At 43.6% G+C, this 69,889-nt stretch overlaps 6 protein-coding genes, 2 long non-coding RNA genes and 1 pseudogene across 11 annotated transcripts; 4 read left to right on the top strand and 5 right to left on the bottom strand.

Moving 5' to 3' along the window:
- The first annotated feature begins 18,370 nt into the window (after window positions 1–18,370).
- LOC112272306 lies at window positions 18,371–19,166 on the top strand. The gene is made up of 2 exons (XR_002965934.1): window positions 18,371–18,858; window positions 18,946–19,166. It is a non-coding gene; the product is annotated as an uncharacterized LOC112272306 (long non-coding RNA).
- Window positions 19,136–22,301, bottom strand: LOC106866757. 2 transcript variants are annotated; one of them, XM_014902542.2, is made up of 8 exons: window positions 22,174–22,301; window positions 21,956–22,076; window positions 21,317–21,418; window positions 20,513–20,629; window positions 20,280–20,393; window positions 19,946–20,117; window positions 19,585–19,829; window positions 19,136–19,457 (listed from the first exon to the last, which is right to left on the bottom strand). In XM_014902542.2, exons 3-7 carry the CDS (start codon window positions 21,351–21,353, stop codon window positions 19,625–19,627), a joined length of 645 nt encoding a protein of 214 aa, XP_014758028.1. In that variant the 5' UTR covers window positions 21,354–21,418; window positions 21,956–22,076; window positions 22,174–22,301; the 3' UTR covers window positions 19,136–19,457; window positions 19,585–19,624. The 2 variants fall into 2 exon arrangements, with proteins under 2 accessions (XP_014758028.1, XP_014758027.1); XM_014902541.2 differs by having other exon boundaries at window positions 19,360–19,829.
- Window positions 22,302–22,438: 137 nt separating this feature from the next.
- Window positions 22,439–25,393, bottom strand: LOC100841361. 2 transcript variants are annotated; one of them, XM_014902540.2, is made up of 8 exons: window positions 25,252–25,393; window positions 24,302–24,812; window positions 24,053–24,133; window positions 23,817–23,954; window positions 23,543–23,728; window positions 22,927–23,202; window positions 22,666–22,743; window positions 22,439–22,516 (listed from the first exon to the last, which is right to left on the bottom strand). In XM_014902540.2, the coding sequence occupies exons 2-6, from the start codon at window positions 24,803–24,805 to the stop codon at window positions 23,023–23,025; spliced, it is 1,089 nt and encodes a 362-aa protein (XP_014758026.1). In that variant the 5' UTR covers window positions 24,806–24,812; window positions 25,252–25,393; the 3' UTR covers window positions 22,439–22,516; window positions 22,666–22,743; window positions 22,927–23,022. The 2 variants fall into 2 exon arrangements, with proteins under 2 accessions (XP_014758026.1, XP_014758025.1); XM_014902539.2 differs by having other exon boundaries at window positions 24,053–24,812.
- A 4,997-nt stretch (window positions 25,394–30,390) lies between these two features.
- LOC100841061 lies at window positions 30,391–33,744 on the bottom strand (annotated as a pseudogene).
- Window positions 33,745–37,814: 4,070 nt separating this feature from the next.
- LOC112268813 lies at window positions 37,815–39,730 on the bottom strand. Its single transcript, XR_002960296.1, has 2 exons — window positions 39,389–39,730; window positions 37,815–38,279 (listed from the first exon to the last, which is right to left on the bottom strand). It is a non-coding gene; the product is annotated as an uncharacterized LOC112268813 (long non-coding RNA).
- Window positions 39,731–45,470: 5,740 nt separating this feature from the next.
- LOC100844210 (probable calcium-binding protein CML45) lies at window positions 45,471–46,350 on the bottom strand. The gene has a single exon (XM_003577340.4). It carries the CDS (start codon window positions 46,165–46,167, stop codon window positions 45,586–45,588), a length of 582 nt encoding a protein of 193 aa, XP_003577388.1. The 5' UTR covers window positions 46,168–46,350; the 3' UTR covers window positions 45,471–45,585.
- A 1,759-nt stretch (window positions 46,351–48,109) lies between these two features.
- On the top strand, window positions 48,110–49,366 carry LOC100843909. Its single transcript, XM_003577339.4, has 4 exons — window positions 48,110–48,405; window positions 48,480–48,628; window positions 48,726–48,790; window positions 48,957–49,366. Exons 1-4 carry the CDS (start codon window positions 48,281–48,283, stop codon window positions 49,086–49,088), a joined length of 471 nt encoding a protein of 156 aa, XP_003577387.2. The 5' UTR covers window positions 48,110–48,280; the 3' UTR covers window positions 49,089–49,366.
- Window positions 49,367–51,518: 2,152 nt separating this feature from the next.
- LOC100843600 lies at window positions 51,519–56,786 on the top strand. Of its 2 annotated transcripts, XR_732217.3 has the most exons (9): window positions 51,519–51,754; window positions 52,362–52,655; window positions 54,230–54,301; window positions 55,220–55,284; window positions 55,402–55,558; window positions 55,820–55,900; window positions 55,988–56,077; window positions 56,219–56,416; window positions 56,497–56,786. XR_732217.3 is itself a non-coding variant. In XM_003577338.4 (8 exons), the coding sequence occupies exons 2-8, from the start codon at window positions 52,413–52,415 to the stop codon at window positions 56,360–56,362; spliced, it is 852 nt and encodes a 283-aa protein (XP_003577386.1). In that variant the 5' UTR covers window positions 51,519–51,754; window positions 52,362–52,412; the 3' UTR covers window positions 56,363–56,786. The 2 variants fall into 2 exon arrangements, 1 of the variants encoding a protein (XP_003577386.1); XM_003577338.4 differs by having other exon boundaries at window positions 56,219–56,786.
- A 3,279-nt stretch (window positions 56,787–60,065) lies between these two features.
- On the top strand, window positions 60,066–64,707 carry LOC100843298 (mannose-6-phosphate isomerase 1). The gene is made up of 4 exons (XM_003577337.4): window positions 60,066–60,774; window positions 61,994–62,206; window positions 63,432–63,698; window positions 64,054–64,707. Exons 1-4 carry the CDS (start codon window positions 60,193–60,195, stop codon window positions 64,372–64,374), a joined length of 1,383 nt encoding a protein of 460 aa, XP_003577385.1. The 5' UTR covers window positions 60,066–60,192; the 3' UTR covers window positions 64,375–64,707.
- The last annotated feature ends 5,182 nt before the right edge of the window (window positions 64,708–69,889 follow it).

Here is a 69,889-nt window from a genome sequence, read left to right as displayed (position 1 = left end):
GCGTGCATCCTCTCACCTTGCTTCTTCCATCGCTATGTTTTTTAAATAATATGAATTATTTAATCATTATTGAAAATAAAACATATTTTAGAAATTTTAAAAATAATGCACCCTCGGCCTGGGCCAGGCCGATTAGAGGCCGACTGGAGCTAATCGTCCTGGCCCACGCTGATTAGGCCCACTCGGCCTCGCCCAGGCCGACTGGAGGCCGGCTTGCTAGCCCACAGGCCGATGGGCCCTTGTCGGCGTCGCCCAGGCTGATTAGGCCCCAGTCAGTTTCGGCCAGGCCAACTGGGTGCTCGTCTTCCTCGCACGTTCTGGAACAGAACGGAACAGAACGCCACTGCTTGCCGATTGATCTCCCTTCGATTCCCCTGGTCTCCACTCATTCTCTTCGCATTAACACATGCGAATTAATTCCCACTACTCCACGAACCGGTTCAGGCGCAATAGGTCTCCCGTCGCGGCCAGGGCTCTGGGCACGGCTTCGGCATGACGTCGGGGACGGCACGGCCAACGGCGACGGTTGTTCGTGAAACCTTGTCAAAAAAGGTGAAAGGAATCGAGGAACAGAGCTTCGGAGCAAGCTCCCCTTCAACAATGGAGGCGACGGACGTCAGAGGAAAACAGTCGTGGCACGAGATGTAGAGAGCTTGAGGGGACAACCTCTCAATGGAATAATGAGAGAGGAAGGCCAGAGGCACACGGTGACGCGCTGGGAATCACCTTTTATAGGCAGAGAAGGGAGATTGGGAGACGGATGTCGACGGGCGGCATTCGGTGCGTGTCAATGGAAGTGGCCATTAAAGAAGGAAAACGGGAGACCTAGCGCCTGAACTGGTTCATGGAATAGTGAAGATTAATTCTCATGTGTTAATGCGAAAAGAATGAGTAGAGACCAGGGGAATCAAAGGGAGATCAACAGGCGAGCAGTGGCTTCGTGTACGTGCGAGGAAGACGAGCACCTAGTCGACCTGGCCGAAGCCGACTGGGGCCTAATCGACCCTCCAGTCGGCCTAGGCAAGGCCGACTAGGCCTAATTGGCTTTGGCTTATTATTTTTGAAATTTTCTAAAACGTGTGTTATTTTCAATAATGATTAAATAATTCGTATTATTTTTAAAAAATTAGCTCTTCCATCCATGGCTACTTTCCTTCTTAGATCTGTGAGAAAAGTCTACGCGGCGTCTTATCCTGACGGCAGAGGAGAGGAGCGGCAAGGCCAAAAAGGTCGACGGGACTACGGGAGGGCGTCGTTGTACCCAGCCTGTGGGTGCCCAAAGTCCAGATCGGTCTGAAAAGTAGGCCCAGTCTCTCAGAAATTATGAGATTTGGGGGAAAAAATATAAGAGTGGGTAATCAGTGGCACAAAGTTTGCTTAAATTGGGTAGATTTGTAGAAATTCTCTTAAATTGGGTAGATTGTGTCACAAGAATGAAAAGTGAGGGTAAAAAATGGAGTTCACTCTTTTTTTATAAAAAGTCCAGTAACAGGATCTTTCCTGCCTAGATTAACAGATTTCTCCTCTTTTTGAAGACCAGCACTGTACGGCTGTACGCAGATGCATGCTTCGCTTCAGTATGTGCGACTGAACTCCTCCGGGATGGGAGCACATCCAGTGCAGAGGTGTCCAAGACCAAAAAGAAGCATACAGAGGTGTCCAAGACAAATTGCTCCCGGGTCCTGGTCTTCCGTCCGAGTCGTGTATACGGAGATAATTGATGACAAACCCCCGCTAGAGCGGCGGCACGACCGACACACGTTCCTCGCACTTGGTGTTGCTTGAGAACCACCTCGATCAGGCAATGTGTAGCTTGTGTTACACAATATATGATCGATGAGCATACGTCCAACGATACGCAGGGGTTCAGGGTAAGCCATATTTCCTCGTGCCTCCCAAGCCTACAATAGAGTGGATCTAAGCACCCAATAGTTCTTCAAGTAACGCAACATATAATTTTAGTGATATAGCCTCTCTCTTAGTTGGAACGAAACTTATCATTAGTGCAGGTGATCACATCATCTGTGTGAAAATTTGACCTACCGTGTCAGAACAGAACACATGCAAATACAAAACTATATTTATTTCGGTTTGCAGGCCGATCGGGCACCACTTTCTCCATTATGCAACTATATATAGTAGAGCAGTACCGCGGTACATAGTTAGAAACTGCTGCACCACCATGTTATGAATTTGTAGCTTTAAAAGGGATTAATTAGCCTTAGGCAGTGTAATTAAGGGTGCATTTGGTATCAACCTTATATTATCAAGATAACAATTCAGTCTCTGCTGCACTTGAGCATCCCTCGCATGCTGCAAGAGTATATGTGTTACCAAGACATTTGAAAATGAAAGCCTATATTACCTCCGGCCTCTCTCGTTAATTAACTTAACGAGTTGAACCGAGCCGAGCCAATCCGAGCTGGCTCCTCATCCAACCCTTGCCTTGACGTAGTCTGTTCTTCTTAGTGTTTTCGCGCAGTGTTGCTTTCCATTGGTATGATTTTTTTCAGATATGTTGTACAATAATGTTCACTTCATTTGCCATTGGCACGTATCCTGATCTGGCAATATTTCCCCATGCATCCCAAACGTAGCATACAACACTGGATTCGACTCTGGTCCTTCCTACTTCCTGCGCATCGGCGGGGACCTTTGGCTATTAGATGCAACCGTCTGGAGATGGTATATCGGGATATCTTCAGCCGGACTGGTTGGCGGTGTACTAGTCGTCTTCTAGATGCATAGATTCGTTATGTTAAACTTGTTCCAGTGGCTCATTTTTGTTTCCACGAAATCTAATCAGTGATTTGTAAGACTCTTATAACTTTGTAATAAAATATGACTGTGTGAATCAATTGATGCAGAGGCCGAAAAATTTTTCCCTTTTCGAAAAAAACAACACACCTAGAGCTTCGCAGCAGCTACTTGATTATGTTACGTAGACGAAGAGATGAACCTCTCTGTGTAACGCCAGGTAGCTACTAATATAAATATCACGGATATGTGGGCTCTGTTCTGTAGCTCGTGTTCTTTTAAAGCACTCTACCACTTTGGAGCTCAGAGGTGTACGTACGTCTCCAGTTTGAACCATTGATTGTTGACATCAGCGACTCAACAAAGTAGCCTCTGTGCAAGTGTAGTAATCTCCGTTAGAACTACAAACTAGGATAATTTATGAGGCCTAATTCAATACAACCTCCTCCCAAACTCAGAAGAGTAGAATGGTCTTTTTATGTTTTTTCTTATATTTCCTTTCGCTCTCCTTTTGCCTAATTTTTTTCTTTCTCCTGCCTACTTCCTCTCTCGCAAATTATCTGCAGCCTAAAGTATTATTTCGAGAATCCTATCGGTGAGATTGTGTGAAATTGTGTCTACTATTATGGTGTGAAATTTCGTCTCGATCCGACGGTGAAATATCCGGCCAACTCCAAAACACTAAGTGTTGTTCGGATTCCTCACGGCCGTGCATCATAGCACGAATGTCTGAATTGTTCACATGTTTCCCGTTGATCCAATCATTATTTCGACGATCCCTTAGGTGAGATTGTGCGGACTTTTGTCTACTACAACATTGTAAAATTTCGTCGCGATCCAACAGTGGAATCTCCAGGAAATTTCTCGCGACCCTGCGAGACGGCACAAACGTCCAAATTGTTCGCATGTTCCCCGCTGCCTCAAGAAATATTTCACCGATCCCTTCGGTGAGAATGTGCGAAATTTTGTGTGCCACTACAATGTGAAATTTCGTCGCAATCCAACAGTGCAATCTCCGAAAAATTGCAAAACATCGAGCGTTGTTTGGATTTCTCACAGCTGTGCGGGACAACACAAACGTCCGACTTGTTCGCATGTTTCCCACCGGCTCAAGAAGTATTTCGCTGATCCCTTCGGTGGGATTGTGCGGAATTGTGTCTACTGCAAGCTTGTGAAATTTCGTCACGATCCAACGGTGCAATCTCCGACAAAATAAAAAATTACAGGACCCTGCATTGGGTCTCATTTCCTTAGTACTTTTAAAATCACATGTCATAATAATATTACTGCCGAGATCCAACAGATATCCTGAACATGCTTCATGAATGCTTGGTAACCTGATACAACAACGGAAAATTCAAAGGTAAAAATGGTAAACAGGAATAGAGATTCCAGTGCACCAACCTTCTGGGCCTCAAGTTTGTACTTGTTTCTGTAAATTTATTGAAGTAGACAACAAGAAGGAGCAGCACCTACAGATGAAGGCTTGGACGTACGTGGAGGCGTGGTCGAATGTCCAGAGCCAACCAACAAAGCATTTGTTGCGCAGCCTTTGTCCTCTGCACCTGGCCATCCACTGGAGCAGGCCGAGTCGCAACTACAGGCATCAGAGGTCTGGACAAACGCCTGGAAGTCATTGGCAGCAAATTACCCTACTCAGATCTTGAGAATTGTCAGAATCGTCGCATTAATGGAAAAAAAATGTGTTCTGCAACAGTGCAATTTCCGACTTGATCTTAGAAAAACAATTGTTACGAGAAAAATAGAACCAGCATATGTTCATTCTGCAGTAGCTACATTTAGTGGATCACAAGATTAAAATAATCGGTTTATCCTTCTTGCACTTAATGACAATAATGTGCGTGTTCTATGCAAACTATGAAGATCCTAAGAAAAAGAACATTGCAGCACATCATGATGCATCTATATTGATGCAAATCTCCCATGTAAAATAACACCAAATATCAAAGCTCTGGACCACTTAGTCGACACAAATCTGCAGAGAGAAAATTAAGAAAAAAAGTTTAAGCACTTCATACAGTGGAACAAACCAATGAAAACAAATCATTTTTCCTTTCTAAATGTCCAGAAATAGCAAAGATCCAATGTAAAAATACACACTCCCTGTTGGAATTTGTCATGCTAATTAAGTGCTAACTGTGCAGGTGTAACTGTCAGAAAACGGTAGTAGGCCATGTTGTCAAACATTATTAAAGTATGTAATCAATATTGTGTTAGAACAATGTACTTAATAGAAAATGCCATTCTGATAATGAGCATGAACCAAAGTTCAGAACCGTGGCCTCTGAGTGCTAAGCTGTCAATGAATCTCCAACTCCAAACCTTAATGTTGTGAGCTTAATTCCTACTTTGAGTTCATCTTCTTTTTCAGGAGTCCTGATATTATTGGATAGGATTTATAAATGACAATATATCAGATAATATGCTTACCGTTACCAAAATACATCATGCGCATATACCAATGTCAAGCAGGGATGACTGTAGGGTCTCAGCTCTATTTGATGCGATTGACCTAGGAAGCAAAGATTACAACGGTTCTTTAGACCAGGAGCTGAAATTGATAGCAGCAAAAGTACCATGTCCAGCGTTCAGCGGTAGGGTTTCCTGCATTAGAATCAAGGACGTGATTTAAGATCAGCTGCAGATTAAGAATCCTACGAACACATGATTAAGAAGCATGGTTGTGCGCCAGTCAGGAAGGTGGGGGGAATGACTTAACTGATTCTTCACCTCTCATAAGTATGGAGGCCATGGCACAACGACGGTGTCAAACTCCCACGTGGACACGAAAGCTGTCGGTGGAGACCATGGCAATGTTGCCCTCCTAGCCCTCGCCTCTGGCATGGGATAAGACGGTGTCAAGGCGAGCGAAATACACAAAGGATCTTCTTAGGGTATGATATTTTACCTTTGATGAAGGCGAAATCGAGGGTCTCGTCACCAGCTGCGAGCGAGGGCGACAGTGGCGGCTGGGCTAAATAGTCATGAGGATTGAATCGAACCGGTTCGAGCGGTAGGGGAGAGGAGAAGAGGATCTTCCTAACCTGCCACCGCCGGAGGAGAAGGAGGGAGGGAGACGCCTAGGCTCCTCGTCGGCCGCCGGAGTGAGCCCCTACCTAGACCTAGACCTAGACCTGGGTGTGCGCGTACGGTAGATGTCAGAGAGGAGACGGAAGGGAGGGGAGGTGAAACGAACTAATCCTTGCGCGAGGGACAGAGGCAGTGCTCGATCGGGAGGTTCCGCATGCCTACTGGGTTGTAAACCGGCCCAATTAACAGGGTTGCTGCGATTTTCCTGGCGGAGCAGCAGCCCAGCTAGCGGGCGCGATGCCCAGGCACGTTTGGACGGGGCCGGAGATGGCAAAAAAAACCGATCGGACGGCTGAGAGGGGTGATGGCCTGAGAACGTTCGGAGTCCGTCCCATTTTATTGTCTCTAATGCCAATTGCACTGCAGGTCGTATTATGTGCAGTTTTGCCTTCTGCATTACATCGTCGATTGGTCACAACCATAACTAATTCAGCGGGTTCTTTGTGCTTGTGCAGGGTAGACGTACAGACGTACTGTGGAAGTGTGGTCGCCAGATTCCTGCATTTCTCGATGTAACCACATCAGTCATCACTGAAATGTAACCACATCAGTCATCACTGGACGCAGCCAGCACGGCCATGAGAACCACTCTCTCAACGGCCTTAGCATCCCGATCTAGCCGAGCCTGTGGCTTAAGCTCGTTCTACGACGTCTGTGTCCCAGTCAGGTGTGTGACATTGCTACTGTTGAGGCCCAAGCGGACGATTACGCAACGTCGCCGACACATCTGCCTGCACCCACTGTGTTGTAGACTTTCGTATCGCCAGGCCATATTTCCTGGTACATCCCATGTCCACAATACAATGCACAAAGCAACAAGAATTTTTCAATGAAGGCAACAAGAGTGGAGGGGATGAACATCTTCATAGCACCAGGTACTCGTATATATGGTCGGTAAATGCGAATATTCATATTAGGTCCCGTTAGCTAGGGGTCATCCTATCATTGTCCTATGGGACAGCTGAGATGGGCCAACCCCTAATAGTACATCGATGCGTACTCCACTGAATGGCCTGGTATTTTCGCTGAAAAGGCCTGGCAAGACCCGAAAATGCTATTTGGCTATCGAGATCCAGTGCTCCTGATATTTAGACCATTAATTTCTCAAACCAACAGCCTAAATGGGCCGGTCCATAATACTATAATAGTATATGACCCGGTATTTCAGGAGACCAATGAGTTGTTTATTTATGAAATGGTCCCTTTCCAGCCTAGGTGTTAAATGGGCTGGCTTATCAAGACAATCTGTACCACCGCAAATAAACATGGGCTAGCTCATCAAGGCTACCGGACCTGATCAAATAAATAAATATTTTTTTCTAAAAATTATTTTTTTCGCTAAAAAAAGAAAATATTTTTTTTCTCTTAGCATTCGTAATGGCCCAGGTTGGCTGGTACTTCGTGAATTTACATTTTTCTATATTAACACGTGTCGTCTCACTCGCCCGACCAACACCTCGCACCGCCCGCATCATCCCGTGTTCAGTTGGTCCATGATTCGTCCGCCCGAGTAGCTCATCGATAGGATTTGCGAACCATCTAACCATCGATAGGATGTGCCATCCTCATCACACGCAAAATGCCAAACCATCTTTATTTTTCCCTACACACAACTTGGTAACCAGTTTTAATCTAACGAAAATTGTTGTGCAATCACAAACCAGCAAACAGCAACCACATGATTTTCAATTAAACTATAGATCTTACACCAGTCATAATTAATATTTATTGAGGCCTCGTTTCTCTCGTGCAACAAAAATTTTTGCTCCCAAATCACTTAGTAATCAGCCTCCTAATTTGATGGATCAGCAGTTGTATCTGCAGTTCGCACGGTTGTGGTTCCATGATTCGAGGCTAGCCGCGCGCAAGGCCGGTGCGCAGCTCATCGTCCAGCACTGCACCATGGCAGATCGACCGCAAGAGCTACAGATACTGCAGATACATGCAGGGCGACCGCAAGAGCCGAAAGCAATTAGATCAACAAACCGTGGTCTCAAGATCGAAATCAGGAGGAAAAGAAGAAGAGGACGCGGTCCGCCGTTCCCGCGGTACTACAGCAAGTTTCAGACGGCCTCACGAGGAAGGCAAACTAGCCAGGCAGAGCTGTCTGCGGTGGAGCCGGCCGGCGTCGATTCCCGGAGGTGGTGCCGGTGGTTGCGGATCCGGCTATTCCGGGGCGGAGGCTGGCGGCGGCCAGATCGAAGCCGAAGCACTTGTCGGGCCCCCCTTGGACGAAGGGACGCGACGGTGCAGGCATGTCTCTGGAGTCGCAGCTCTAGCTGCACGACGCCGACGGGCTTGATGGCGCGACGCGGCGGTGCAGGCATGTCTCTGGAGTCGCGGGGTCGCAGCTCTAGCTGCACGACGCCGACGGGCTTGATGGCACGACGCGCGGCGAGTTGATTTCTTTGGCCGATTCCTGGAGCCCACGGGTCCAGCAAACTCGGCCGTCGCAATGGACAGAGCGAATCTTGGCCCTGGCACCACGAGTGGGCTCGCTGCCGGCGACGGGATCTTTCAGTGGGAGAGCAGAAGCAGCAGTATCTTCCATGACCGCATGGCCCGCCGGCCACCGCCCTGCCCATCTCCGCCGCACCGCGCACCAGATCCTCCGGAAGAGCACCAGATCAGCCGCCTCCGTGCACCGGACCGGTGCCCATCTCTGCCATGTCCATCTTCGCCGTGCCCGACGACCCCACTGAGGTGCATCGAACCCGCGATCGGCGCGCCCGACGACCCGGTGAGATGTCCGACGACCCGCTTAGGACTAGACGGAGTAGCGGGCTGACGCGGACATCTCGGCGACGGCGGAGGAGCGACGATAGAAGCTTGATGACGGGATGGTGCGAGGTAGGGGCAGATGGAGGAATGGATCGAGCGTGGGTTGAGGGAGAGATATTTACAGTGGTGAGTTGTGTCCACTGGTCCAGGAACATGTGCCTGTCCAGGTAGGGGCAACATGTGCCGGTCCAAAAAAAGGTAGCCCGTCCCCACGCAAGAAATTCAAACGTTCTCATGAAAGGATACCTGGGCGGTCCAGTATTCATTGCTATTTTTATACACTATACTGGAACAAAAAGCTGCAGTCCACGGTGAATATATGGCCCAAAAGATGGACACGGATTGATCCATGTTACCAGGAGCACGGATCTCATGAGCCAAAAATCCAAAAATCCATGTTCTGGCAAGCCCGCACTAACTCCCTTGCGTATGCTGCCTTTCTGGTCTAGGTCTGCTACACCTCCCCTGGGCCGGCACACGTTCACGTAGCGGATTTCAAAGACGTCCATCTCCACCACAAGGTTTGTTCCATCACCACTACCATAGAAGTCGCCAGTCTCCAATCCGTTGATTCCAGCGATTGGTTCCCGCATCTCTCTACCGGGCGGGGTGGAATGACTACGAGGTAGAAGTTTAGTCAGAAATCAGCACCAGAAAAAAACTATCACAACCATTTCGCATCCCAGCTATACCTGGCCATGGGTGGTCCGGCCCGAAACCCAACGTCCCGGGCCGGGCTCGGGCCACACTTTCCAGTCCCAAGCCCGGCCCGAAAGCTCGAAAAAAGTCCGAAAGGACTAAAAAAGGTATTTTTGGAAAAAATAGGCATAAAATCATTTATTTATTAAAAAATAATTATTTTAATGCCTAAATGGACTATTTTCAGGGTTTCGGGCCGGGCCGGGCTTGGGCTTCTGGTTCGACCGTCGGATTTTTATGAAGCCCGGCCCGAACCCGCCCGGTCTGGGGTTTGCCCCGGTATAATCCCAGACATATCAGGAAGGGAAAGAACTCACTTGAGACCGAGGGGGATCATCACCTTTTATCGCCGCAAGCCACGGATCCGCTTCCTCATGTGGAAACGGTAGAGGAGGTTCTCGACGGCGCACCTCACCACGCCCGCCCCGTCGACAAGCAATGGAGTTACGGTGGACGGATTTTTTCCCCTCCCAAACGAGTAGCTTCTCGAAGCTGCCGGGGGGATGGAAAGGTCTGTGTTCCGCAGCTGCCGCCTACCTCTTCTTTAGTTTTTTTAAACACCTCTTCTTTAGCCGGAGCAAAAGTTCGTAATGGCACATGATGCAAATCGAATGGGCCCAGATCTTTTTCAAATGTGCCGGCCCAGCTGCCTACCGCGCATATAAGTGCTGGGCAATTTGCAAATTTTCAAACGTTCCCACATATTTTCAGCTGGGCCGCCAGTATTCTCAACTGTTTTCTACACGATGCCGGGCCAAAAAGCTGCGGTAGGCTCTGCCAGAAACGCGACTCACGAGGAGGATCGATGCAAGACGATTCCATGAGCCCTGGAGTTGTTAGTGTTAGTGTTGTTGTGTGTTGTTACCATCTGCAATGCGTCTCGTTGGAGTGGTAGATCCTGGAACACATGCTGCTTGTTCACGTTGCTGTTGAATTGAGATCCGCAATTGAAGTCTTGGGTTTGTTTGTCAACAAGCATGGTAACGGCTAGTGCTCATGGGTCGCACCGTCGGTGGTCGTCCATACTGAGGTCAGTGTTGTCGACCACGGTTCGGTGATGACATGTAATGTGGGTGGCAAGATGGAGCTTTCTTCTTTTTGTGGTGCGTTCCGCAAGTTTGAGTGTCATGGATGTCAATCTGGCCATCTGGGGTAAACTCTGTTTTACATGTTTGTCTTCCTTTATGTAACTCAGCAGAATGTAAAACTTTTTGTGAATGCAATGAACCATTTTGTGTTTTGTAGCTTGGTGGGTGGGCCTAGAGGTCATTGGAGACAAACGGCCTTCCTCCTTTTTTGATAACGGTGTAGTTCCTCCAGTTAATGAACCCTGTATCCTTTCATTTGATTACTTTTGAAAATTTATTATTTCCTAGGTAGTAAGACAGTACATACTTCTTCCCCGCCTCAGTATATATATTATTCTATGTTATTACCTTGAAGAGTTACTATCACCCATGAAAAAAGATATAGTTGTCGTAGATCTATTACAAGTCCTAATCACTTTGTCGAGGAAGGTACGTATATTTAACTAGAGATGTGGTCTTGTAGATGAGAACAATGAATGTGTGCACTGGCGAGTTTTATATATGCTCTAGAGTCTAGATGAGAACAAAGAACCTCCCAGGTAGAAGCGAAGACCTTGGATAGTTGTGCTAACAGTGAGGAAATTTCAACACCTGAACTACATCTACTACTCCCTCCGTCCAACAAAGTATGTCTCAATTTTGACTAAATTTGAATACATCTATACACTAAGTCATGTATAGATACATCCAATTTTGATAAATTTGAGACATCTTTTGTTAGACGGAGGAAGTACATAAATTGGAATGTGCAGGCCTGGGATGCATTTGGAATTCGTACAATTCGAGCAAGATGGTTATGTTTTCTTCTCGGGCAGTATTGTCTTCTCTGGTGCTGCATCTGTCATGGAACCGGCTGGCCGGAGATGTAGCCACTTCGGTCGAATCTCTTCCCTCCGCGCTGCGGCCGTCGTTCTGATTAAGGCTTAGGGCGAAGGGATGTTGGGACTGAGATTGTGCTAACGTGGACCTAAGTACCCCATGGCCTCACACAGTGGCAGAGCCAGGTTTCGAGTAAGATCCGGGCCAAAAACAAGCGCTTCAGTTGTCTTAGAAAAATAGGTTACTTCCTCTGATCCATATTGATTGTCGAAATATTATATGTATCTAGACACTTTTTGGGCATAAATACATCTATATTTGGACAAATTTGAGACAATTAATAAGGATTGAAGAAAGTATTAAGGAATTTGAACCCTCCGTGTAGAGTAATAAAAAAAGATAAAAGTTGATAAAAACAACACGAACTAGTGCAAGTATCGGTTCAGTTCGATTAGGCTTTTTTTTTTCTTAAATAAATAAACGTAGTACAGAATCATTGGTCTCGTTGATCAGAGCCACCTATGACCACATCATCAGAGCCGATCCTATTAATTCTAGCTGTCCTCGTTGTGGTTTAAGTTACTCTTATGTATATACCATCAACTTGTTCCAATATCCTTATGCAATTTCAAATCCCACGGATTCCGATGGTGAACTGCAACCCCCAAGCTGTCCATATGTGTAGGCCAAATCATGCTTTAAGCTACTCGTATAGTCTTATGTATCATCGTGCAGTGAAGTTTTGAAGAACAATAACTTCGAGGTTCTGTGTGGTCAACTTCAAAATATCCTGATACAATTTCGAAAACGGAGATCCCAAGATATCCATTGTAAATTGAGTTCATTTTGAACGTAAACAAGGGGCCAGAATCCTACTGTCATTTGAAATTAACTATATTGTGGTTGAGGAGACTACAGAAAGGAAATGATGTTTTTTTTTCAGAAAGGAGGGAAACATCCATAGATCATCAAATCTACTTTAAGGATGAAGAATTCCACCATCTGTGTTTTTCTTGGAATTCATCTCAATCATGCATAAAAACAAAAGAGATTTTGTGCTTCTAACCTCAACGTGCTACCAGGCAAAAATTCAGAAGAAGCACTTGAAATGGTCAGAATTCAGTAAGCAACTAAGCATTCAGTTTGATATCTTCTTTCAAAAGAAGTTCATAACGTGGGGAGGAAGAACTACCACTTGAACACAATTGGCTGAACCAAATCATAGCTCCAAATGCCCTTTTACCCTGACTTGTGAGTCAGGCTGACCGCTGTCTCAGACTCTATTGTGTGGAAATTCAGTGGGAATGGATTGTACTCTGCTAGCTCCGCTTATGCGATGCAATTTTGTGAGAGAATCAAGCAGCCCCTCTCGATAGTGTATGAAAGATTAAAGCGATGGGAAAATTCATTTATTTATTTGGCTGTTGCTTCAGAAAAGGATTTGGACTGCTGATCGGTTGGCTGCTAGTAGGGGATGGCCTCACGACGCGCTTAGCTGCTTTTGTGACCAAGTTCTGGAAAATATTGATCATCTCTTTCTGACCTGCACCTTCTCTCGGGAGGTTTGGCTGCGTTTGAATGTTCAGAATCCGGCAATCTTCAGAGCGATCTCGAATGCTAACTCGGTTGCCGAGGTTTGGTGGCTGGTGCTCCTTCCATCGGCACACAGGCAAGTCAATCAATGCCTTGCTGCTATTGTGATCTGGGGTATCTGGAAGGAAAGAAATCGAGGGATTTTACAGTACCCCTATACTGCTAAGGGGTGGGAGCAGTAGATAAATCTGCACCGTTGATTTGATAGCCATTTAAAAGTATTAAGGGTAAAAGATTTTTCCTTTCTGTACGTGAATAGCAATTTGTAATGGGCTGAAGCCCATTTGCTCTCATCACCTAGCTCTGTACACGTACGTTCGGCCGCCCACCGCTCGACTCGCTCGGCAGCCGGACTTGGCCGTCCCAGCCGTCGTAGACCTCGTCCCAGTCACCGGACTCCGCCGTCCCCGCCGTCGTCGACCTCGCCCCGGCCGCCAGATTCCGCCGTGGCGCCGTCCTTGCCGTCGTCTACCTCACCCCGGCCGTTTACAAATTCTAGCACAAACAACAATCAGAATTCGGTAGACTAGCTATTTGTCTTGGTGGACGACGTGCTCAGTCCTCCGTCGTCCAGAATGTGGGCGATTAGCCGATGACGCTACGTCATGAAATTTTTGTCAGGTGCTTGGTCATCAGGTTGTACGCGTATTATTGAGGAGTGCGGCCTGCGAGGAAGACGATCGCCGCCGTAAGATACGAGGAAGGCAGAGGTCGGGCATGGCGGCGGCGTGCCTCTGATCGGAGAAAATGGGCCTCGGCCCAACACTCCTGGATAAATTACTTTTACGTAAACATATATTGATAATTAAATGCAAATAGCGGTAATGTCCTGGAAAATGGACGGTCAGATTAAGTATATACCGCTCACCTTTCCCGGGCAGTATAAAGGTACCGTAAAAGAGTTCAATAAATCAGAGAATTTTTTAAAACATCAAATCCTCCCCGACTGTAGTGCTTGATCAAAGTGTAGCCCACTTCAACCTCATTAGGAAGGTTTTTTTTGGAGTAACTGTGACACCTCCTGGGCCTTGCCCTTATTCCTGTTTTTCTTTTCCTTTCTTTTTGTAAATCGTTTTGGTTTCGCGGATGGTAAAGTCGTTGCCGCAGAAATCGAAGACATGTCCCCATCTTTCTCGCATTATAAGAAAGCAGCACTTGAAATATCAGAGAAAGGGGCTCACAGCCTGAAAACAGCTGAGTTGTTCTTGTCCAAACCACTCACGGCGGAATCGACTCAGTTTGAGAAAGAATGTTTCAAAATTGCTTTTGTCATATACATCGTTGGTCATATGGTAGTACCAACTTCCAAACATGACTATGTAACACTTGACTTCGTCGGAGCAGTAAATCACCCCTCCGAGATCATTCGGTACAACTGGGCACAATATTTACTGAAGCACTTGGTCCTTGCTTGCAAGAAGTACAAATCCGATGTCGCGCATGGTTATTCCACAATTCACCTTGATGGATGCCACTTATTCCTGCAGGTAAATGATTTTTTCTTTTCACTCACCTTGGTTATACCAGTGTCAACGATTCTATGTATGCTAGTTTGCCCTCGCACTTTCCTAATCCTTTCCATCTTCTAACACCGTATGACCCATTGTACCAAATTGTTCTGTTCCAGATTTTCTACCTCGACAATCTTGACCTTGGACCACTCAACAAGCCCAAGGATGTGGTCCCCAGAGTACTTGTGTTTGATTATGATACTATCAGGAAGATGACTGATTTCATTACTGCTGTTCACAACGGGGAGCCCTCGTACTTCCATCCAAGAACTCTTATCATCGTACGTCTCAACTGCGAAGACTACATATTGTTTTACCGTTAACGGTCTAATTTCTTTTATTACCTCCGTTGTGGAACTGAATTTATCGCGGATTGTTGTCTCCAAATCTATAATTGTTTTATCGTAGGTACATGTATTTTCGTATTTCATTCCGCTCATATGGCACCTTGCTCAATTTACCACACAGCAGGTCAGGGGGCAATGTATGTCATCTTCCAAGTCCGGTGCTTCTGTTCCTCCTAAAGGAATTACTGCAGTCAGACTATTCAGCGATCAAACCCCAAACCCGCCCAAAGCTACCCACATCGGCAATACATGTAAGCCTGGGCCTGCGGAATTTGCAGAACATCTCCAGGTCAACTACCCTCACCTTGTAAGCACTTAAACCCACCTCGCGGAGAACTTGTTTAACCTTGTAACAGCTTTTTTTTTATTATACAACTCCCAAATGAACTCTCACAGGCCGACACGAAGATACCGATTTTGCTAAAAGAGCACAACGCATGGCTGTTGTCCTTCGCAACTGAATTCAGAGAAAAATGTCAGAACGAGATGTTCCGTTTCGCTGGCAAGCTTTTAAATTCCCGAACCGACCCATGTCCGTGTTGCCGAACCATGGGTTATCCTAAGTGTATCGTCTCAAACTGGCACACGGGACCAGGTTTGCACAAATATTTGTTCTATTATACTAAAATACCTGCACACGTCACTCCTTATCGTAGTTTATTTTTTTGACTATCATGTACGCAAACCAATCGTTCACACATATTTACAAATATAGCACTTTTTAATTCTTTTCTGTTTGTTACAACATTACTACGCTTCTCGTCACGTTAACAGATGCCAAAGCGTTTACAACGCCCCCTCATACAAAATCGGCACACTCTTCTGGCAACTTGAAGGAAGGAGAAGGTATGTAATGAAATCCACCTTCAACATTTATAGGCGTTATGAAGCACCACATGTAATGAAATGAATCCATAGCTTTATTCGGGAATACATGATGGCACATAATCATGCGGGTGACCGTATTGTTGTTATCGCTGACGAAATATATGTCGTGACGCAGGTTATATGTTTTCATACTAAGTCCGGATGTCCTGTAACTCCTTACTTCAGTATTTTTGCAGAAAGCTCAACGGCTCAAAGTCCCTTCAAAGGAAAAAGGCAAATCATCTGCAACGAGGATAATGGGAACAAAGCAATTGCAGACGCGGACTAACGTGGTTAGACTTGTAAGACCCTTTTTTTCCGCAAGTTCATGCACTTGTTCTTCAATTCAAATTACCTATTTTCAGGTTTGAAGAAAACGAAGTTCCAACAACCCTCCTTTACGAACCCAAGCTCCCCGCAGATTCCATTGGGGAGACAAAACTCACATATCCAACCATTGCACCTCAACAATGGCGATACACAACTCCCACTCGAAGTGAAGTCTCGCTTGTCAAAGTTCGCTCATGACATCGCTTCTGTTCTCATAATGTCTGTCGTAGATGCTCCAAACCCGGAAGGGCATGTCGTTTTCATGCAGCCTCACAACCTTGGGCAAATACACAGGGCTGTTCTCCCCCCTTCTAATTTTGCTCGCGATCCCTGGTCCCTTGGATCTGCACCCGTTGGACCGTCACCTACTGCATCTATGGCAATAGAACACTGGCTCGCACGTGCAAGCTCTTCGGTTTTGGCCAGGTGTTTTTTCTTTCCTGCACTCACCATTGTCACCAATTGCATTTTTGTTACACGCAACAGACAATTTTGGATGCATTTGTTTCATCCGAACATTTTTGTTGTTTTTTTCAGGACAAGGGTACTCCACCCCAAACCACGATTGCCACGAATCGACGGAATGTTCATTAAACAGCAGCTAGTTACCGGTTCAAACCTATGCCATGACACATGTACTCTTATCATGCGTCGGATGGATCAGATTGATTCCATCACATCTAGAGATGCTAAAGGTCTAAGGTGGCGCAAGTTCGTGGAGCCAGATTTTTCTGTAAGCTCATCTTCATTTTGCCATGTTTTTGTCTATATAAGTTTTATACAGGGTCTGCATTATGGCAATCTCTTCTCTGTGGAACCATCATCATTTTGTTTTCAATGCATTCAGATTTGCGCTCTTTCCGGTGTTGACCCATCTTCATTGCAATCCACGATCGATTGGTTAACTGAGGATGTCAAGAACTTCAACCTTATGTCTTGTAGGATGGTTAGTACTGACATTCTTTTTTGAGTACTTGTGATATCCTTATTTCAGATAGCATTCAGATTTGTTATATTGTTCCCACATCTGCCCTCCATCTCAACAGTTCGGCATTCCTGTTCAGATGGACGATGGCTGGTGTGCATACGCGCTCGATATGCTGCACAAATGTATCACTGTGCTCGACCCAGTTGCTGGCCCTCTCGGGTTCTCAAATGAAAGAATTGTGATACATGAACACATATCTGACCTTATGCTAACTGAGTTCTTCAGATGTGTCTGGAAGATGTTCAAAAATTGGTCATGCGACACCACTGAGTGGACCCGAAGGTTCCCATTCTCATGACTGAACATTTCCCAAGGTATTTTTACGCTTGTACTCAGTGAATTTTCGTCAATTGCATCATATGTTTAAAACTATTTATCTTCAACGGAATATCACGGAGTCCAATTTTTTTTTGTCACAGCCAGCATTCCGGTCTCTGCATGATTTATATGTTGCGGAACTTCGATGGGGAGAAGCTCATGACCCCTCTCACCCAGGCCAGTTCCGAACTCATACCTTAATTCAGTGTGATCATTTTGCCTTAATAATAAAATTTGCCTCACATTTCATTCTATTTTCAGGAATCATACAACATGCATCGTCAGAACACCCTCTATGAAGTTATGCGGCTGGAGGGTAACATCAGCAAAACCCCGGCAGACGCTCTCGAAGCTATCAAGACAGCTTTCCATGTCCTCTGAAGTCTTATCATTTAGACAGATTAAGGCGCAACAATAAGTTCGTCACGACTTGATATATTTTCGCAACAACACATGCTCACGACAGCTCATTGTACGACCAGATGCTAAACTCCTCATTGCACGACCTGTTTCTAATTTCCCTAACATTCATTATTTTTTTCACGAACCAAGTCACACGCACACACATCTAAACGTAATGTTCATCGTCGGATGATATCCATATCACTTTGCCGGCACCTGCTCCGGAAGCGTTGACCGACCTTTCTTCTCAAGGGTCTTCAGATGCTGATTCATCCAGTATTGTTATCCACACCTCGTCCTCTTCTTCCCGATCAAATCGCCCTGCACGCCTTGCCGCATCCCTTCTTGCCACTTCGTCTTCAGCGCTCTGCAAAGAAGCACGCCTGCCCAGGTCTATCGAACGCGGATGTTCTTGTTGCCGACGCTCCTTCTTGCCACTTCGTCTTCATCTCTGACGGCCAGCCAGTCGCTAATAGCGGAGCTGGTCGCAACCTTCCGCCAGCATCCCCTCGCGTGGATGTCCCTCTGCTTCCACGGGACGGTCGGCAAGAAGGTGAGACCCTCTCATCACCCAAGCACCACCATCTCAAGCTTTTCCTCTTGATCGACATCTCCACGGTTATTCTATGTATGGCCGGGCTTTTTATTCACACGGACTTTTGGTGTTTTCAGAGTCTGAGCTACTAAACTTTCTTGCCTTTTCTCTCTGCGCACGACTCATCGTTTCTCCAGCTCTAGCTTATGTAGCCCGAGTCTGGTCGTTCTCGTATACGGTAGAAGCTTGTAGAACCTGCCAGCTATCCCTTCTCGATAGAGCAATCGCGCACGTTCGCAACTTATAAATACCTTGTCATCACATATGTCCTTCTCCTTTTGTTTTCAGTACGCACCGGCCCACACTCCATCCTCACCACGAGCAAGTATTAAATCAGCCCACCAGTAGTTGTCCCGCCTTTTCTCAAAAAATATTAAACCAGCCCACCAGTACTCGTCCGGCCTTTATTAGATGCCCCCAAGCCGACGCTAGTACTTTCCTTGTTCTCCAAGGATTGTAACATGCATGATCCTTCATTGAGGTTAGTCAAAACTCTATAGTAATGAGTGCGTTGTTGTTTCAATGGTTATGCACGAGATTAGCTTAACGTTATTTGGCTGATTTGTTTTGCGACAATACGGAGTCTGGTACGTACTTGCATCATTATGCCCATTACTTCGACGGGGCTGGATTAACAACACAGGTTAAAAAGGTTAGATCATAAACTTACTGGAAAAAAATGTCGTACCGTGTAACACCCGGACATCCTTGCATACTGTAATATCATGTTGCGACACAGGGCGATGTGGCGCGTCGGAGAAAAGAATTGCTGCACGGCATCGTGGGTTTGGAGAAGAACAATGGTGTGAAACCATCGTTCTGGAGTGGACACAAGGTGTGAAGATCTGGATTCAGAGGAAGGTTGTAATGCCTAAATTAAGGAATGGAGATTGTGGAGAGTCTCCTTAGTACCAATATGACCTGACGTGTTAGAGACAAATAATCTTTTGTATTTTGAAATCGAGTTCCCGTGACGACTATATTTCTAAAATGTTTTAGTTAATTAGTGAGTTCATGGACTAGCGACCATTGTAATCTTCCATTCATCAGACTTCAAACCCATCCTCCTTGTGCTATCTTTCCAAATCTGGACATGCCTTCAATAAGCAACTCCAGTATTGCGCCATGCTTTGTCTTATATCTAGCTGCTGAGTAACATGTCAACACAGGATCCAGTACTGTCACTTGTTTCCTTTGTTTACCGAACACATACAGACTCCAGGAGTACTCAACGTCGTGGGGTATCATGATCTGCAATATAAACACGTCACCACTAAATCCCCCCTGATGCTGCATACCATTCCTTCTCGTCGACACATCTGACATGATCAGAACTACCTTTATGTATGCTTATAACGAGCAGGACATAACCACGTACCATCCGAATTCTCTCGAAGTCCACATCTTTTTCAGCCTTTTCAGCTTACCACGAAACCAGTGTTCCCAAGGAGCTTCCCAGAATTGTTCGTTGCATCGTCCGTTCCAACCAATACACGGTCGTAAAATAACCGTACCACAGCATCCACCCCCTTCCTAGTCATATGCGCGCCGATTGTGAATTCCTCCCTGAGCTCGTATCCTGACATCGTTAGCAATTCTGGTTCCATATGCCGAAACCATGCCCTGCGTCACAATTTGGATACAACCAAATGTCCAACAATTTTAAAATTTCAATCAGTCACTACAAAACAAAATGCATGAAACATTAACTACGGTTTTGTCATTTATGCATCACGCACTCTTCAAGTTCATGTCCGGTGCGTCCGGTGCAACACTGGACATTGTCGTAGAAGTCGTCGACAACATCAGCACCATCCACTTCGGTGTATCTATATACTCCACCCGCACCACCATCACGTGAACTTCCACTTCTTGCGAACCATAGCAAGTCTTCCGCGGCAGCACTGGTGTCTATAAATTACGGAGATGAAAATGTCCCATTACAGAAATTTATTGTTATGATCACACCCATATGAAAAGAAAATGCACATGCACATTAGACCCTACTTTTTTGCCAACAGAAGGACATCATGGTTTATTACTTCTACTAAAACTTCTTCCAACAATATGTACCTGCAAAGCGTCCAACCTCCCCCTCAACATAACATGTTGCTGCCATTGGCGAGTTTTGTTCCATGGAATGGCTCCTCATATTCAGGTCATTTTTTGTTCTAAATTTACTATCATCTGCACCATTAAAACAATCATGAAACTGATGGGTTAGTCTGATGCCCACTTACAGCATTTACCAAATATTGGAGCAGCACAGATCACTCAATCATGGCCAATCATTCTCGTCATATTACCTGGCAACGTATCCTCTGATCCAGAATTACTCGGCTCCGAGCTTGTCGATATTGCTGCTGGTACATTTTGGCCAAGACTTTCATCCCGGAAACCAGCGTCGTCCACCAAATCACATGCTGTGTTTCATATCCGATATACAAGCGGTTAGAACACATTACAAAACCATCTCATCCCATGCACAGTGTGATAAGTCTTAAAATAATTACAATAGGACAAGTCTTAACATTATCGTCCGCATAAAAAATTAACCGTTGAGACGGGAAATAATATCCCAAATCACATCTGTTGTTAACACTTATTTTTGGTCAGGTACTGTCTCCCAAAATTTGCATATGAAGAAGTTCTATTTCTTGCATGGAAGTTAAGTCATATCCCATTTTAATTTTATTGCACAAACTTTTTTTTTCACACCATCTGCTATGCTCAATTTTTCATTCCCTCAGACATCCTTAATAATATGCTCCATTTACACAATCTGTTATAACTGAACTTCACAGTTCATAAATCAAGTCTCTCGATTAACCGGCACGGTATCACAATGTTTCAGCTACAATTTGCGATGAGCATTAAAATAAAACAAATAGGAGACCTCACCTGCTTTCCATTTCATATACTTTCGTCACATATCTACTGCATCGTGCATACCTTTTTACCATACAATTTCATTGTCAGTTTTTATTCACTGTTTCTAGTAACTTCGCCTGTTCAATTTTCACAGAAAATATGTCGGTCCGCATTGTACTTGCCAATACTCCAGACACCCAACGAAAACACGGCACTAATCAAGATAGTAAATCATTCACCGTTAATGTTTCCACTGCCGAACAACCCGAGATGCATTGTCCCATATCAACCTGTTGTTGGCGTCACGTCAAATTTCGTCGTTGTCCTAGCACTTGAACCATCTGCAAAACAACATGGTAAAGTTCATTATAACATAGGTGGTCGTGGATGCACTGAATCATATTAATAGTCGCCATAAGTATTATTTCGACCCATATGTCCTATGGGCAGTACAGTATACCACAGGTACACATAAACTTGCGTGCACTGTAAATAATTTATTTTTATTTTCTCCCAAACTGCTTTCGTCCAAATATCACGCTTTGATCGTCGACATAAACATCAAATATTTAGTACAGTTCACCTACATAAATTTCAGCCCTAACAACAGCATCGTCAACATTCTCTGTTCTCGTTTATTTACCACTCGCCTTTGTTTCTAAGGTTGTTCTATTGACTCGCGATCGAAATCAAGATCCATGTACCATTTTTTCGATTTAACAGATGACATATGTTCTCTAGTTACTTTGTCACGAGACCCTACCCCCGACATACAGGCGACTGAGTTTGCCATTTGTTCCACCTAATATTTAACATCTATTCATAATCTGGCAGTGTCGCATCCACCCCAATGGTGAACAAAAAAAGATGATACTCACCTTGTGCGGTGCAGCTTCCCAGCAATACTTGTCTTCTTGTGCGACACACACTCATCGCAGGTGTCTTATCGTACACCGGGCAGCTTGCAGCAACAGATTGTCTATAATTTACCATATACATCTGTTTCACATTCAAAATGAAATTCTTGTTAGATACGTTGTTGAATTCACAGCCCCAAATGTACTCAAATTACTCAACCATTTTCACTGTCACCAACCATTGCAAATTCCTTCCCGTCCGCAGACCAAAGTTCCTGACACGTGTAAGCAAGCTCCTAATGTAGTCACACCTTCTGCCGTGGAACCAGATCCTTCCCCTCTTTCTCCCGATGAGCGTTCGACTCCTGCATTGGTTACAAATATTTTTCAACGTTACGATAACCCCATATTAATAAGAGTTAACCAATATATCTTTTTTGTGCTACATGCCTAAACGTCTTTGCCACTGCTTCTGCTTGGGCTCACAAGCCTCCCTTTTTTTTCCCTTTATTTTTCTCCAGTCGGAAGACCGACCCGCTGCATATGGTGTCTCCGATCGGATGACAACACCTGTTTCCTCACCTGTACCATAAAAATTCAACCAATCAAAAATTTTGTACCCATCGAAAATCAGGCATGTTTTAACATTTCCGTAACGTGACCTCGAAATATTCTATTATCCATTTCACAGTCCTACATGAACAAAATACTTGCCACGGTTAATGTTATACCTCCCGTCTCTACGCCACCCGTACTCAACCTCACACCACCATCCGAGCCCATGAAATGTTCGACACCAGAGATTGTACCTACAAACGAAGTCAACGTCAGATCGTGTTCAACCTGCATTTCTGTCATCCCCACAATCAGATCCACATCGGAAATCGAGTTGTAATTGTTCAACTTTTATTTTTTCTCTCATCGTCCATCCAAAAAAAATTAAGTAAAGTTTAGAATTTCACGTATTTACAAAAGCTGTACGTTTTCTTTACCTATTTCCTTGTTCCTCAGCGACGCAGAATCTGTGCTAAACACTTCTTCCACGCTAAGTCCTGACATTGCTGCTAACTCACTGAGGAACACATCCATCATAAAATGTCCCATTTCTTCTGCTCACTCATGCTTCTGTCAATTATGTCGAATATCCTCTGCACATCCTCGTCGTCCACACCTTTCAGAAATTGCGACAAGCAGTCTCTGTCTTCTCTTGCATTTAGGCCGCACCCTGCACTCTGCATCGCCACCACTTTCCTCGCAACATCCATTATCTGCTAAACAGCAGTGAAACACGCAGATTAGCAAATGAATTCCAAAGTATATCAGTGATTTATAGAAGAGTGTTGCGGATTCTGAATCCACAAGTACACCCCGCATAAAGAACGGTTAACACACAATTTCTTGTACATCACAACGATGCATGATGAATTAAATAAACCACTATCTAACAATCAGAAAACAAATGCCATGTTGACCAAAATGTACTATGAATATTCCATATTTTTCCCTCCGTACACGATTTCTTAATAATACACGATATGCATGATGAACAGAATCACAATCAAAAACGTTTACACAAATGAAAAGCTGTTATGACAGAATGTACATCACCTTTATGAAAAGGCTCTTATCAATTTCTTTTGATACATTGTTGCGCACAGCTCCAGTGCGACGGCACGATTTTCCCCATTTAACGGACTCCCGGCCCTCTATATTAGGACTAGGTGTTCTAACCCCATCGGATCGCCAACCAGTTCTCTCAAAGCCATCTTCGTCATCCGCAACTGCATCTCCCAACTAATGACAAGAAACAATTCAACCATGAAACAACCTTCCAATAGCCACACGTCACAAAACAATACAACAAGCAGTACGAATTAGGTACCTTAATCACTCCTTTGCAGCGTGACGCTCTCAGTTTCACGTAATCCTCCAAAGCCACTAGATCGTAGTGTACTATTCTAGGAAACTCCATTGCCATGACGTCTTGAGGTGTGTTTGCTTTATGATCCATGAAGAATGTCTGCAAATCAAAAGAAAAACATGAATTCCAAATTCACTATTTCCTCCACACATGTCACGTATGATATGCAATTCAGTAAAACATGGCGATATACCAACCTGGAGGGCCAACAGGCAGCCGTCTAGCTCGATTCCCCCACGAGCATTTGGCATCTCGTATTTGGCCCGGTAAACACCGTTCTGCAGAGTCTCCCACGCGTACAGAGCAAGGTTATGATCTTTAATCCTTGCAGGATTATCAACAAGCAACAAAACCTCTGACGCTACAGAAGAACATGACCTTTTTGGTGCGACGAAGGTAGCACAAGCCAGCATAGTAAGAGCTGTCAGCAGCATGGACTTGTTTACCTGATTTAGCTCTATTACGGTGGCTTGTTTTAAGATTCTTGTCAGCGTGTCCATCGATGGTAGCTGCGTGTCCTTTGTCCCAGTTTTCAGTACTGTGTGCACCTTTCTCAGCAAAACTCTGCGACGCTCCGTGGTCGGCGCGACCACCCGAACACCCTTGTTCGGCAAACCGGTCGCATGCGCCATATATTCCCTTGTCAGTTTCACTTTCCTTCCGTTACCGAAGTCCATCTCCATTGTCGCAGGATTCATCTTTAGCATGAGCTGATACGCCAGCTTCCTACTAAATCTTTGAGGACGCTTCATGTTAAACAAACAGCTCAATACATTGCCCCCTATTTCTTGTCTTATTCCATCGCTCCAGTCGATGCATGCTGCTGCCAGCCCATTCATACAGAAACCTGTTGCAATGTCAGCTAATCCTGCTTTCTTCCTCCTCAATTTGTTCATCCTGCGCCTGTCCAAGATCCTCCTTGAGCTCCCAGAGACAGATGGCTTCCTCATCGTGTTTCTGAGGAAATTCGAAACAATCAGATTGCGGCAGATCAAGTTTCCCTTTTTAAGTCACGTACATGCAAACTAAATCAATAACGAAATCGACACATCCACAACAAACCCGCCCCCCCCTACTCCTCACCCTAACCACCCGTTCCCCTACGTTCATTTTAACCCTGCATGTTGATCGATTTATTCATCCCGTTGGACCCTGCTGTTCAGTACCTTGTTTGTGATTTCAAGAATGAAGCAAAGAATGCTCCACACAAGAGACAAAGAGAGCACTAATAATGCAAGGGTATTTCAACCCTGATGTACAAATCCTATCGACCAAGCTTACAACAACATATGCAAAACCATCATATAGATCCGTGCACTTCATTTCATCTTACCAATAAGCATTCTTACCCACATCGATTGGTAAGCAGAACGGTTAAATGCTTTTACGGACTTACCAGATGACACGGCTACGCAAGATTCTCTCCTTTAACCCTCCCCCTTCGATTTAGAGCACCAGGGAGCTTCGAGCACATGAAGTATTGTTACTGGCTCGCCAGTTGTAGAGCTTCCGATGGAAGACGAACAACCGATGCCCTCCTTTATACCTCACTCGACCACTTGCACAAAAAAGGTCCCACATGGCAGCGAGGAATAGCGGACCGAAATATATCCCACCACCTCATCCATTTCGCCCGTTCACACTCGCCCACCCATGCCGAGCGAAACAACAGTACAACCCTTTTCTCCTTCCATAATATCGTACCCACTCGTTCTGCACACACCGGCAGCTATCAGGAGGAAATGCAGACGTGACACATTTTTATATTCAAAATAGAACACGTATTTATGATATTAGAGCTCCAAATGTTTGCATGCGACCTATCCTATTTATGGTTAATATTTCTTCCATCCCTACCATCCAACACCCGTAGACCTCTACTAGACACACAGCTTCCGTGCATCCCAAGCAAGTCTGTCAAGTCACCTTTTTTGTTCTGTCTTGTAGATATTATGCCTTTGCTCCAGATTTGGTATCGATCTTCTGTGCTCTTCAATCAACACACCTTCTCTATACACTCGCTCCTACATAAATCTTCCGCCACCCACCCTTGTGCGACACACAGCAAACATACTTAGCTCTCCCCAAACTACATAATTGACTTTTTTTACCACTCAAACATCCATCCCATCTTTTTATTCATTTACATCCGTCGACAACAATTTGTGATCGTATGTTTCTTATCCCAAGTGCTTAATTACTTTCCCTTATTCTTTTCTCTATATATTAAGAACCAGCTCATTTTTGTTTCTTACTTTTCATTATTCATTTTAACCCTACATTTTATCCCCATGAAATTGGGACGTACCGGATTACTAATTATCAATTTTAATAATCGTATGACAATTACACGTGCTACAGTCCGCATGATGCTAATACCGCAGTAAGCATGTCACCGTAATACAAAAAATTAATATATCTTCACGTTAGTACTTTTCTAACAGTTTGCTTGTTAGACTAACTCTCACACTAACTCCATTTCCCTGATATTTATTGTCCTACCTCAACAATCCACAGGGCTTTCCAAAGTTACCTCATGTAGCTTCATAATTGTCCACACTCAGCACAACAATAAAAGCATGTCAAATCGCTGTCTCATGCACACCACATGCCCCCCTACGATACAAATTAAGCATGAGTCATCTGCCAACACGTTTTCATTTCCAACGCAATGCCATTCATGGCAACACTTCCTGTCGTGTTCTACCAAGACCACTTATTCCCAACAAAATCTCTGCACGCATGATGCTCAATGAATTTTCAGCCTCCACCCCCCTGGCGCATAATACGGATGTCTGTACAGTAGCTTCAAGGAGTACACAATGTTTCCATAAATGCATCTGTGCCTCATTATCAGCACCACTATTTATTTATACCCAAGTTATACCATAGCGTTACATACAGTCCACCTTTTCTTTATGAGTCACAACAAACCCTTTTTACATCGACGCCCAAAACATATTGTATTTGTCTTACTATATTTCCGTACCCTCAACGTCAATCCTGGGCCCCGTCAGCTTCTCGTTGTATTTTACAAAAAGCAGCAGCCGTACGTACCACACCTCGCACGCGACGGACTAGACCGTGCACGCCATGAGACGCTATTTTTGTTTTCCTCTGACAGCATCACCCGTCGATGGAGTCAGACGACCTACGTACACTAGCTCCAACGATGGGACATGACATAAAGATGAGGTGGAGGGGCTACAAGATAAAAGCGTCATTGCTGGAGCCATCGGTCTGTCCTTGCTTAAATATGTACCAAACGCCTGCCATACTTTGATGTTTGCATCAAATTACCGGTCCCAGTCAGACCATGCATCATTCGTCTGATCATGTCCATCATTGCGACGCAAGTTCATCTCCTTCCAGTGTCCCTCCGCAAACAACCCCCATCCTGTATTCCTGCTCGGAAGATCCGAATTGAACCTTTCGCTAAAATACAGCTAGGTTATAGTTCCAAAATAAGGATAGATCACAAATCAGCATCAAAGGTTTATGTTAGCTATCCCACACCGCGAGCGAAGTTTAGATTACGCGACCGCTGACCGTATATATTTGTACTTCCTCTCCCCGAACATCAGCGATTAAATGGAAGACATTTCGTAAGTTTGGTATGCACCTAACACATGCCGCGGTCAGATGGATACTGCCCGTGCACAATTAAGATGGCCACAGCTAATCACTCAGCGCCGAAATCGTCATGCAATCTCCGTACGAATTTCCCGTCTATTTCCGATCCCCTCCGATGCATGTAATTCTCACCAACGAAAATGCATTTCCGTCGTTTTTACCACCCTAACGAAAATAACAAAATCCAAGGAAATTACGGACAGCAAGTTTCTCGTACGCGGTATCACCCTTAGGTTCCGCACCAGGTTACGGCCGCCCGCAATTTGTGATAACATCTATCGATTCATGCCCAAGCATGCCAACCGTGGATAAAGAAATACGCTTGGCATTATACCTGGGCATGGGTGGCCCGGCCCGGCCGGCCTGGCCTGAAGCCTGACGTCCTGGGCCGGGCTCGGGCCTCATTTTTCAGTCCCAAGTTAGACCCGAAAGCCCAAAAATGACTAAAAACAGGTATTTTTAGGAAAAATAGGTATAAAAAATCATTTATTTATTTCAAAAATAATTATTTTAATGCTTGAATGGCCTACTTAGGTGTATCGGGCTGGGCCGGGCCAGGCTCGGGCTTCAGGTTTGACCGTCGGGCTTTTACAAAGTCTGGCCCGAATCCAGCCCGGCCCGAGGTTTGCCCAGGTATACTTGCCATTCTATCAGTGAACTGATCTAGAAGTTGATTTCTCATTCCAGCACCCTATGCTGTTCGATTTTGTTTCCAGGGTAATATCCTCTAGCTATTGAAGCAACAGTTTGGCCTTGGCACGTCTTGACACAGCAGGTTTATCATCAAAACTGACCTTTTTAGCTTCAGTACTTGATTGCAAGTCCAGACGTTCGTCCAGGCAAAAAGTTTAACACATGAGTCCTGTTTTGCAAAAATTAATGCTCCCGCTGGTCAAAACCGTAACAGATGCAATGCACAAGACTCCAACGACACTGGCAAAACCGTAGCAGCCCCATCCCATTTTCTTTAACATAGATGAATGAAAAATGAGGTAACATCATTTACAACCATTTTTCAACAAATCGAACGTGACATTTTTACTTGCGTTTTTTAAAACCACGAGTCAGATTTTAATACTCACTCTCAAAGTTGATGTCTCCTTCCTTTAAAAAATCCACGTGACTTTTTTGTATACTATTTTGTCTATGGCTGGCACTTTCGGATGCGCATTCTTAAAAATAAACGTCCACATCTCTTACAATACATACGAAACGGCCATTATCAACTCATTGCATTTGAAAGAATTCAAGACAAAACAAAAAATAAAGAAAACGACGGAAAGTGAGGAAAAAATAAAAATGAACCAACTTATAAATAAAAATCTAAAACAAAAAAGGACTAAGAAAAAAAAAGGACCCGCTGGCGACCCATACGCAATATCGAAGCGTTTGCTACCCGATAGATGCAGACTAAAAATTGCTAAATCAACTTCTCCTCCGGAATGGCTGGTAATACAACTTAAGGGCGGATAGACCGTCCACCCAGTGCCGCTGCCCACTTCTACTAAATCTGAGCTTAATAAGAGCAAGAGACTTGGTGGCAACAACCAGAATTCATGGATCACCCAATCAGCTACATGATCCATTATAGAAAACAGTTTCGACCTCTGTTACGTATGATATGCCTCCATCGACCGAGAAAAGGAGTTTCTCAGTCCACTGCTCCTTACCAATAGAGAAAGAAGTATATCCTCATTCACAACATGGATTATAGAAAAAGTACAAGTTATCCAGCTGAAAGCTTGCTTCGGTTTGTTTGAACAAATTTATGCTTATTAGTAATACGCAGGATAACATGATTGGTAAGAACGTCCGACCATTTCGACACAGCTCTCTTCACGCTGAGTAATCTAGTTAGATTGTACCACGACCTAATCTCCTTGGGCAGAGGCTTCTCACACCTTTGCGAACAGATACAGAACAAGCGATACCACTACAACCATTGCAGCAACACAGATCCTGTAGATGCCAACCTCTGTTCGTAGCCTCACCTCCTCCGCAGCCTGCACATCCAGGATCTTTTGCATTTCCTCCTCATGAGCATGTATTTCGGCCTCTCGCTCTTCAATCATCTCCCACATCCTCTTGATCGCTCTTTGAAGCTCACCCCCCCAAGCCTGGTCGACCCACATGACGTATGTGCACCGCGACGGTCCCTGAAGCACCGCAGTAAAGTAAACTTCCTTTTTTCACGAACATATTTTCTACCAGCTTATTCTCTGATTAACAAAGAAATGAAAACTGGACTTACCTCGTCGGAGCAACCAAAGAACCTGCGCCCCACGTTCCTTCCTTCGAATGCAACATACCGCTATACTTGCTTCCCGCAGTGGCAATCGACAGCATACACCGTTTCAATATGAAATTATCCACAAACTATTCATATTTACAAGCAGATTGCAATCAAACTTCTCATCTCTCATTTCCATTCCAGCTGAACGATCAAATATCCTTATATGGGTCCCACGACTCGGAACCGCTGTCGGGCTGAGCTAACGGTTTTCTTTGTTTTAGGCCCGCATAGCCAGTTCGGAGGCCCAGTAGCTACATTGTACGTAATTCGATCCTTTTCATTCAACTCTTCCCTCCACCCCTTCAATCCAATCGTAGTTAACTACACCCACCATGAAAATCGTCCGCAGCTACATTGCAATGTTCATAAAAAAAACTGTCGTTCAATATTATGGTGGTTTCAACAACAACAGATCCCCCCTTCATCCCGGTAAGGCCATCCGAATTTTTCAACCTAACTCAATGCATATGTCCTCAAACAAGGACCGTATGCAACAATTTCATACGAAGTCATCTTTTCATCTGTAAATTTGCCATCTGTTATCTTTCAACGGAGCACCAATCACGAAATACAAAACAAAATATCTTATTGTAACCAACTTTTAGTAAATCACCAACACAATATTCATACCTTTATTGTCTGCCCATACGAACATATAACTTGCAATATGAACTCGGCTTCTTGAAGAAAATGAACAAATAAGCATAACACACCGTAGTGTTTTTTTTTTCGAATTTAACATATTTAGTTCGAAGGCACTAAAATCGAATAATCTATGACAACAAGATCTTGGGGTTACTGCAGTTGTTCTTTCTGTGACCAGTCACGCCACAGTTTGAACATTTTGGTTGTCGCCTCGGCACATTGGGGATGTTACTGCGCTTTGGGCAAGTTGTGCTCTTATGACCAGCAGAACGCCAAACAGAACAGAATCGGCTTCTCTTACTTACCTGCTCGTAAGGTGGCTTCTCACGCGCATTGCTTGGCCTGCCAGCAGCCCTTTTTTTTGTAGGCATTTCGACCCGAACAGCTCCATCACCATGTTCATCAACCATTGATCCCTCACCTCTGCAATCTGCCCTTGCCATTTTACTTCCCAAATCTGTGACGGCGGGTTGTGTCCCTGAACTCATCTCTCTGATTTCAGCTGGTTCTTTGCTGTTTGTACATTTCGACTGTTCTCTCTCATTCAGACCTAGTCCATCAACGCTCACACTCAGTGGCTCCAAAGTCTTCTTCAGATTTACCATTCCTTCTATTGCCTTCTCATAAGCAGTTGGGTTCGCATCCCCCATTCTCACAACCTCAAAAGCAGCTAACATGAGATGCGAGTGCCTGTACGTTACTGCACGAGGCCGACCGTTCCCCCTTTCGTAGCACCGCAGATGTGGCGGCAAGATGTCCCTAGCATCCCTTGTCCATCTTTTCAGTACCAAGCTTTTAGGTATTTCCATGTAATCGAGAAACAGGAGGACCTGCCCAAAGCACCAAGTGAGTGCCACGTGTTAGACTCAGTCGTAGCACAGTTATTTTTTTTAAGAATAAAACGAATGATACTTCAAAAATCATTCAACTATGCTTAATTGATTATAGAGAACTTTAATTTCATCCCATATCCGTACATAGTGTGCAGTCCACATTCATGGTGATATAAAATACATTAATCTGGTGGCAGCATGGCATTCCACAATGCTCGAACGAAGCACACTCGCATTTGAAGACACGATTTTCTTCATCTACCTCAACACGATATATTGTCTTGCTCCACTTTTCTCTGAAGACATGCCTAGAATGCCTTACAATGAATTTCTTTCGTTGCTCTAATTCCTCTATCAGGTACTGCCCTGACTCAAATAGAGTCTGCCCAAATTGCTCGAACATAGTCCTCGTGTAAACCTTGCTAGCATGGACCTCAATTGGTAGATTTGCTCTCAGCACCACCCCACTCTGCAGTACGTTGGAAAGAAAAAGAAAACAAAAGTTAGAAGCGATACTTTAGTTCCTAAATTGCCAAGATCCGTGTCTGAAGTTGAGGACATCGCAATATCAAACTAATAGGTTTATTATGTTTCTTGTCGATCCATACGGTCGTACCAGTGTTGTCCTTTTTTCCTGGTAGCTTTCCTCTGATTCCCTGTCGAACTGTAGCTTCTCATACTGCTTTACGAACAGGTGCATCGGACATCCGGGTGGAACATAAGTCTTCAGGACATGGTTCGCGCTCGCGCTCTCGCTCCTTTGTGTACTGCTCATCTTGGCACAGAAAATGTCCCTGAAGTATGGTTTTGCCCATTTACGTCTTACCTCATATATCTGTGTCAAAAACGGTTGCTTCTCGAGACCATATTTCTCAACCATCTCAGACCACGCGCACTCGAATTCCTCTTCTGTGCACATCAAATTCACCAACTTGTGAAATTCAGTTCTGAATTCACTCTTTTTACCGTACAAGGCACCCAACGACTCCTTAGCCTTTTTCAGCACGTGCCACTTGCACTAACGATGTTTCGTGTTCGGGAGTACTTCTGCAATTGCGATCTCCATTGATCTTGCTAAAATTTAGCCACGAAACAATTCGACAGCAAATTCGAAACTTTTTTTAGTCATGCGGTATGTACAACTATTCCAGAGGAAGATCTAGCCCATTTTTATCATAACTTACCGGTTAGAATCATCTTTGGGTGCCGGTCCTTGCCGCCCACCATGCGCATGAACTCGGCGAAGACCCACTTGAAACTCTCTACTTTCTCATCCCTCATGAGGACACCACCAAGAATTATGCTCTGGAAATGGTTGTTAACAGCAACGAATAGTCCAAAAGGCATGTCATAAAGGTTTGTCCTGTATGTCGTGTCAAAGGTTAGCACATCTCCAAAACATATGTACTGGTCCATGCTCTTTCCCGATGTCCACATCAGGTTCTTTATACGGCTCTCATCATCGACCTGTACCGTGTATTTGAAGTCAGGGTCAGCCTCAAGCATCTTGCTGAAGACGTCCAATGTCTTGGCTGCATCATTGTCCGACTGCTCACGGCTTATCTACCCATAGAGAGTTTTCAGCGATCTTTTTGTGAAAGGTATCCGGTCCATGCTTCCGAAGAAACTGCCAACAATGCTGTACACCTTGCCAAGGCTGATGTTATTCTCTCGGAGTTGCTTAACCAACTGTTTTGTGTACCGATCTATATGTCTGTGTGATTGCCAGTGCAACTTCTCTCCACATGTTTTCGACAGAACATGGTTGTGCTTATCCCTGTGCTCACAAATGTACCACCCTTTGTCTTCGGACCTCAGTAGTCGGATCAATGCTTGGCATCCGCAACGTGCAGACCGGCTGTTTGCATGCAATGCTTTTCCCTGTTTCATCACAATAGATATAGAGAAAATCAGTGAGCTTGCTTCTGAACTTACGGACAACTCGATCCTGCACATTTTTTCCCCTGCAATTTAAATACTTATAATGCTTACTGCACAGCCGCAAACAATCTCTTGCATGCATTTTTTTCCAATGGACATTCAGCCTGCATTTTGCATACCTGATCCCGAAACCTACTTCCCAGGAATACAGATTATAGAACTCATATGCGTCTTCCAAACTATCGAATGATGTGCCGACTATCGGGTTCACTACTGTATCGCTCTTCCTCTCCGCGTAGTTCCTTATGGATTTCTCCAGAGCACTAATCCTATTTGGATTGAGTTCTCTTTCATCCTCTGCAGCTCCGATCCTCACCCGCAGGTTTGGGAAAAAATATTTAAGACATAGAGCAATTTTGTATACATGTTTCATAGGTAGTCGGCAACAACAAGTTTCGATGTATGAACATATGTACAGCATTCTGGCATACATGGCAAGAATAGGTATATCCTTTTTTAATAAGGTTACTCACCTGCGTGTCCAGCCTTCAGAATTTATCTTCATGATACCTTCTCCTGGTCCGACCTTACCCATATGCTCCATTTTTTCTACCCTATCGCCTACGTTTCCATCTATTTCATTTTGATCTTCGTCGCCTATAGCCGTTATATGATCTTCCATGCTACGCGAACTCCGTCTAGAGCTGCCAAAAAAAATTGAAACCGACATCAGCACCCTCCCCAAATTGTTGACATTTCGTAAACACAAATGTCAATTACTACTAATATCATCCGTATCCACAACTGCAAGAACTGTTGTATTATTCAAATAATCTGTTTATACAGGTTGAGGTTAGCACTAATACATACTGTTCTTCCATAGCTGCATACGCCACATCCGCATCTTGTATGCCACCCCCCATAGAAACACACGGCAAGACTTCATCTGAAAACGTTTCAGCATTAATCCCCTCTTCTGCACAGGCACTCCCACCCAAAACCATTTCTTCGGCCATCGAAATTTCATCTGCATTTTTAGAACTCGTGGTATTACTCAGGGAACATCTGCATTAAAAAGGGAAACATTAAATCCATCGTGTTGTCATCTAAATAATTCAGTATAGCCATACACTAACTCAGGCCTTCTTCTAGTGATTCCTAAGCCCACAAGCACATGGCAGCTTACTTTGCCTTCGAATGCACCGCTCTTATAAAAATTTACTGTCCGACCTAATAACGAAGCCCAAAAATAAAAATTCGCTAGTACATCATGCTGGCAGTGCGACGCTAGATTGAAAAAAAAAACACCAAAGTGGATCTGAAAGTACCTTGTCGAGGAGGACAAGCCAGTTGTTTCGTTCGTGCTACTTATGGAAAATTGCGTATCTCGAACTCCAGAACAGGAATCGTATCCGCCACAACTCCCATGAAATGGTCGTTCGCTTACTGACCGCTGCCGCACCACAGCAACGTCTACTTGTTTCTCCTCCTCGCCTAGCTGCAAATTAATCTCGCTGGTATCTCTATCAGCCAAGGAGACACCGTTCCTGCAGTATCTTACAGCACATCGTCAGTAATCAACCTATCGCCGATAGTGCACTGCCCTCCGGTAAGGCTAAAAGTCCAGCCACTCGCAGGCATCATAAGAGAATGGTAATAACCAGAAACTGACATTCTCACAGCTGCGCGTCCTTCTGATCTTCACCGTACCTCGCATCATCGTCGCAATCTGCGACGCCGTCAATCGACCCCTCCCAACTCAACCTACCCCCGAATCTAATCTATTAGTTGAAAATCCGTCAGTGCTTGCAAAAGATCCAAAGTCGCTCTATCTAGAGATCTACGATTTACTCACCTAGATTTCGGTAAGTGGGGCTCAGACGATGCTCAATCGCCGCCGGCGAGGAAAGGTGAGAGGCTTCTTTCCAAGATGGGGGTGAACCGCGTTCGGTGCTATAGCTCATGTACACACCGATGTTAGCTTTTTTTATCGCCTTGAATTCTGCTCAGGCCATTAACATTCATGTCCAGTGCTGTCAGATCAGCGTGACGTCCAGATAAAGCCCAGTTGTAACTTGTTCCATAATTAACTAGTAACTTGGGCCGTCCAACACGCTGCCTAGACGTCCAGCACAAACGTCTTGCGAATAAAAAAACCCAGCCCCAATCTGTTCGGACCGGTTTGGTTATGGACCCCAAAGTACATATGGGCCACTGGACCTGCCCAGTATATCGCACTGTTACCAAGTACCAAACCTGGGCCACCGACGCCGTATTCCTATTTTCCTGCGCTCGAATGATTACCTTTTTCAACGAGTAATGGCCCACCGGCCCACATCCCCACTCTGATTTGATGTACCAGATTCAGAGCTCACAGTAGCTCGAGCCCCATTCTTCCTTATCCATTAATTCCGCCCATCTGGGAGTTGCTTGACCAGGGATTTTGCTTTTGTGATGTTCATGACGCCATCTTGCTTTGCCCACGGTTCTTCATCTCCAAGATTGCGTGCATGTCTTGTCTTTTCTCCCACGGTTATACATCTCCCTGATCGTGACATCATGTACATGCTTTTGATGATTGTTTTCTTTTGAATCCCATCACAGATTGGCCGTATTTCCCCGTGCATCCCAAGCCTACCATACAAAAACCGCCTAGGCGGCAACTGATGTGATGTTTGTGACGACAAGGTTAACCTCATGGTAATATTTTTTTGGAAGTATGTGAACTATTGGTATATATGATGGATGTCTCATGCTATATATATATATATATATCAATTGCCTCTGCACGAGCTGATCTCAATAACCGGAGCACTTGAGAATTTAAGACTATGTTCCCTTATTATATAGTGTGTGGCACAAGTACCACTTGCTCCATTCTGCAACCACGGTAGAGTAGCACATCAGTCGTAGATACAGTTGCATCTTCCAATTAACATAGATAGGGTAGACCTTCTATAACTTAAAACTAGTTATTTCTCGACCCTTTGCTTGGTTATGGGTTAAGGGCAGAATTAAAGTCAGATCGGTTCTTATGAAGCAGCAAATTCTTCCTTTCGGATGAATGTCCATTCGGTTGCAAGTTGCAACACAAGTGAATCGGTGCTGCATCTTGCTGTGCTATGCCCTTGGTCGGCTACAATTTTTCAATTGCTAGGTCTGAACGTGTCTAATATTCAGACGATGAGCGATCTGTTCACGTTTGGTTAAGATTGCTTGTTTGCCTGATAAGAAGGATGCCTGGGATTTAATTGGTATCGATCGCGACCCTGTGGAATATCTGGATAGCTAGAAATCGGAAGGTGTTCGACGATCACAATAGTCCTCCAGCCGTGGTCGCAAGACAATGCTGTGAAACGCTGAAGCTCTGGTCTTGCCGTCTGAAGAACAAGGAAAAACAGGCGGTCAGCCGTTGGATTGAAGATTGGCATGATTAAACACCAACTTCTTTTCTTTCTCCTTTGCTTCCTTGTGTTTGCTCTGTCCTGCATTGTAATTATTTTCTCTTTTGCCGGTTCAGGCGCTTTGTAACTTTCGAACCTCTGGCTCCTTCTAATCTAAATTCAGGTAGGGGTCTCCGTCTCCCCTGCCGACTTCGTTCAAAAAAGTCATTTCTCGACCTTATAAGAAATAGTGAAACCGTGCCGTTTTGATATATTGTGCAGCACCACATTTTGCCCCGAAATTTTGGATGGACACAAACATATCACAAAGATGTCAGTATCAATGCCAAACAAATCAGCTTAAAAATTAAAAATATCTCCAAAACTGAAACTGTTTGCACCTTCAGTTTGTATTAGGACAAAGGACTAGTCACCATCCTTTGTACAATAAACCCTTGTACTTAAATATTGAGTAGAATACTTGTCGCAGAAATTACTTCTCTAGCCGGAATTATTTGTCACAGATTTAGTTCGTACGAAATCTGCGACAAGTAATTTCGGCCGGAAGGAGTAGCATTAAGAGTAAAGCATTGAAATTCCTAGTATTTGTTTCTACTTCGTCCCCTGCAATCTCAGTTGCTCTTTTTCACCCTCTCGATCATAGCTAATTCTTGGTTCGGCCCCTGGCTAACATGGTCTTTGTCGGATGCGGTGACGAGCTGGAGCAGAGAACTACTGGGTCCAACTTTACTATTTAAGGTCTAAGCTTCTACCGACAAAAGATGGCTAAGCTAACTTAACGCGCGACAAGTTTGATGAATTTTATTGGGTTCACCTGCACCCATTGCATGTGCACTAACGCCGCTATTGGATGGGAGAGAACGAACTTGAAAATCATAGGGTGGAGAGGGGATCGTTTGTTTATTGGTGAGTATGTTTTTTTTTTACTATTTCTAAGGTGTAGATTACCGATCGACATGCAGAACGTCACCGGAGATTATTGACGGCACTTCAAAGTGCATCAATTTTGTTTTTTAGCACTTTAAAAATTTGGAGTATACTCCTGTTGACAAAAGTAATTTGACACATTTTTTTTCGCTAAAAATGTGGTTAAAGTGCTTAAAATACGGTTAAAAAATCACAATTAACTATATTTACACAAAGTGCAGCTAGCATAGTGCCGGTAAATATCTACCGTGAGATAGTGGGATGTAACGGTTGTGATTTCTGGTCCAATAAACTAAAAGACAATGCTTTTCGTGAGACTCTCTAATATGTCTATTTTTCCAGGTTTATCCAACATATACTTTTATTATATTACAGAAAGATGAATCGATCGAGCAAAAAACAGGCTGGCCTGATCCAAAACCCTTATTCTCTCTCTCTCGGCCGAAAACCCTTATTCTCTACTGGAAAGCTTCCTCGAAAAATAGGTTACAAAAGTTATTTTTAAGTTGGCAGAAAAACTGCTAAGATTTTATTGCAGCGTTGGCAGGAACACACAACTACACAAGCCAAGGGACAGCGAGAAAGGAAATAAAATAAAATAAAAGGTGATGTATACGGCGGGAACAAGTGGTACGTGGCCGTATCCTGGGCCAAAGGGTTTGGATCAGTCTCCTCTAACACATGCTCTGTGTGATGATGCCATAGTTCTCTGACATTGCAATCTCCATGTTTAGGTATTTCTCTTGTTGCAAAACAAATGGAACATGAAGAACAGAATTACCACGTAATCAGGACATTCCACGTGCTGCTGCAGTCAGTAAAAAAGAGAGAAGAAAATGTATAAGGTCGTGAATAATTCAAAGCTACAATAAAAGAATTTGTTTATATGAGAGCCTTGACTGACCATCCAAAATTTCCGATACCTCCCAAACCTAACACCTTGCCCATCTCGGCAATAATTGTTACTTTATAGCCATAAAGGAAGCTAAAGTTGGGAATAAATATAATATTTAAGAAAAAAAATTATGGCGTGCTATTTCTAAAGTTTTTTGCAAGGTGGCTGCTTTTATATAGCCCAAGTATCAACCCAACAAATAAAGGTTGGACCCACCCCATCTCATCTAAAAGAAATAGAGATGGACCTTTTGACTTGCTGACATCATCAGTGATATCACTGCAAGCAAATTAACCCATCTACATCTACGGTATAAATTAATGGCTTGATTGGATTTTGTTAACACTTGTTACCCACCCCATCTCATCTAAAAAAATAAACACTTGTTAATTTTGAGAACCAATTTTTTATTATTCATTTGCCTTTTTATTTCATTTTTTTCGAAAAATATACCAATGGGCCGTTGCCTTTTTACATTATACTTCCTCCGTCCCATATTAAGTCACTTTCTATTACATATATCTAGACATTTTTTAAGCATAGATACATCCATATTTAGGCAAATTCTAGTTGGGACGGAGAGAGCATGTATTATATGGTCCAATCTATTTCTTTTTTACTTTCGGCCTTGTCTGCTGAGTTATTTTTTCAACTACAACACATAGGTCCAATAGTGTTTCAATTCAGCCCAGATCCAGTACTATTTTCTGCCCATATAATTTTATTTTGCTAGACCAGATTATTACCCACTTTTTATCACAAAATAATACAAGCCAGAATATAAAAAATGATATTACATCGCATCAAAACACAAATTAAGTTCATACAAGCAACAGAGAGCACAAGGCCTGTCTTCCATGTAAACATCAATATCCGCTCAAAAGAAGAAGAATTTTTTTTCTAAACATCAATAGCAGGCATCCGTAAGAACATGTGCTTGACTATCTCAATGAAGGCTTCCATAACAAAAGTTAATACGAGTAGAAAATTAGGAGAACTAATGATATAATCACAAAAAGCACCGGCCGCGCCCTGCTCTGTTCAGCCGAAGAAGAGGGCGCAGCGCCGCTGTCGGCCGCCGTTGCCACCGTGCCCTCGGATTCGTAACAGGTCGCCTAGCAGGTCGTCGCCAAGGAGCGGCAGGCAAGGACCTGGTGCTGCTCTGCTGCTTGCCTATAGCCTGTAGACGGCGGAGGGCGGCGTCAGACGGCGCGCCGATCCCTCTTCTCCCTCTGCTTCGTCAAACATAATGAAACATTGCACTGCGCTCGTGGGTAGTTTTAGTAGAGCATCCGCTATGTGTAAAGCTTGAAGCCAACTGGGATAGCTCAGTCAACCCAACATGTAAATGCAATTCATGGATATAGGAAAAGAAATACAAAAAAGAATCGGTTGAGCAAAAACAAGCATTCGTGCCTGATCCAAAACATTATTCTCTTATAGAAAATTTTCTCAGAAAAATAGACTCAAATGTCTTCTTGACCTGCTATAAGGGTTCTTGACCTGCTATAAGGGCGTGTACAATGGGTGACGTCAGCCTTCTCTTAGCGATGCCACGTAGGATAAAATCTGACGTGGAAGAGAGAGAAATGAAAAAAAGGCAAAAGCCTTCTCTTAATTAAGAGATGATCTCTTCACAAGAATGATACGTAAAGATAAGACAAATTTTTCATTGTACTAGATTTTGCCTTTTCTTAACATTTATTTAGTTAATTTTATTCATCTAAGTATTAATTTTAAGATATAACACTAAGAGATAACCCATTGTACAACATGTTTTGCTGTCTTTTCTAATTGACGTGGCACACCTAAGATAAAACAGTCTTATCAACCATTGTACATGTCCTAAACATCGCAACCATGGCACGGACACAAAAGGCCCAACAGCCCAAGGGACAACAAGAAAGGAAAGATCAAGTGGTGGAGCCACTACCTATGAGCATGATGCTTCGGGTCCGTTTCACGCACAAAACTCTAGCATGTGCCATAGTTCTCTGGCATTGTGTTCTCCATCCTCCAATATTCACACTTCTTGCGAAACAAACAGAAAATAGGGACATGTACTACCATGCAGTCAGGATACTCCACGCACGGCTGCATTTGTAGAAAAGAGAGAAGATAATGCATAAGGTCATGAATAATTCAAGACTATAGATAAAAGAATTTTTTTTGTACGAGAAAGCCTTGACTAACCATCCAAAATTTCTGATACCTCCCAAACCTAACACCTAGATGCAACTAGGCAATAATTTAGCTGGATAAATATCACCAACGATAAACAATGATATATATATATATGTGTGTGTGTGATAGCCAGAATTTGAAATTGTAGTTTCATCTCTGTCTGTCTGTCTCTCTCTCTCTGAAATATGATATTACAAAAAAAAGTTTATCGAAACCCCGTTAATTATGATAAAAAATGAAAACTGGGTAAAAATCATTCCATGAGATGGGGCATTTCTAATGGTTGTGGCATGGTGGCTCCTTTTATATAGCCCAAATCAGACCAACGAATAAAGGTTGAACCCACCAAAGAGGATAGGACATAAAGTAAGGTGGGATGGGCGATGGAGAATTTAAAAAAAAATCAATTTATGGGTCTGGCTTGTCTACTTAGCAAAACCACTATAACTAACGTAGTGGCTTTGGCAGTTGGACGCATAAATGTATTGTGTATTGGTATTTATTATTATTATTATTATTATTATTATTATTATTATTATTATTATTATTATTATTATGTGTAATTTTACAATTTATCATGTGAATATTTTGTGCTATTAGGGAGTGAGCTAGCTCACTCGATTGGGGGAGTCGATGTACAATCCCACTACATGGGTTCAAATCCTCACAGATGCAAATTTAGGTTCCTATTTATACTGTAGGAGTCTTCCTTATTGTTTGCTTTCAAAAAACGGTTGGTGCTATCAGATAGACATTTTTGTATTTGTCTTTGTTTACAATTACTCGACCTTGTGTGAACTATCATTTGATTTTATCCGTTGATGTATATTTAGTAAAATACTTCCACGAAGCATATTACTCCCTCCATTTCAAAATATATGGTGTAGTTTGTGTCTTTTGACTGAGCTTTTGACCACAATTAGTCTATTAATATATTTTTTGTTGAAATAAAATCGATATCATTACATTCGTGTTCAAAATACTTGTTTATAGTTTTTATTTGTATCACATAAGTCGCAGGTTAGTGGAGTAATACTTAGTCAAAAACTTGGTCAGAGCAAACGAAATGCGTCTTATATTATTGAACAGACCCTCTGTCTTGAAATATCTATATATTTGGTCTGGTCCTAAGTCAAAACTTGTCAACTCTGACCAAATTTGTAGAACAAACACAAATATATACAGCACAAAATTAGTATGGTTACACTATTATCAAATATATGCTTACATTACATTTGTTTCGTTTAAGATATGTTGTAATTTTTCTACAAATTCGGTCAAAGTTGAGAAGGTTTGACGTACTTAGGACAACCTGAAATGTACATATATTAAGAAATAGAGAAGTAGGTTGATTTAGGGATTGTTTTCTCTAACATTTATTTACCCTTCAACTAATATTCAGTTTAATGTGCCATTATTGGTCTTTGGTAAAAACAAAAAGAAAAAGAACATGGTGGATATTACTACATTTACGCATCTCAACTTTAATTCGCCGCTACATGATTAGACTTGGATACAAGAATTATTAAGCAGTCTATCACATTATTGGTGCGGACTTTGATATCCAATGGTGATCCATGGTCTACAATACAAAACCATATATTTTCGTACTTATTATGGAGTATGTAAAAAGTTTGAAATTTGAAACATCGAATATTTTTAATAAATAAGTTATTTTTTAATCCTTGACTAGTGTGAAAAGGTGGGCTTTATCCTTCCAACTTTTTTGGGGTGCGAATTTCATCCCCCAACTTTCAGTACTATTAAATTTTGATCTCGTGCCGTTTTAGGGTGGTCAAACCTGGTGGTCAAACCCATGCTGGACCTAACATGTTAGACTTATGGTTGGTTTGCTTTCCATGTGGGCGCAGTCTATGGCCAGTTTCATGGACGCCTCCATCCAATTGTCGTGAGCCTCATCAATTTCCTAAATGTTGGAGTTTCACGATTTGAAGTAAATTATGGCTGTGCTTTCGCAAAGAGCCTATTTTGTTTGGAGTTTTTTCATAGGAAATTCAAAGGATTTACATTTTCATTGGAAAGTTCAGTGTTGAAGCTTTCGGCTTGCAGGAAACAAGGAAAGCGGTTGGTTAGGAATCCTATTGATTTATGTGTTTTGGAGGAAATTAAACGTTAGGTCCAACCTAATTTTTTGCATAGGAATGAGGCAGGACGGTTTCGTAAGTTGGCAACTGCTATCCTATCAGAATCCTGTATTCTTCTCATTTCTATTTCCTTTATTTTGTTTCGAACCGAGTGAACCCTAAATGGATAAACAGAGAGATTTCTATTACTAATTGGTTGTCACAAATCGCAAAGCAGACAATAAAAGTGAGTTTCAGTTGAATTCATAATGCAAAGTTTTAGACGAGAAACAAGCCCACCTCGTCAAGCTAATCGAATGAACGCATAGTTTTGCTGTCAAGCCGGCAAGGAAAGATACAGATAAAGCTGCTGTCAAAAAAGAAAGAAAGAAAGAAAGATATAGAGCTTTGGACTTGGTGACGTTATCAGTGATGTCACTGCAAGCAAATCAGCCCGTTTACCACTGGGCGGAACTGGGCCTTGGGCAACCTGGGTCATGGCCCTGGCCCGGGGCATGAAAATTTTCTTACCCAGGTTTAAGATTTGGTCCGGGCTCCAGCCCAGTAGTAGCCTACGAAGCCCTGTTTCGCAGAGGCCCAAATACAACTAGGCAACGAACGAATACTCTGCCCTGCTGCGCTTACCACGCCGCCGCGCCGGTTCCTGCTGCGCCGCCGAGGAATGGAGACGAGATTACTGCTCCCCGACTCGCGCAGGCGCACAGCTGCTTCTCCTGGATCCTCGTTTCTGCTGCTCGCGGCCGAGACGGGGTAAAGGTAATTTCTAATTTACCTTTGCTGCACCGTATCATTCTTTTTCTTTCGAATGTGTTGAATTTAAAGAGAAGACGAAGATATTTTATGCATCAGTGAATACCACACGAGTGTCCGTACCCATGTACCCAACCAATCAACTTCAGTACTCCACAAACCAGAACAACTGCAGAAAGACAACTAGTATGGAGTATATATTATGTACTCCTATCTACTTTGTTGGATACATTTATTTTTATGGTTTGACATGGCGTAACCAAGGTAGTTGTAAGCGTTTAGTTTTTGGCCTGGGGCTTGCTCCGATCTTGGCTCCGCCGCTCGGTATAAATGGCTTGCTGGTTGCTTTGATTCGACATCTTTGGAACTCACCAAGCAGCCCTGTAGGCAGTTCAATTCCAACCATGACAGTGTGCAAGTAACGCCAGAACATATCAATTAACTTTAGATCTCAACCGTCGAAATTTATATTTAACGGGGCAGATATTTTAGTCTAGATATTTTCGCTGGCTTATCGTCCTATTGTTTCAATTATACAATAGATAGGGTCAAATTTACATGTGCTTTTCGAACTTTCTGATTATACTATAACTGAATTTACACCGTTGCAGCAAAAGTTACTGATTTTATATATACTGCAGGGTACTCCGGTTTACATTTCCAATTAAAGTAGAAGGGGGTAATTGGGCTCGTTTCTTTAGTATATCAGTTTGTAGATATGTTCAGTGGGACAAACACAATTTTTTTATATGAAATGCAGTCAGCACTGCTTTCATTAATTAAGATAGGAAAAATGTACAAAGATTGTACCACAAATAAAAATACAAGGAGCAACTCGAAATGGCTTACACAACAGACATCGCCACAAGAAAACACACACCTCGCGAGAGGAGTGCCACCACATCATCGAAGGGCAACTCAACACCGAGACCTTGTGAAGAGCACAAGCATCACCACCCTACTCAGCAGCCATCACCGCGACCACCGGAGCGAACAGATCAACGAGTGCCGCCGTCGCCATCGCCGTCGAAGGGCTTCCATCTGCCGAGACATATGTCAAAGGGCATAAGGAAACCGAGACTCGACACCGCGCACGAACCTTGACCGCCAACCCTGTCGCAGGACGCCCCGAGCATGCCGCAGAGTGCTGGCCATTCACGCCGCCGAAAGGAACCGATAGCCGAGACTAAGCTAAGAACACGAAGCTCAGAAAAACGCATGGAAAAGGATCAACGACGCCTGAAGAAGGAAGCCAAGGAAGGCCGGAACCCTCTGCCCAACAACCTCAACGACCTGCATGGAAATCACAGCTCCAAGACGGCGACCCCAAGGAGCCCCACACCACGCGACCACCAAGCGCTGGATCAGCCGCAGAACAGGAGCAGCGCCCCGGATCCGGCGATCTAGCCAGCCGCCTCTGCCGCCTCCCCACAACATGCCACCACCACGAGCCTAAACCACCGCGCCGCACCGCTGCTCTGCCGCTGCTCCACCCACCACACCGCAACCTTTGGAGGCGGAAGGGGGGGCCGCTGCCACCGCGGCAAGGCTGGCGGCAGCGGCGGCAGAGAGAGATCTGGAGGGGGGGGACTTGGTGGCGGCTAGGGTTTCGTCTCCCCCGGTCGCCTCTCCTGAGACGAAACGGGGGTCGGGAGGAGAATATTCAGTCTTGAAGTCCTTGTGCAAAATGAAAACACAAATATGTTAGTCCCTTCAATCCAGCACATGCTCCATTCAAACCCTGCCACAAGTCCCACAACACAAATGCAGCAAGGACAAGTTTCACGCATATTTCAAGCTACTCTGTATATATCTTGTTTGAGGAGATGATTAGTCCTTGAGAAAAGTATATTTTTCATCCCTCAAGTTATCAAGAAGTACACAAATTTGAGTACTTTTCAACAAGTTGGGGGAAGAAAAATGTACTTTTTTCTTAGTCCTTTGATTTGTGTACAAGACTGTGAATGTGACAGATCAATTCGCGTCCTTCTTAATTATTGTTCTTTGTTATGTTCTTCCAAGATGAGGATATGTCCTGCATGAAAATGAATTGCATGGAACCGGATTTGCGAAACATCTACCATTTTATTGTCGAGTAAAATGATGCAATTCAGTCCATCGCAACATGTTAATAAACACAACTCATTGATATAAGAAAACGAATACAGAAAGGCATAGGTTCAGCAAAAGCTGGCCTCCAAAACCTTAGTGAACTCCATCATATCTATCCTCATGTCCTTGTTCATGTCATATCTAGCAATCATCTGCTCACACTCACCGATCCCTGCCTGTTCTCCCAACCCTATGTTATGTAGGACTCGTCGTAAGTCCGATGCGTCGATGTACCCATCATTGTTCTCATCAAACACCAAAAAGGCCATTTTCACTTCCTGCAAGCTCGGCTCATCATGGTCGAACAGCATAGAAATATATTCAGAGCTAATGGTCTTTAGCACTATACTGCTTTCTATATCAAAATTAAGGCCCATATTTTTCATGGCGATCTCGGCATCGGAACGCATCACATCGATGTCATCGTCTTCATTCTCATTCAGTGTCTTGTATGTCTTCTTGTCCGCAAGGACTGATGTTGAGGTTGTCTTTGGGACAGCACAAGTGCAGCATTTACAACAACCAGGGAGGAGCCTCTGGAACCTTGTGATGGACCAGGTGAGGATGGTGAAGAAGAAGAGAATACCAAATGAATCTTGGAAAACTGGTCCAAGGTGGGGTGCTGCAGTGGCTGGGGACTTCTGATCCATTGCTGCCTGCTTTACTTCTCAACTCTAGTTATCATAACACTAGTAATCTAGTTGTGTCCGTGAGGGAAAGATCATGTAGCAATGCAGGGTTATATAGGACTGGAGTTATTCCTGTTGTTTGTTTTTTACGCTCTAGCTTCAACAGAATCAATCTGAAAGATCTAGGCAGATGACAGGATGTTTCCCCTTTGAAAAGCCTTAATGGAAGATGACTTGTTTGTCTGAGATTCAGAGTCTATGGTCTTGTGTTGTCCCATGCTGGTTCTTTCCTCGCCTACTCAATTGGAATTATATAAAGTTTCCTGGAAAGGGAGGAGTCAAGAGTTCTGTCTCCTCAGTAACAAAAGTCTGATGAACGTTCTACACTGTGTTTTTCTAGCTTTCTCACTGAGCAGCTCCGATTACGGTTTACAGATCAACATCCATCTGTCATCCTTGGATCACAACGGGCTTTGGGGCGGGCCAAAAATGGACCTAGCCGTGGACCGTCTCAAATGGGCAAAGGCTAGGGTGGGCAGTCCATTGTTTAGGCCTTTGATGTTGACGTTTTGTTGTTGCATGTTAGGTCCCCCATAGATTAAACAAAATAGAAAGGAAAAAATAAAATTTAGTGTTTAATTATATATTATTTTTGCAAGTTGAATATGCATAGGGTTTACACTGCAATTTCAGGGAAGATCGGAAGGCAATATTTCTTTGGAAAAAGAACAAGACTGATCAAGACCTGGAGTTCATATTCAAAAGAAGACTAAGACCTGAGAAGAAGTGTACAAAAAGCAAAACTGCATGATTCTTATCTTCTTTTTTTAATATCAGAGCTTGTTCCCTTGTTCCAATCTTACTGCTCAATGTGCTTCCAGTTTCTTGTCCAAGGTAAAGATCTAGACTTGTTCTTCCCTGCAGGTTTGGACTAAGCTAGCAATTTAATAAGTACCATGCCAATGTCATGTGTATCTGATTGTCCAAGAAATGGGCATTAACTTGAAGAACTTGACATAGTAACTTTCAGTGGTTACTTGTCCTGGCTATGTATGACTGAAGCAGCTGCCTGTTAACAAGTGTGTTCAGAGTCCCTCAAAAAAAAGTGTGTTCAGAGTTTTTCAGTGAACGTTCTTTCCTTGTGCTTTACTCTCCAGCGTCTTGCTGCTACACATATAAATGTCATAAAACAAAGCGTGTCACTTCGCCCAGTCTTTGCACCGTGTTAATATATCTCTATCAGATGAGGTCCTTCTCTTTCTCTATCAGCTTATCGCTTTCGAAGAAATGACAAGTTCATTGCAGTGACACTGTCTGTACACTCTTAATAAAAGGTGAAAATGATCCATTGGTGCTTTTGGATGCCATGTCTGCTAGTGCATGTGACTCATGAACGATGTGAAATTCAGTGATAACCTTATACCGGTGAAACTCTTATAAGCTTTTACTGATCTTACACAAAAAGGTCTTGTCAGCATGCATCTGTGACCTAATGTTTTCTGTAATTTTCACTAGGAACGAACTTTGATGTTAAGATGCTCTCTGCTATGTGTCAAGCTTCAATTGGGGAGAACTAATTTGATGAATTCTTGGGTGCGGTTTTACTTCATCAGACATATTAATTTAGCACAGTGGAGGCTCACAAACTATCTACCCAAGTGCTGGATCCACTATGTGTTGAAAACTGAAGGGACCAACTTTAGTTTACCTGAAGTCTGCAGCCCACAGTGCATAAATCAGGATAAGAAATACCGGTACAGAGATACAATTTCTAGGAAGGAAAAAAAAAATCTCCTTTTCGAAAAAAGGCAGGAAAAAAATCCCCCCGCACCAAGTCACGATCATATATGCAATAAATTGATTGGTAATATCCTCCTGATCCATAAATTCCTGCTTTAATTATGTCTTCCAAGCTCCTCCTGATCCTAATCATTCCTTTGCCAATGGTGGATGCATTGATATGTCTCCTTTCTTGCTTGCCCCCTTTTCGCGATATGTATCTTCCCTTTTCGCTGTTTCATCGCCCCCCAATCGATGTCCTCGCCAGCACGAGACATCTTTTGAGAAACAGCACATGCCTATGAAATGCTAGCCACCTACTTTCTGATCATAAAGAAGCTCGTCCTGTGAGCTAATGAAGCACTTAGAAAAGGCACTTGTGGCTACTTATATAGCAACTATCACTAAGATGGGCTACAGCTATCCCTGCACATTCATGGTCGTGGAGGATGCTTCAGAGGCCTCTATCTGTGGCACCTTGTAATTTTCATGACAGATGTGCTATAAAATTGGTTGCAATCTAGGCCTTCTAACATGAGCCCTCATGGGTGCAGAAGAAGAGTAGAGAGTAGTAGACTTGGAGAAATGCTTCAGGGGAGACAGATGATGGAGAGATTGCCAACACTGCACCTCGCACTGGTAGCTCTGCTGGGCTTCTGCTGCCTCATCCATGCTTCGTCTGCAGCAATTTCATTCCCACCTGGTAATCTTCTCATGTTATCTAGACCTTCAATTTTTAACATTCTGTCTGAAATCTTTTTGGATCTGGCAAATTTCTTAATTCCTATATGCATTATCAGCCTCAGGGGTGCTGCTGCAGGAGATTGATGCCATCCCAGCTTCCAGTGGAGCAGATGATCAGCAGGTGATATGTTTTCTAGTTTTTCTTGATCACAAGTTAATTTACAGTAAACTTCGTTGAGGGTCCATAATATTGATTAAGGGAAGGGCGCTATGCAGTTTTAGACCATGCTCTGTGTCGGGTAAAAACTGTAAATGATTAGCCTGAATATTTGGTATGATGAACCCAGGTGGTCGTCACCGGAGAAGGCAAGACCCGCGGCGTCAGCAGGAGGATGGGGATGGAGATGGAGCTGGAGGACTACCCTGGCTCCGGCGCCAACGGCCGGCACTCACCATGGTGGCAGGAAAGGAGGAACTGATCTAAGATGAGATGACACATGGAACATGGAGCAATTGAGCAAAGCTGCATGTGTGTCTATAAATGTTGCTTGTACAGTAGGGTGTATTTCCTCACGCTGTGATAAATATACAGATTCCTGGTGTATGATACATATGAGATCGACGTTTGCTATTTGCAAGGACATTAAGATCGAAATGAGTGAGCATCGCGCGTGTGTAGTTTGATTGTATAACTTGTTGTATTGCGAAATAATTATGCCACTAGAAGAATATTTTTCAGTGAAGTAAGTATGAAGCAGGACGAGTTTGACTAATATTTTGGAAAATTTATACGACTAACGATCGTGTGTTTTACTTAACATGCGACTGTTCGGGCACCGTCAATCAGGAGGATGTATGGCAGGAGAAGGAGCAGAGGAAGGAGGATGACAGGAGAAGGAGGAATGAGGGGATGGCTGACCTCCACGGCGACCATTGAGGAGATGGAGGCAAGGGCTCATTGGCGTCAGGCACGTAACATCGGTGCCCCTCGGGGTTAGAACACTTGATTGGTGGCCCGCTCCAACGCCTGTGACAACGGCGGCGGCTGATCCAACTGATGTTTGGTTGTGAATTGTGATCAAAATGTATTCTAGTCCAAATTTGCAATTTATTTGGATGCTCATTTGTTTTTTGCAAAGCCAATATTTTTTGTTTTGACTACGCAAAAACTCATAGACAAGTAATTCCTTCGCCCACATTTTAAACAAAAACAAACACACTTCCATGATTTTGCCAAAGCTTTGGAATGCACATTTAAGGTCAAACCAAACCCACCACTCACCCTAACTCACAAATCACAATCACGCGGTGTTTGTCGTACGTACTTACGTAGCCGTGTGATCATTGCTGCTTTGATCAATTCTTTTCCCCCGGCTGGTGATGCATGCCAGCATGTGTTATATTCCAGTATTTGCATCTTTGCGTGCAAGAAACGGTCACGGCCGGCAACAGCGTCTCGAACAGGAAAGCTTTCTTGCTCCTCACGTGCAGCTTGAATAAAGACCAGCGAATGAATTCGCGTCACGCCAAACGCGTGGGCGACCTGTGACCAAACTTTGAGCTCCTATATGCTTCTGCCTAGCGTTGGCATGAAATTCCGCAAAAATATATTATGAAGTACCTGTAGTAGTATCACCTCTATTTTAAAATATAAAACCTTTAAATAGGACATTTTAACCTAACAAAAACATTTTGTGATGAACTTTGATCAATCATTATACAAAAAATGTTTAATATATGTATAAAGGTTATATATTTGATAGAGTTTTCCAACGCGAATTCAACGATATCTCTTTTGTGTCACAATAATGTCGTATTACCAAAATAATGTTTGGTCAAAGTTCGGAATAAAATCTCATGCAGGCCATATAAGCACGGATAGAGGGAATACATTTTAGAACTCATATAGTAGTGTCTTTTTATATTCTAGCAAAATCTGACAAATTTGATGTTTTATAGTCTAAAATCATCACGGATTTTAGCCTACCAAAAATGTCTTAAATCTTTTGAAGAGTTTGAACGGCACGTATATCTGAACTGCCAAGTGTATTGTGTCAAAAAATTGCACGTTATCAATTTCACCTATAGCAAAATGCGGCTTAAGAATGGGATGACCAGTCGATGAAGCCACCATTTCACCGCCGCTAAACCTTTTTCAGAAGCATAATTCACCACTTGTCATGGTTATTCACGAAAAAAACAGTACTAACATCAAACTTGTGACGACCAGATTCTTTGCCACGATTTCATGGCTCGGCATAGCTTGGCAAAAGAGAAATGCGACGTTAATTTAGCTATCCAAACAAGACATGCCGACGAGGCCGGCAGGAGAGGAGACAGTCCGTGTGTGTATGGCGTCTCCAACGTGAAACACGGTCAATTTTATTCACCGCAAGGGACCGAGACAGGGGGCGCACGGAGCTTTGCCCCCTAACAATTTTTATTTAACTTAGATATCTATTAGTAAAACCGGATCATCAAACAACAGCTTCGGTCACTAATTTTGCCCCCCTTTAAGTCCAATCATCCCTCTTTGTTCAATTTCTTGCTCCATCGCTGTCCACGGTCCTCGCCCAATGCCCAGAAATTCCCAACGGCAAAGGACAAAGAAGCGAAATACTAGTCCCCGGCGGCTAGCCATACGCAATGGGAGAAGAAAACAAGGAGCAGACAGCAATACTGCTGCTGGCTAGCACCGTCAACTGTGACGGGAGCAGTGGCGTTAGCCGTCAACAACAAGCAAACACCGCAGCCATCCGATCGCCATCGGACGTGCACCACCAAACCCGCGTCGACGTGCCGGCCGCATCTGACCGTTGCGTGCGCTACCTCGGCCACCTCGTCGGCCGTTCGCTTTATTATTATTTTAATATCTTTTCGTCTATTTTTATTTTACTCCAGTTTAGTTTACCACGAGCTTCCATGTCTTGACTTCTTCTTCGGCTCCTCTCCCTCCCCCTTTCCTTGTCTACACGAACCCGAAGGGAAGAAAAAAGGGAAAGGGAAAATCGCGTGTTGTTTTAGACGACCAAACCGAAGGGCTTGGAGATCGAGAGGAGGGGAGGAAAGTTTTTCGTGGACTTCACCGACGGGAAGAGAAGAAGAGAGCGGAAGAGTCGTCGTCTTCCTCGTCGCCGCCGGCAAGGTGCGTGCTCCTCCGATCCCTTTTCCCCTTTCCTCTGGCCTCCCGCGGCGGCTGGCGGTTGCGGTTCGGTGGGTGGGCGGGCGCCTCCTCCTGCGGTTGATTTGGTGGTCGTCGTTGGGGGTTCTGGCGAGCGAGCGAGCGCCGCTCATGACCTCTTACCAGACGAATCGTCCGCTGCGGGTATCCCCATCCGTGACTCCGTCGGTCGGCCGTGGCTCCGGTTCGCTAGCGCCGTCGCCTTCGTTCGTCCCTTGTGCAGTCCGCCCGAAATCGGGGTTGCTCTATGCGGTTCCTTTGTTAGCTCCACGGAACTTGGGGGATAGGGTTGGAGGGAGGTTACAAGGGGTAGACGATGGCGGAGCCCGGAGGTAGGGTTTGGTTGATGGACTTTAGTGTGGCCTAATTTGCAGTAAACTGACTGGGTTTTCCTGGGGGATTCCTCTACCATTCGCCTCGAGTTTTCTCCATTTTTAGGCACTGGTCACCACCCCTGCTGCCTACCCTATATTGGTCTCTGTGATGTATTCCTTCGCTTCAATACTTGCCCTGCCTGTAGCTTGCAATTGCGCTCAGCAAGTATCTGATCGTTGTGTTTCAATTGTTCCAGGAGTTTGATTTCTCAAGGGGGATTAAGGAGGGTGCAGGTGAGAGATTTTGGATGGGCGACCATGTTGTGGTGAATGTGGACGGTTCAGCAAACGGCAAGGATGGTGGCATTGCTGAGAAGCCATCTGAGGCTGTGACTGCTGCGCTGGTGGCTTCGTCAGCGGTTGTGGATTTGGTCGATGAGGATGGTGGGGAGGACGAGCCACTCATCCAGGCTGCGGAGTGCCGCATATGCCAGGAGGAGGACAGCGTCAAGAACCTTGAGAAGCCGTGTAATTGCAATGGCAGCTTGAAGGTGTGGCTCCTATTCTAATATTATTTCTGAATCTCACATCAAGTTCTTATGCTCCTGGAATTATTATTAGGCATTTTGTTGTGTTTGTGCAGTGCACATGTAGTTGGGGACGTTAGTTCCATCTTTTTACTTCAGCATGTGTTAGTCGTTTCCATTTACACGTGGTATGTTCTACAAAATATGAACCAATCATCTGATGAAGTTATCATTTTAGATAAGTCAATCGATCTAGTTCACAAAACTGATTCATCATTTCTGATAACCCTTGTGTGTATATTAAGTTTGACTCACCAATTCACCATATTATGGTCTTATGGATTCTCTCATGTTTTGAGTGAAGTAGTATGCAGTAACCTTTGTGTGTATGTTAGGATTGTGTCACATGGGAATATATTGTCTCCTATAACTATGAAAACAATAGTTTAGAGTTTACCTGAGGACAACCATCCACCTTTGGAAGACTGTAACTTGAAACATGCTGTGTGTATAAAAAGTTTGACTCATCCTATAATTATGGACAATCGGGCCATCTGGCCATGTAATGTAATGTTTGTTCCACTAAGCACACTTGTGTGTGTCTTCATGGATTTTGCTGCCATGTCCAGATTTATGGCTGTCATCTAGCTTTCAACAAAGAACCAATATTATGATATCATAGGACAGGTGTGATTGCCACAATCTCTCGTGGAGAACACTTAACAAAATGAAGTTGATTTAGCATTGTTATACATTATTAAGGGACATGCTATGTAAGTCTTCTCTAGTAAAAAGGAAAACGAAAACTCAGCCAAGAGTGCAGTCGCCAATATGCTGCTCTATATTGCCTTGGCCACTAATTTTGGTCACCACCAATCCACCATGCCACAATTGATAATCTTATACACCAATAATAAATCTGGTTGTTTCACTTCGGTCATTTTAAATCTTAATGATGCATAGCTTCTACTAGTGCGGCTGATCCCAGTTAGATCAATCCATTGAACAGAAGTGATTTTTATCACTAGTGGTAGCATTCAGGTCCACTCAAATCATTTGTCTCAGCACTTCCCATACATATAAGGCTATAACATATTGCTGTATACTGGATGCTTCTTTTCCTCTTGGTTGGGCTCTCAATCTTTCAGATCATTCACGTTTTCAGCATTGAGTTGTGTAGTAGTGTTACATTTCTGTCACATCGCCAACAGACAATTGTGAGATAAATGACTCAATTCAGCTTTTATGTAACTATACATGTCATACAATTCAGTTATTTGAAAATTTGATGTAATGGATTTACAGGGCAGGCCCATTCTCTAGTGTTTTTGAAGTCACAATTAAATTGTATCTCTTTCTATATAATATAATGATGATTGACATCAGAACTGCCGAAGCGTGTGGTCTTTTCTTATGGGTCTATATAGTTGATTAACTCCTACCACTTCATTGTGCAATCATGTTGTTATGTTGCACTTGCACAGCTGTACATGATATTAAGAAAAGCTAGTTTTTGAGTTATTGATGTATATCATGTAAGGTAATTTTATTTTATCTATAAAATTTCTACAATTGACACTTTAACTTTATATGTACAGTATGCGCACAGAGCATGTGTGCAACGCTGGTGCAATGAGAAAGGAGACATCATGTGTGAAATTTGCCATGAGGTTGGTAAATTTTTTTCTCCAGTTCATTCTAATATACATGTTGCATTTCATATTGATCCAAATCTAGGATAGTACTATGTTGTCATGTCGATGTACATGCATCCAAAATTGCAACCTTACCTTTTTATTCTTAATACTCACTACATGGACGGTCATACCTTGTGTGTCTCCACCTAAAACTGTGTCTCTGCTCAATTTGTGGTTGCTGAACTGTGTTATGCTGAAATTATTTTATAATCTGCTGTGGAACAATATACACGGAACCTGGAAAAAGTTGGTTACTCAGACAATAAAATATGCAAAAGCAGGTGGCGCAAACAGGATTATGAGAATCCACCATAATTCCAAAGTAGCCTCAGTCCTTAATCTGCACTTGCTATGTTGTGGACCTCAATAGTGGTGGACCTAGAGTTGCACTAGATGTGTTGCTGCCATGTGTGTTTCTTTTCTGGGGAGAGGGCAAAATTACCATTTTGTTTCCAAAGCAACCTCAGTCCGTCATGTGCACTTATTGTGTTACTGCCATGTGTGATTGTTTTGTTGGAAGAGGGCAAAATAACCATATTGTTTAATTTAAACAATTTGGATGATGTTGACATGTTTTTCATAGAAAGAGAGTTCATAATTTAAACAATTTTTATAATGATGTTAACTGCTTCTTTTCCAGTTTTTCTTGTTTAGAGTGCACCAATGATATTACTAAAATCCTCTGCATGAATGCCTATTTAAGTCTGTCTTTTCAAACTTCTGCCAGTAATTACTATGTAAATAATGAGAAATCACAAAGAAAGTCTTTTCAAGTGTTCTAGATAGGGTTCTACTTATTTTTTTGTAGATTAATTATCTGATTCTGTAGAATTGTTCTGCCTTTCCACTTTCTGTTTATTGTTAATTCAAGGCTTTGATGGTATCCTGCAGCAATATAAGCCTGGGTATACAGCACCACCCCGTGTTCAACCAGATGAGACGGCCATAGATATAAGGCAAGTTTATTTATTGTTACTTGTTTTTATTCAACTAACCAATTGGCCTTTTCAATGTATTGTATTCAAGTGTATGAGATGTTAGAATATATCTAAGTCAAGACTATCGATTTGCAGTGGTGATTGGACCATTACTGGAACTCCTCTGGATTTGCGTGACCCAAGAATTCTTGCTGTAGCAGCTGCACAGCGTCGTCTTCTTGAAGCAGAGTATGATGAATATGGTGGTACCGACGCTAATGGTGCTGCATTTTGCCGTTCTGCCGCGCTCATTGTAAGTACTTCTGGGCTCTATTGTCCTGACTCTTGCACAAATTAATGACAGTGCTTGTGGATATCTTGCAATTCCCACACAGTTTTGTTTATGCGTGGGGTGACAGTGCTTTTAGCTGATTACATGATGTACACGTATGGAAACGAGCCTATCTTTCTATTCAAGCCTGCTTGCTTCACTCTTCTTCCATTTTGGCAAAATATCATCATATTTCGGGTATTCTCAAGATAAAATGTCTAAAAACCGTTACATCTTTTACAGCTAATGGCACTGTTGCTTCTGAGGCATGCATTGTCAATCTCAGACAATGAAGGAGATGATGATGCTTCTACAATGTTTTCGGTGAGTCACGTGTCATGTTTATTTTTCTTTTGATATTAGCGACTCAGTGCTCCAGTTGACCGAACCATCCAATCTCATTTGTTTCAGCTCTTTCTTCTCCGAGCTGCTGGATTTCTGCTGCCATGCTACATCATGGCATGGATCTTCAGTATTTTGCATCGCCGGCGACAGAGAGAGGTATTTTCTTCATCCAATCTCAAAGGGTGACATCTATCACCATCAGTTTCATATGAACCTTTTATTTGAATCCTTATATGACTAGATTGTACCTTTGTAACTGTTCAGAAGCATCTGACCTTGTGTGGTTCTTCCTTGCAGGAAGCGGCCTCAATTGCGGCAGCAGAGGTAGCATTCATCCTGCAATCAGCCCAGGGCCGTGCCCTTCAGTTCACCATCGCTCCAGACTCACCTACCACTCCGCAGCATGAGCCACAGCAGCAGCAGCAGCAGGAGCAGCGATAGTTAAAAGGACTCAGTAGTTCCACTTGAGCACCGGTACACATGCACGCAGAAGAGGTAGGTCTGGATGCCCGTTTTGTTGTTGGTTACTGGCTCGTCAGGAACGCTAGGAAGCTGATTTCGCTTCCTGTGGCCAGGTGGAAAACCTTGTAACGAGGTCTGTCTTACTCGTCTCGAGCAATGCGACTGAAGCTGTATTTCTCCAAGTGTAATTCAAGAATTAGTTTAATGTAAATTTGATGTCTATTACTTTTATCTTTACAGTGTCGGTGCAACCTATGTTTAGTGTTACATTGTGCTGTGCAGTCCTGAGGTGCAATTAAAAGGAAAGACATTCGAAGTTCTTATTGTGTGGTAGATATGTAATCGATGGATGCTGAACTAGGAAATGTTTTTTGAGGCACTGAACTATGAAATGTTTGTCGCACATTGCAAGGGTTAGAGTATGTGCCGTACAAGTAGTGTGTTGGGGGCACATCAGGAGTTTACTTATTTCCAGGAAGTCCTCATAGTTTCTAAAAAAAAAAAGTTCCATGAAGTCCTCACGCGTGTTTCACCAAAAGTATTTGTGACTACGGTTCCAAATTTTCGATGCTGCCTTCCCCCGTCTCCTGGATAAAAGATAAACTGCACTCACACATCAAGCCAACATACACCTAGTCGCCGGCTGACAAGCTTTCCCTGTGCGCAGAGCTCCAAATGAATGGTGGTGGCAGTGCAATTTGATTTATTATTTTCAGCACCACATGCTTATCTGTCTACCGAATAGTAGTACGGAGTAGTACACATTTAAAGGCCTGTTTGTATGAGGAACATGTGTGTTGTCCGTAAATTCAGGTTTAACTATAAACTAAATATAGATGCTCTGACATGAATGGAGTAGATGACATGACTTTGAACCGAGTGTAAGTCTTCCCCTCGTGCCCTCGTGGCCAAACCATCCCACCCGAGAACAATTCGTGGTCCCGTGCTGCAAGTTTCACGTGGTGCTAATGTACACTGGTACAGTGGGGTTTAGAATATCCTTTCTAGGCAGTACTCCAAAATTCATGGCATGGCCATAAATGAGCATCAACAATTTCTATCATGCAAATTCTACACCGAGGAGTTTTACTACTCCAGTTATTTTGCATTTGTATAACATCTATACAAATTCACAGTTATTTTAGGACGAAAGAGTAGTATAATAAACACCCTCGTATCCGCTTGTGAGCAATACGAGCACCAAGCTTCTCGGTTTGAAATGTAAGGTACAGAGTTTCAATGCCAATGGTTTCGAGGCTGTTCAAGTGTTCAACCAGTTCGTCCCCGCAGGGCACGCCGACGGATTCACGTCCCCAGCGTGTCCCACAGCCAATAGCCAACAAGACAAGTAGACAGCAAGAATCTCTGAACGGAAGCAGTCTGACGCTCAGACTGACAACAGCGCAAACTAGACACGTCGCCAGCCCACGAGTTCCTGGCTTCCTGCCGCCTCAGGCAGGAACTCCACAGCACGGAACGGATCGCTCCCCAACCACTTCCAGTGGCTGGCGGTAGCCTCACCGGCCTTGGTCCAAACAAGGGAGGTAACCGGAACACCCCGATCCGATCACGATCAGCCCAGATCTGATCTGATCTGAGCCCGCGCGTCCCACGCCTCGCCTTCGCGACTTCCTCAGGAAAGAAAAGCCGCACGTTTTTTCCGGCCTACGTGCTGCCCGGACGCACGGGCCGTGTCCCCCTCGACGCACGCCCGGCCACGTCGCCCCCGTCCCATCCCGGCCGTACGTTACGCCCACGTCCACGTCACCGCGACCACAAAAGCCGTCGATCCTGCCCACTGGCTCCCACGCAGTCCGCGTGGCACAAGCTCCCTCCCGGGATCGCGGCGGGTCAGACGGACCGAACAAAAAGTGCAAAGGCCCGCTAAACTCCTATACGGCAGGTTCCGTGGGACCCGCCTGGCAGTGACGATGAATTTTCTGGTCTGGTCTTGTAGCGTCGGTTCTTGCAGTTTTGTTACGGGTAAACCCTCGTGGAAGTCGAGAAAAGGGAAGCTCCCCTTGCTTTGCTAGTGGTACAATTTGCGCGAATCTCGATGTTACAAAATAGTGTACTATATCTGCGAAGATCGTACATCTTGACAGTGGCTGGATTATTTTTCTGGGCTTGGCGTGATTGTTAACATCCTCTGACTTGCTAAGCCAATGACGATGTTCAGTGCACATCCACGAGGAGTACTTTTCTTTAGATTCAAATCAACGAGGAGTCGAGGAGAATCTCTCGTGCAATACTTTGTTTGATGATTCCTTGCTTATGCATCGGCGGCTAGTTGATTGATTGATTGGGGGCGGCTACGAACCATGGAGGGTGTCAGTCAAGTGGTTTCTCCATCGTTGTCATCTGACACATGAGTTAGCAAGGCTGCTATCTCATCAGTGCTTATCTGCAACTATATTTTGACAGCTAATTATTCGCTGACTTGCATCACTTTCCTTGGCATCTCGTTGGTTTGTTGAGATGGTGATTATGGATGTGTCATCCCAGCGATATACAAATTGCTTCTCTAGATATAAGAATGAATGCCTAACTTTGTATGTATTAAGCCAAACTTTTCAAACTTTGACCTAGTTTATATAGAAAAGCATGCTAACATCTACAATGTTAGATAAGTATATTATGAAAATGTATATCATGATGGATTAAAAAAACTTATTCAGAATTGCAGATGTTGGTAGATTTTTCATATAAGTTTGCACAAAATTTAAGAAGTTTGACTTAGGATAAAATTTGGACTTCTCATGTTTAGGAATGAGAGAGTTCCTTTCACCATTTTTCTTTGTTCCATTGGCGATACAAATATATATACACATAAAGCAAGTGGGTGGTCCCCGCAAAAAAAGGCAAGTGGGTGTATGAGTATCAAGATCATTGAGCCAGCTACTTTTTCTCCACATATAAACGTGTATCTTCCGTGCAATATTCCGATTCCATATACTGTTGATCAAGACTGTGATTTCCGAGTCACCATCGTTTGACAATTGTTATCTATAAAATTACGAATCAACCTCTGTTAGATGGTCGAGGTAGTTTGTAAAGCCACTTTCCTTTTTGCTGGTTATCTCGTCACATAAACATTTACCGACTTCATTTGCTCTTCTCTCAGTTTTTTATCGAGACAACGATTATATGCTATTAGGTGGCCAGAGTACCCTTTAATTAACAACATTTTCACATTTGCATTAGACATAAATTGGCAGACATTTACTACGATTTTGGCGACCCTCTCCACCTTTACCAGACAAGGGTATCAAACAAAATATAGCAATGGATCATATGGTTGTGTTTATGAGGCTGAGATCCATCGCATGCACAAACAACATATCTACATCTCCATACCATAGCTTTTGTCCATATATAGTATGGACCAAAATGTGGTACCTTTTTGAAAATTTGACAAAAAAAAAGTGTCCTGGCGAATACTTGTGGTGGCAAAACAGTCTAGCGGCCGTGGCCAACTGCGAGCTGCCACCCACGAATTCCGAACCTGGCGAGGCCCTTCCCTGCAATTTTCTCCAATCGGACCCACCCGTCAGAAACAGCCCCCAACTGACATGCGGACCCAGAAAATCCAGTTAACCGACGCGGTATGGCAACCTCTGACCGCTTCCGATCGCACCGATAGCTGTCGCCCCTCCTCTTCGTCTTCTTCCCCTCACCGCTTCCATTCGCGCTTCCCTCCATAAAACCCAACCGCGGGGCACTGCCACCACTCGAGCCGCACCACCAGCGCAGACCAAGCCCTCCTCCTCCTCCCCGACGACGACGCCTTCGCTTCCGCCGCCGCCGCGATGGCGTCCTCGTCCACCGCCACGTCCTCCGCCCAAATGGGGCTGGGCCTCGGGCTAGGGTTAGGCGCCATGGGCGGGCTGGGGCTCCTCCTCCCCGCCGACCGCGAGGACTGCGACCCGGAGCCCTGCGCCTCTCCCCCGAGGGCCGCCCTGCGCGTCTGCGGCGCCGTGCAGCACTACGAGTGGGGCACCCGCGGGGAGGCCTCCCTCGTCGCGCGCCTCGCCGGCGAGACGGAATCGGGCCGCCCCTGCGCCGAGCTCTGGATGGGCACCCACCCCGCCGCCCCGTCCTCGCTGGCCGACGGCGGCGGCGGTGGGGTTTCGCTGAGGGAGTGGCTGGCTCGCAGCCCCGCGGCGCTCCTTGGCCGCGCCGTGGCCGCGCGCTGGGGCGGCGACCTGCCGTTCCTATTCAAGGTGCTGTCCGTGGCCAAGCCGCTCTCCATACAGGCGCACCCGGACAGGGAGCTCGCCAGGGCGCTCCACGCGCTGCGCCCCGCCACGTACCGCGACGCCAACCACAAGCCCGAGATGGCCGTCGCCGTCACCGAGTTCCGCGCCCTCTGCGGCTTCGTCAGCGTCCAGGTGCGTGACGCCCTGCATTCCCTGTTCCCCGCGTGGATGCGCACCTTCTGCTATGCCTATGCTGTTGTGTGCACGTAGTGCTGCTGAATAAACGTTAGATTAATTTTCCTTTTTGCGCCGAGATGGTTCCGATGTGTTGGTTGCGTGGTTTGACCTGGGATTGTTAGCAGGTCAGCTGATCCGTCGAGTTAGTTAATTAGGGAAATTCGGTACGTTGATTGTTTTATTCGACGTGGCAAGCAGATTCCATATACGATTCCTGATGGGTTGGTGGGGGTTTGCTGAGTAATGTCAAAATGCCAAGTGTGGTGGGGATCTTGCTGCTAACGATTTGGATAGTAATAATTGAGATTTGTAATAACTATAGATTAACGTTAATTGCTCACTGACAACCCAACGATCGATCGATAATTAATTGTTTGCCAAGTACCATCTGCATTTATGTGAGCAGTTGCTGTTCAGTTTTTGGAAATATTGTCAGAGGGGGAGATTTAAAAAACAGAGCAAGCACTTGCTGGCAAATCACTGGCCTTTTATTTGGTAATGTGGTCCTGTACTCCTGTGTTCCACAAACAGTGATGCCGCCGAGCAAGTTGTTCTGGATATCCCCCAATGCCGTTGGCATCTTAATCATTGGTCCCATTCACACATTCTGTCCAAATCACGTCCAGCGATGGGCTAGGAAAAGTTTGCTGGTTAGGTAGGTGGCATGCATTTTGTGGATAGCGAAAGCCGCCTTGCCATGGGCGCAGCCTGGTGTCTGTTATGACTAGTTTTGCCTATGCCACAATAGTTTTTCTATTGCTCAATTGATGGATAAATAAGAATTTAATAAGATAATTATTGGACTCCTGTAAAATGTTTCGGTGAAGTTTAGATTCTTTCTGGTTAATACATCTAAAGAACTGATGATTGATATGAACGTCGGGAAAGATTGTGTTTTATGTTGGGAAGTACGGAACAGAGAATTTTTTACTATATTCATTTTGGAACAACTATATAGTTTTGTAGGACTAGTAAAGTTTCTCTCCTTGTGAAAACTGCAAATTCTAGTGGAATCAGTTTATTCTTTCCAAAGAGGATGCAAGCTGTTTGAGAGAGTGAAAACACTCGATTATTGAAACCGTGAACTATATAGTAACTCTGACCTCTTGGAACTATCTACAACTAAGCATCAACCGTTTAGAATTATGTACTGACCTTTTCATACTGTGCCCAGGAACTCAAAATTGTTCTGAGGACTGTACCTGAGGTTCGGATGTTAGTTAATAAAGAAGATGCTGTGAAGCTTATGACTGCCAAAGAGCATGATGGAGGTATTGGAGTAAGGTCACATCTGCAATCAGCATTTACTAAGTTAATGGGAACAACTAAAGAAGCAGTTTCTGAAGCAATTTCCAAACTAAAGATTCGCCTGAATGGGGAGAGTAAGGTAAAAATTCTCTACGAATTACTATTGTAGACAGTTAATGTTTATTTGAATCACCTATAGTTTCCGTTTACTGGGAGGTTGATGTCAATGTCTATAAATTTCCTAATCTCTAGTTAGTGCAACTTGTTATGTCCATTATGTAGCTTATCATGGAAGCACTTCCATTTTCTTTCTGTTTAGAAAAAGCACAGTTGTGAGAGCTTCCTACCTGAGCATCCAGTAGGCCATCGATGTGGTAGATTAGTAAGACCTACAAGAGAATACACACTGTGATATGCTGGTAGATTGCCTCGTTAGTCAGTGTTTTGGTGCGTCCCTGGTTCTTAACGGTTCCTGCACATCTGCATAAGCTGTTAGAATGCCTTGATTATGTTTGTTAGTGTTTTTCTGTATTCCTGGTTCTTAAAAATTCCTGTGTATAAAAAAGGTTCGCCTGTCTAAAAAAGGGGGTTCCTGAAGAGCTGTATAATAGTATAAAAAGATTAGCGAATATATGACTGATCTACTGAATTTAAAGTTGGTGCTTGTGAAATTCAAACTGTTGGCAAATAAACTATACAGTATACAATAAGCAAACAGGAATTTCATGTGCTGCTTCAGAGTAACATTTCGATGAGCTGAAGGAATGTAAAGTGTCGATGTTTATTGAACCACTCAATTACAATAGATGTTTTATACTTCTCTGGGGAAACATTGACCTTGTTCTATGACCTATGTTTGAAAACGTGGACACTGAATCACCATTTGTTGCAACTAAAAAAGATCTGGGAATGTTAGGTTTGGTAGGCAATGGATGTGAAGATCCAATAAGAGAGACAACAGATCCAACTGGGTAGCAACTATGGTTTGGTTGTAGCCACAAAAGAGGCATTCCAAAATCACAACAGATCCAATAAGATGCACTTTTTTTTTCCTGTGAAGGAATGATCCTAATTGGAATATGTTAGTAAATTTTATTCTGCATGAAGCCATTAGATAATCAGAAATCTAGTGTAAGTACACGGTCTGTTTAGGCTACTGTTGTCTTCATTCTATTAACAATAGCTCACTGGTTTATTTTCCCTCCACTTCCCATCTCGTGTTACTTGAGTCAGGATCAGCACCATGTGAAATAGTTTTGTGCAGTTATTGCCTCTTCTAAGGAAAAAGGTTATGCATATGTTTTGGTAAACCTGATATTCTGTAATTCAAGCTGTTTGTACTGATATTGTTTTATTCCTTTCAGATTCGAACCTTAACGGAGAAGGAGCAACTAATTTTATCACTGGAACAGCAGTACCCAGGAGATGTTGGCGTTTTATCGGCATTTTTCTTTAATTATGTCAAGCTGAGCCCTGGTGAAGCACTTTATATAGGAGCTAATGAACCACATGCATATCTCTCAGGAGAGTGTGTGGAATGTATGGCAACCTCAGACAATGTTATTCGTGCTGGTCTGACTCCTAAGTACAAAGATGTCCAAACTCTTTGTTCCATGCTGACATACAATCAGGTTCGTTTTTCTCGTTCATTTAATTACCAACATCAGTGTCCTGTTTATAATCTCAATTCTTTTGGCAGGCAGCTTTTTTTTTTATCTGGCATATTTGTCTATTCTTGTTAGCATGCAGCTTGGCATCATCTATTGACAGTCAATAGTGTTTCTCATTGATCTTGCTACAGGTTTAACTCTAATTGGTTGCATTGCTAACAAGTGATTCTTCAAAACATGTGGAGTTTGATCACAACAGCAAACTTTAGTTAGAATATCCAACATGCCCATGATGCTTTTATATGTAGTTTAAATATTCCCTACAACAGTATGCTCAATTATCTAAAGTAACGAACATTTGATCTTGTACATGCAGATGTTCCCAGAAATTCTACGAGGAGTTCCTGTACAGCCGTATGTAACACGTTACACGCCCCCTTTTGATGAGTTTGAAGTTGATCGCTACTTGCTACCACATGGCAAGTCGGTTACCACACAAGCAGTGCCCGGCCCATCGATCTTTCTCGTCATGACCGGAGAAGGTGAGATCGAGGCTGATGGCATGGCTGATGGAGGAAAAGCAAATGTAGGGGATGTTTTCTTCGTGCCAGCACGCACCGAGGTCAAGCTCCAGGCTTCTGGTCCCGGTTGCTTGCAGCTGTACAGAGCTGGAGTAAACAGCAGGTTCTTCTGTTGATATGGATAACCCTGCAAAGCGAAATGGCCAAGGGAGGGTCAGGGGGTGTTGCAAGAACGTCTACTGTTGTAATACCACAGCAATGCCGGCTTTACACACATACCTGAGAACACCGTACCTGTTGTATGGTTAGTTAGCCAAGGTTATCATAGTGTATAGGCAAATCGAAAGTTAAGCCCATTCGTTCATATCTTAATCCTGTTTTTGTATCCAAAGGCCTTTGGTGTTCAATAAGCTGGGGTGATGCAGTCTGTAGTTGAGCTTCAACTATTTATATACATGGAAATTGGAAAAGATGAGGTTACTTTGCAACAAAGATTGAAGGCTTCTCTTGCTTTTTCTTTGTTGTTGCCACAATGTGGCATGCATGTATTCGCTCCATGAGAGGACTCTGTCCTGATTCATGCACAACTTGCATGGAAAAAGGATCAAGCTAGACAAATTTGTAGATAGGAAAAGATTGGTCATAAAAAGAGACTGAGAAGCATCTTTAAACAAGACTAGACAAATTTGTAGATAGGAAAAGATTGGTCTTGAGAACGGGGAAAATAGGATAGTAAGATGTTGGAGCATGCTGAGAGAGCACCGTCGCTAAAGAAAAGCGTGAGAACAGGGAAAGTAGGATAGCAAGATGGATAGTAAGATGTTGGAGATGGATAGTAAGATGTTGGAGCAAGCTGAGAGAACACTGTTGCTAAAGAAAAGGGGTAGAGAATGGAAGATTTTGGGGTGCACTGCAAAGCGCCTTGGATAGTTGAAATCAAGCCCATTAATGGTGGAGTTGTGTCAAAAAATTCATTGCATAAGATCCATAAATATGGAGGCTAACAAAATAAGCAGATCTCATTGCATAAGGTTCATAAACTAGCAAGACAAAGAGGAATGGTTAAGCCACATGTAGTTTCTGCAGCTCAAGACAGGCTCGAGCACTGTCACAACGCAGTTCCAACGGCTCAAGGGAGGCTCCGAGTAAGGTGCAATGTCATGGTACATAGTGATCGTATACCCTTCGTGCGCTGCGCTAGTGGCCACTGCCCGGGCGGCACACGCTGAGTGTTCATTGATGGAGTTTTGTAGAAATAATGCAATATATATGATATTAAGCGTGTATTCTCGACGCAACCAGGGTGGGTTTGCATGGGTAGAGTGTTGGTCTAAGAAACACCAACTTCGAGATAACATATCAGGCGGGGAAGAGACAGAGCAACTCTGCATAGCTCCGGCAAAAGACGCAATTAACCAACAACATCATAGGACTTCATCAACGTTACAACCTTGACCTTCTTGCACACCAGGTTCATGGCATAGTCGCCGTCGAGCGCCTGCCTCATCATGGTATGAAATATGCGCACAGCAGGGGGACACAAGCGTGAGGAAGAGGGGATGGTCCGGCGGTGCATGGCAGACGCTGTAGAGGTCGCGGCTGAGCCAAGATAGATACGGAGTAGTTCTGTAACCTGAGACGACAACACCGTTGGAGGAGTTTGAACTTTGAAGTCGATAGCTACCTGCTGCCTCGGAGGAGCATCGGTTACAGTTACCATGTAAAATTTCAGAATTCTGGTCCATGGAGCTGGATTATACGGCAGCCTGTTAACATCAATCACCCTCCAAATCGAGCGATCGCCAAGGCTTGTTGCAAGAACGATCTACTGCTATAACAGGAGTACAGGACACCTGCATCAGCTTTCCGTACATAATCAAGAATACCGTACCTGTTGTAAAGTTATATGAATCATAGTGCATAGGCAAATTTGAAAGTTCAATCCACTCGTTTGTATCGTAATTCAGTTTTCGTATTCAAAACAATCTAGCGTTCAATAAGCTGGAGAAGTGGGGTGGGCAAAAGCAGCCCAGCTGAGCTTTAACTATGTGTGTGTTTATGTACATCGAAATTGATCTTGTTGTGTCTGCTTGATCGTGTTGAAGAAACGTGGCAATGTGGCATACATGTTTTTCGACCCATTGAGAATTCTCCCAGCTGCCTCATGCCCAACTTGCGTGGAAAAGGGGCATGTCAAGCAACATTTGTATGCATCAGGTCACCACAAATGAATCCTAAACAACTGCTGGCTATAAAAGGGCTGGAGCAGTGATAACAAGATCAGAACATGCGGGGAAAGCTCTTTGTGTTTGTACAGTTAAAAAAAGATTGGTGTTAAGAATAGGGAAAATTAAGATGAGAAAGTGGGTTCTTTGAAAAATAGGTACGAGAAGATAGGATGTTGGAGGAAGCTGAGATCACTATTACTGAATAATAGAGGCAGAAAAATCAAGATACACAATACGATTATGCAATACACAACAAAACATCTCGTTTGTCCAAAATCAAGGACAATTTCTGAGTTAGTAGCTATTAAGAGGTTATGCGTGCCTTGCGCGCCAATTTTTTTTAGTACCACTGTAATGATGTTCATCCGGCCTTAGGTTTAGAGTTATGATATGACCATTAAATCTAGCAAAAATAACTAATATGATTTTAGTAACACATCCAAAGCAATGTGGACATTCGTTACTCTTTTGACCAGCAAGAAGCTTTTCTTTATCTCTTCCACTAGATTCTAGATTCACGATAGGATAGCTCTCAATCTTGCACCCATCTGTTGAGGAAGAATCCAAGAGTAAATCAAAGCACACACAATTCTTTTGCATACTGTTATTTCTCTTCAACTTGTGATTGAGTTTCTATCTTTTTCTTGTGCATGTATGGCATCAATTGGCCGCTTCACTCCCTCGGCAAAAGTTTTGAAGAAACAGGCTCTGCGATGCGTTAATGAATGTACTCTTGGCCTTTTTGCGTATTCTTGTAACAAGTATGATTACGTTTTATTAAAGTATATATTGTTCGTACATTCTTCCGTGGACTTGGATAGCGATGCGATCGTCACGTCAAGGCCCAACGGTGATTTCAAGACCGACCCACAAACACCCATGTCAGCTTAATTTACATACATAGTCAACAATGCCGTACTTGTTGTATGGTTCTATCATAGTGCATAGGCAAATTCGAAAGTGAAGTCCAGTCGTTCTTACCTTTAATCCAGTTTTCGTATTCATAGCAATTTAGCGTTCAATAAGCTGGGAAAGTGGGCACACCAAAAGCAGTCCTGTTGAGCAAAGAGGGCCTTAAATTTTGTCTTCAACTCGGTGCAGCCATATGAAGTATGAACTTCATGATTGAACGGTTGCTTCTTTGTCTTGATTGAGGGATTTTATATCCTCGGAAATTATTCAATTCCTAGCAGTCCAAATGCGCAGGAAGCCCAGGATGGTAATGTCCATTCAAATTAAAAAGATATAGCGAGTGCACTTTTGACATTAAGGAAATCCATGCTTGATAATTGAGATACCCCAGCAGTCTTGAGCAAACGTGCAGTAAAAAAAAAAAGAGAGGCGGAGAGCTGTTTCTTCTGGGTGATTTTGACACAAGTCAACCAGGCAGGACTCATGGGATCTGATCTCTTTTCGGTTTCAAGTAGGTTTTCATGTATTTCTGCTTTGAAAAACGATATTCCAAATTTAAAAAAAAATCAAAACTAGTTGCACAAGTATATTTCTTCTATATGCGTGTAAAGAAGACTAGTGTCATGCGTAAACATGAAGAATTGCCGTTTTAATTATTTTTTCTCAGAGCATTGGGTTTGTTCCTTTTGCCCAGGACACAAAAATGCTTATTTTTCCATGAAAATTTACAAGCATAGTGAGCTTCCAAAACTAGTTTGACCCATGAAATACTTTTCTAGTTTTGCATACATCCAGCTCTCCAGCATGTTCTTGACAAAAATTACTCATCTGATCCTTATATGCAAACAAACCACCTGGTAATCTACTTAAATATTAACTCTCAGGCTAATCCTTCTGAATAAAAATCATAGGAGGCTTGAGATTGCGCAACTCCGATTGCAGAATATATTTTTTGACGAAAATTACTCATCTGATCCTTATATGCAAACAAACCACCTGGTAATCTACTTAAATATTAACTCTCAGGCTAATCCTTCTGAATAAAAATCATAGGAGGCTTGAGATTGCGCAACTCCGATTGCAGAATATATTTTTTGACGAAAGCAGCAGCGCTGCTATTCATTGATTAAGCAAGAAGAATATACATAGATAATTACAAAGCTACAAAGCTAGGCAACCAGGTCTAGCAACACAACGAAACTACCAAAGCACAACAAATTCTAAAGTAACTCAGGAGGTCTAACTAAATGAAACCACGTCAACCATTTATTACATTAAATTTCACATGGATATTGAAACCAGGCACTTATACAAGAAGTAACATGCAGAAGCCTAGAAAAAGGCATGCATCAACGACATAAATTATTAGGTGTCCTTACATGAAAGATACAGATCAGTAAGTGGTGCCACTGTGTGAGGTTCATCTCTTCACTCACATGGGAGTTGATGCTTATGTGCGTCGTGTTGTAGGCTTGGGCTGCATGGGGAAATATGTCTGGTTCCAAATTAAAATGCTATGAGCTAGATAGATTCAGGAAGGTAGATGCTTCAGTGTGGCTGGTGTCACTACACCACACTACAACACAATACTCCTCTGATGTTTTCTAGAAACCGCCATTGTTGACCTCCCTTTCAGTGGCGGTTGAAGTCGGAGAAACCCTAGATACTATTTGAGTCCACCTTCCAGTTATGGTTTTTCTGAAACAACCGCCACTGGTGACACCCCCCCCCCCTCCCCGGGACGGCTCTGGATTTCAAAAACGCCACTGGATGCTCCTGCAAATTGTAAAATTCTCATAAAAATTCAGAAATCTTTTTGTAAATTCTTCCTTTTTAATGCTAACATTGTGGAGCAATAATATCAATGATTTAAGGGGGAAAGTAAAACTTTTTAATTTATTTCATTCATAAATGATCACTATCTTGGTTCTAAATGATTTCAATTGGAACCATGCATACCAATCATGATCACGGTAGTGAATTAGTACGGCCGCACATACGAGTACGGCTCTTCAAAAGTTGTGCATTAGAGGACACGGAGGCCCTTCATGTCCAACCTGGCTGGGTGGTGAGCTTGCTGTAAAAGGTCTACAATCTAGTGTTTCTTGGGAAGTTTTTCCTTCTTTAGGAAAGATGTGTGATCTTCATGAAGTTAAATTGGAGAATATTGCCAAGATGAAGGACTTTGTTATACAACAAAGCTTTTGCAGGTGAATAAGGTTTACAATTACACTCATTTGGTTTAGTAATTTCTCTAACAATCGGTATCACAGGCTTATCATATGTTCCCTATTTTGCAGGTTAATAAGGCTTAGACTCATTGACTTGGGATGTTTACAAAAATGGGTAACAACAGGGAATGCTCGTCATGTTTTCCCCGTTTTGCAAGTACTGGTTATCCAAGGTTGCCCCAAACTATTGGAGTTTCCGTTTGCAAACCACATTCTTTACCCTCCCGAACAAGACTGGAACATGGACTGGTTTCCCAAACTGCAAGTTCTTAAGATAGAGAATTGTCCAGAATTCTTATTAATTGCTCCTATTCCATGGA

The sequence above is a fragment of the Brachypodium distachyon genome, chromosome 4 (genome assembly GCF_000005505.3).
Source record: "Brachypodium distachyon strain Bd21 chromosome 4, Brachypodium_distachyon_v3.0, whole genome shotgun sequence".
In the NCBI taxonomy this organism is placed as follows: Eukaryota; Viridiplantae; Streptophyta; class Magnoliopsida; order Poales; family Poaceae; genus Brachypodium; species Brachypodium distachyon.
The sequence above is the reverse complement of the archived record's forward strand: the minus strand, read 5'-3'. Positions and strand labels throughout refer to the sequence as shown.

Coding starts and splice junctions, on each gene's coding strand:
- LOC100843909 (XM_003577339.4), top strand. CDS start 48,281: ATGAAGCACTTAGAAAAGGCACTTGTGGCTACTTATATAGCAACTATC. Junction 48,629..48,725: donor AGCAATTTCATTCCCACCTG/GTAATCTTCTCA, acceptor ATGCATTATCAG/CCTCAGGGGTGCTGCTGCAG. Junction 48,791..48,956: donor GTGGAGCAGATGATCAGCAG/GTGATATGTTTT, acceptor TGATGAACCCAG/GTGGTCGTCACCGGAGAAGG.
- LOC100843298 (XM_003577337.4), top strand. CDS start 60,193: ATGGCGTCCTCGTCCACCGCCACGTCCTCCGCCCAAATGGGGCTGGGC. Junction 60,775..61,993: donor GCGGCTTCGTCAGCGTCCAG/GTGCGTGACGCC, acceptor TACTGTGCCCAG/GAACTCAAAATTGTTCTGAG. Junction 63,699..64,053: donor CCATGCTGACATACAATCAG/GTTCGTTTTTCT, acceptor TTGTACATGCAG/ATGTTCCCAGAAATTCTACG.
- LOC100844210 (XM_003577340.4), bottom strand. CDS start 46,167: ATGGATCAGAAGTCCCCAGCCACTGCAGCACCCCACCTTGGACCAGTT.
- LOC100843600 (XM_003577338.4), top strand. CDS start 52,413: ATGGGCGACCATGTTGTGGTGAATGTGGACGGTTCAGCAAACGGCAAG. Junction 52,656..54,229: donor ATTGCAATGGCAGCTTGAAG/GTGTGGCTCCTA, acceptor TTATATGTACAG/TATGCGCACAGAGCATGTGT. Junction 54,302..55,219: donor TGTGTGAAATTTGCCATGAG/GTTGGTAAATTT, acceptor GGTATCCTGCAG/CAATATAAGCCTGGGTATAC.
- LOC100841361 (XM_014902539.2), bottom strand. CDS start 24,805: ATGAGGAAGCCATCTGTCTCTGGGAGCTCAAGGAGGATCTTGGACAGG. Junction 23,729..23,816: donor GCTGCAAAGGAGTGATTAAG/GTACCTAATTCG, acceptor TCTTGTCATTAG/TTGGGAGATGCAGTTGCGGA. Junction 23,203..23,542: donor ATAAGAGCCTTTTCATAAAG/GTGATGTACATT, acceptor GCTGTTTAGCAG/ATAATGGATGTTGCGAGGAA.
- LOC106866757 (XM_014902542.2), bottom strand. CDS start 21,353: ATGCATCTCGGGTTGTTCGGCAGTGGAAACATTAACG. Junction 20,394..20,512: donor ATCAGAGGATACGTTGCCAG/GTAATATGACGA, acceptor TTAATGGTGCAG/ATGATAGTAAATTTAGAACA. Junction 19,830..19,945: donor ACCGGACATGAACTTGAAGA/GTGCGTGATGCA, acceptor ATTGTGACGCAG/GGCATGGTTTCGGCATATGG.